This window comes from Canis lupus, chromosome 4 (assembly GCF_003254725.2).
Source record: "Canis lupus dingo isolate Sandy chromosome 4, ASM325472v2, whole genome shotgun sequence".
Lineage (NCBI taxonomy): Eukaryota > Metazoa > Chordata > Mammalia > Carnivora > Canidae > Canis > Canis lupus.
In genome coordinates this window covers 58723748-58795836 of record NC_064246.1, presented here as the reverse complement: position 1 = coordinate 58795836, position 72089 = coordinate 58723748, and the positions used below count along the sequence as shown (strand labels likewise).

General features: G+C 37.8%; 1 protein-coding gene, 1 long non-coding RNA gene and 1 other non-coding gene across 5 annotated transcripts; 2 read left to right on the top strand and 1 right to left on the bottom strand.

The window, feature by feature from the left end:
- The first annotated feature begins 15679 nt into the window (after window positions 1-15679).
- Window positions 15680-58628, top strand: LOC112651862 (uncharacterized). 2 transcript variants are annotated; one of them, XR_004815372.2, is made up of 5 exons: window positions 15680-15878; window positions 21711-21987; window positions 38819-38902; window positions 45551-45699; window positions 58491-58628. It is a non-coding gene; the product is annotated as an uncharacterized LOC112651862 (long non-coding RNA). The 2 variants fall into 2 exon arrangements; XR_003131116.3 differs by lacking the exon at window positions 58491-58628 and adding an exon at window positions 47175-48243 and having other exon boundaries at window positions 15723-15878.
- LOC112652076 (U6 spliceosomal RNA) lies at window positions 21237-21339 on the top strand. Its single transcript, XR_003131228.1, has one exon. It is a non-coding gene; the product is annotated as a U6 spliceosomal RNA (small nuclear RNA).
- LOC118349928 (zinc finger protein 300) lies at window positions 48237-58599 on the bottom strand. 2 transcript variants are annotated; one of them, XM_049109229.1, is made up of 5 exons: window positions 58473-58599; window positions 57549-57787; window positions 52073-52199; window positions 51708-51834; window positions 48237-50557 (listed from the first exon to the last, which is right to left on the bottom strand). In XM_049109229.1, exons 2-5 carry the CDS (start codon window positions 57558-57560, stop codon window positions 49003-49005), a joined length of 1821 nt encoding a protein of 606 aa, XP_048965186.1. In that variant the 5' UTR covers window positions 57561-57787; window positions 58473-58599; the 3' UTR covers window positions 48237-49002. The 2 variants fall into 2 exon arrangements, with proteins under 2 accessions (XP_048965186.1, XP_048965185.1); XM_049109228.1 differs by having other exon boundaries at window positions 57549-57592.
- Window positions 58629-72089: the final 13461 nt, after the last annotated feature.

The window sequence follows — 72089 nt, the reverse complement described above, 5'->3', positions numbered from 1 at the left end:
TGTCTTAGGTTCCCTTTTTACCAACAATATTCACTGTCTGTAATTTATTCTTAATTTCTGTGAACATGTTAACTTTTTTTTCCATCAGCTTTATTGAGATATGATTGACATATAACAATGTGTAAGTTTAGGGGCACAATGTGATGATTTGATGCATGTATATAAGGAGAAATGATTACCACAATAAGGTTTAGTTAACACTTCCCTTACCTTACATACTTACCATTTTTGCTGTTATTGTTATAGCAAGAACATTGAAGATCTACTCTCAGCAACTTTCAAGTATACAACACAGTATTGTGAACTATAATCACCATGCTGTACATTAGATCTCCAGAGCTTATTTCTCTTATGACTGGAAGTTTGTACCCTTTGATCAAAGTCTCCTAGTTTCCCATAGTCCCAAGCCCTTGGCAATCACCAATCTACTTTTTGTTTCTATGAGTTTGGCTTTTTTAGACTCCACATATAAGTGAGAGCATATTTTCCTTTTTCTGTCTGACTTATTTCACTTGGCATAATGCCCTTAGGGTCCATCCATGTTGTTGAATATGGCAGGATTTTCTTTTTGTTTTAATGACTGAATAATATTCCATTGTATCTGTGTGTGTGTGTGTGTGTGTGTGTACACATGTGTGTATATAATCCCATTTTCTTTATCCGTTCATATATTGAAACACTTAGGTTGTTTCCAGGTCTTGGTTGTTGTGAATAATATTGCATGAATACGAAAGTTGCAGATATAAGACAGTGATTTCATTTCCTTCATATAAATGCTCAGAAGTGGAATTACTGGTAGTTCTGTTTTTCATTTTTAAAATAGTTTTTAAATTTCTTGAGGAACCTTTACACTGTTTTCCACAGTGGCTGCACTAATTTGCATTCTCACCAACAGTGAACAAGGATTTCCTTTGTCCCCATGCCAGCACTTGTTATTTTTTTGTCCTTTTGATGACAACCATTCTGACAGGTGTGAGGTAGTATTTCATTGTGGTTTTGATTTGCATTTCCCTGATGATGAATGATGCAGAGCAACTTTTCATGTATCTGTTGGCTGTTTGTATATTTTCTTTGGAAAGATGTCTTTTCAGTTCCTTTGCCATTTTTAAATCAAATTGTCTAACTTTCTGCCTTTGAGTTCTAGGAGTTCCTTAAATATTTTGTGTGGGTTTTTTTTGTAATTTATTTATTGGCGTTCGATTTGCCAACATAGAGTATACCACTCAGTGCTCATTCTTATATATTTTGAAAATTAACTCCTTATCAGATACATGATTTGCAAATATTGCCCCATTCCATAGGTTGCCTTTTCACTTTGTTGAATGTGGTAACTTTTTTCAAACTGTATTGTATACAGTTTCACATTTTTTCTATTCCATTCTTTCCCCCTCACCTGAAATTAATATTCAGATCCTTCCTAAACCTAATTCTCCAATTTCTGTTCAGACTCCTATCTCTGAATGTTCTCAGAGCTGTGGTCCTGGGTTCAGAAAAACTGCTCCAGAGGGGGAGCCCTTCTACTGTTTTGATTGTGTCCCATATCCACTGGGGAGTTCTCCAATGAGACAAGTAAGGTTCTAGAGGAATCTGATCCTTTGGCCACCAATAAAATAGAACTAGAGTGGATGAAGAGCTATCTTTATTGGTTCAGCTTCAGCTTTCTGTGGCATATAGAACATTTCTGGAGAGAGTGACAACCTGGGATATTGGACTTGAGAAATATAATGTAAGATCTGTGAGATGAGTAGGTAGGACTTAAGTCTTGTGTTTTGGCATTATTTATACCAGGACAATCTTAAAATGTGGGGAAGTTGTTGGGACACCTGGGTGGCTCAGTCAGTTGAGCATCCGACTCTATTTCGGCTCAGGTCATGATCTCACGGTTGTGAGATATAGCCCCATAGGGCTGCGTGCTGAGCATGTAGCCTGCCTAAGATTCTCTCTCACCCTCTCCTTCTGCCTCTCCCCCCACTTGTGGTCTCTCACTTTCTCTCTCTCTCCCCCCCCCAAAAATCTTTAAAAATGTGGGAAAGTTGTTTTATTTTACCAAGTCAGTTAAATAAATCTTGTGTTGAAGGGATAACGTTATAAAAGATTAGGAATCTCTCTCGTGACAATTACCCTAAAAATTATTACATATGAAAGGACTGTAAATGAATTGATTGGAAGATCTAAGTGTGGGCTTAGATAGGGAACTGGGGAGAGAATATAAGGTAACAACTCCCTGAAAATGGAAGGCAGTCTCCGATGGCTATGAAGTAGAAAAAGTGCATAACACCAAAAACTGTAGCCTGGGGATACCAAAGACCAATTTCTTTTGGCTCAACTTTTTTGGTGGGATGAACTCTCCTGGTGGCTTTGGGTTATACCCAAAGTATATCTAGTTGAGGGTGGGAGTGGGGTAGAAGAGGTAATCATTCGATGTCAGCTCATTAGGTGAAACAAATGTATCCCACTGGCAGGGAATGTTGAAAATGGGGGAGGCTATGCATATGTGGGAGCAGGGAGGAACCTTCCCCTAGATTTTGCTTTGAATATAGAACTACTCTAAAAAAATAGTCTCACAAAAGACAAACAAACAAAACACCAAACTACCACTCTTTCCCTACTTTATGTGTTCAGAAGTCTGGAGACACTGAGGCCTTAGGCACCCCTGCACAGTGGCTCACCTATGTAATGTATAGTAAGCATGAGGCACCATGGGAGCCAGTTTACTGACATTCTGATTAGATTCCCACAATGACTTACAAGCAGAATATTATTTTACAGAAAACAGAAGTTTAGATCTAGCCTACACAAGTGGAATACCTCTTATGTGCCAGGCGTGGTGCCATTTACTTTTCATACTTATTCAATCCTCATTACCACTTATGAGGTCATAGAGTCTACTATTTCCCCCATTTGCTGTTGAAAAATTTGAAACTCAGAGTGTTTAAGTAACGTGCCCAAGTACATGTAACTATGAAGTGGTGGTATCTGGATTGCAAAGCCCCAGGCTCCAAGTACTAGCTACATAGTAGCTTGGAAAATGTGGGAATGGCAGCAAAATATAGAGAGAACCAAAACAAAGCACAAGAAGAGAAAACTGGGGAATTTTTCCACCTGGAGAAGATTGTAAGATTAAATATGGAAAAGAGTGCTAGTTATCTTTACCTATTTTTGAGTTCTGTGGAGAGAGGAGACATGCTCTATGTGGCACCAGAGAGCAGTGAGCTAGGGTACTGGGAGTAAATTTTTGTTTAAAGAACTTTTTTTTAAATAAAGATTTTGTTTTTAAGTAATTTCTATACCCAATGTGGGGGTCACAAGCTCAAAAGCTCAAGATCAAGAGGCATATGCTCCACTGACCAGGCCAACCAGGCACCCGTACAGAGTTCCCTAACATCTCCAAGGGCAGCTTTGGTAGGAGGTGTTTTAATATGCCCAGGTGCATAATACTCTAGTCAGGCATGGAAAGGATATGAGGAGTCCTTAAGACTCTCAGTTTTGACTCCAGGACTCTGATAATAGAAACCTGAATGAATTTGCTAAGAAAGTTGTGAACTTCTACAGTGCAAACCTGGAGCAAATGCGAAAATATTTGAAAAAAAAAGAACCACATTGCCATCTGGTGATCACAACAATTATTTCCTTTTACTGACTGGGTTTTGAAATAAAACCACTAATACCTATCAGTAATTAAGATATAGCTTCCTTAACCTGTTGACAACATTTTTTCTCCAATGCATTTATATTTATTTATATAAATAACAACTTTTTGTTATCTACATCCCCATAAATTTATCTGGTAATTTCTTTGCAATAATTTCCTAAGAAAGGAGATGTCATGTCAGGACCATTGTTTAATTTTAAAGCTTTTGATATGCATTTCCCAGTTGTCCTTCCCAGAAACGTGGTACCAAAGTGCCATTCTACCAGTATTTAATAATGGCATCTTATTCTCTGTACCCTCACCAGTTCTGCATAAAATCCTTAAGCCATTTCTTTTTTTTTTTTTTAAAGATTTTATTTATTCATGAGAGACAGAGAGAGAGAGAGAGAGAGAAAGGCAGAGACACAGGCAGAGGGAGAAGCAGGCTCCATGCAAGGAGCCCTATATGGGACTCCATCCTGGGACTCCAGGATCACGCCGTGGGCTGAAGGCAGGCGCTAAACCACTGAGCCACCCAGGGATCCCCCAAGCTATTTCTTTTCCTATTTGAGTTTATTTGTATGTGCGTTAGAATATCCTCTTCTGTAATTTTGTAGTTTTTGAATAGTAATGTTGAATATTCAAATATGCATTTTGTAAATTTGATTTTTCTTTTCTGCCTGTCTTTTAGCCTGCTCATCTTTACTTATTGATGTGTATGTGCTCTTTATAAAATAAAAAGTAATACCTTATTTTACAAACATTGAACATCCTTATAGGCCAGGCATAGTGTTAGCATAACATCTTTGTGAAAATAGTTCAGATCCCATAGGGGAGTTTTGTTCTCTTCTACATGCAATCACTAAAAAATATTAGCTACCTATGTGTCAGGTGCTGTACTTAGAACTGGTAATACATTTGTGCCTCGTCAGGAAGTAACTATTACCTTTATCAAACCGTAAAAATTTGTAGTGTTTCCAGGAATCTAAGGGACAAGATTTGTATTGGAAGATCAGGACTTCAACTGAGACTCGCAAACAAAAAAATACCTATTTTGGATCTATTATGTGCCAGTTATTGACCACAGTGAGAGATTTACATAGGTGAATAAAAAGTTGCCCATCTCATTATGGGCTGCTATCCTACTGTGCACATTGGTGGGTCAAGCATAGAAAGCAATGTTGGTAGCTACCACGTATGGTACAACTCTGAATCAAGTACTGTGCTTATTACTTCTGATGCATTATGTCTAACCTCTACTACAACTCTGAGTTGTGATTTTTGTCCCCATTGAAGTAATGTAAGGCTGGAGTAGTTCCCGGTAAACTAGGACGGTTTTTGCTGGTAGTGGAGGGGTTCAACCTGGACATATCAGGGAGGTTTGGTGAATGTAATAGGAGGAAAATTAAGCCAGATATAAGCCTGGATCTAAAAAAGAGTCTGCATGTGACTCTCTCCCATGCAAGATGGAGGGGAGGGGGAAGTATGGAATGAGAGCTTCAGAAAACTTCACTTCAAAAACCATCCCAGGTCATTTTATATCCTTCATGAAAGACAATATCTTTAAGAAAATTCTCAATTTTTTTCTGCCCAGAGTATTTTTTATTTTTTTTTAAAGTTTTTTTTTTTAATTTATTCGAGAGAGAGAGAGAGGCAGAGACACAGGCAGAGGGAGAAGCAGGCTCCATGCCAGGAGTCCGAGGCGGGACTCGATCCCAGGACTCCAGGATCACATCCTGAGCCAAAGGCAGGCGCCAAACCGCTGAGCCACCCAGGGATCCCCAGAGTATTTTTTAAATTGAATTTATGATTAAACAGGGCACAATCAGCTAATATTAATCTCTTTTCATGTTCAAAATACTACTGATATGAAATAAGAAATTTAAAAATGGGAATAAATCTTTAGAAAGGTAAGAAAACAGAAAAAGTATTTCATAGATACTATAAAGTTCATATATAGAAATTAAGAACTACTTTATTTTCTTTAAGATTTTATTTATTTATTCATGAGAGACACAGAGAGAGAGAGAGGCAGAGACACAGGCAGAGGGAGAAGCAGGCTCCATGTAGGGAGCCCGACGTGGGACTCAATCCTGGGTCTCCAGGACCACGCCCTGGGCCAAAGGCAGGAGCTAAACCGCTGAGCCACACAGGGATCCCCAAGAACTACTTTATGACACTATATTTGACAACTTAGATGAAATCTATTAATACATAGAAAACACAACTTGCCAAAAATGATCCATAAAGAACAGAAAAATCTGAGCACATCTATTTATTAATTTAATAAAAATTAAAAGCTATCTCATAAGGAAAGTTACAGGTCCAGAATGACTTTCATGAAGAATTCTTCTACACATTGAAGAAAGAACTAAAAATTCTCACAAATTTTTCCAGAGAATAGAAAAAGATGGTATACTTCCCACCCCATTGTGTAAGGGCTGCATAACTTTGATGCCCAAACCTCATAGGAAATAGGAAATGAAATGTATAGTATACATGTTCTATCTATCTATCTATCTATCTATCTATCTATCTATCCATCCATCTTTCTATCCAATGGTATACCACAACTGGGTTAACTTTATTTTCAGGATGCAACGTTGATTAACATTTGAAAACAAATTATTGAAAACCACCACACTGTAACACAAAGGAGAAAAAGCATATGATAATCTCAGTATGTATAGAAAGGGCACTTGAGAAGAACTTTGGGTGCACTTATTTATTCGGAAAAAGAGTCCAGGAAACACACATGAGAAAAGTGGGCCAGTGAGACGACGGCAGAAGAAGTGCACTAGTGAGTGGGTTGCTGTGCAAAACTGGACAAACTCATTAGGGAGAAAAATGCCTCAGATTGGGAGAAAAATGCTTCAGAATCAAACTAGCAGAGGACAGGGGTGTTAGGCCATTTATCCACTGACTGTCATTCCCTGCACTTATGGGATGCTCCTCTGAGTAGCTGAGCAAGCTCCCTGAGAAAGCTCTCAGGCAGAAGAGAGAGATCCAGGCTCTTGATGTGGAAAACTTCCAGGGAAAATATATATTGTGGTTACTGTTAAACTCACGAGGGCCAAGAGGGAACAGGGAATCAATCACCCATGCTACAGAATCCAAGAAAATAATGTAAGAGACAAGAATTTGGTTAAAAATTTAAGTTTAAAAAAATGTTAAGAGTTAACTAATTTTGTCTTGTCAAAAACACATACAAATGTGAATTTAAATTATCAGAAAAAATTTATTTCAAAGGTGGCAAGGAGTAGCAGATACAGCTCCTACCTTTTTGGTCAGACATGGAAATAAATTTGCTTTAGAAATCATGTTTATTGTTTTTTTGTTAAAGATTTTATTTATTCATGAGACACACACACACACACACACACACACACACACAGATGCAGAGACACAGGCAGGGGGAGAAGCAGGCTCCATGCAGGGGGCCCAATGTGGTACTCAATCCCGGGATTCTGGGATCACACCCTGAGCTAAAGTCAGATGCTCAACCACTGAGCCACCTAGGCATTCCATGTTTATTGTTAATAAAATAGTGGTTAAGATGGATACAAAGCATACTGTATAAAATAGTACTACTGTGTTTTACCTACAATTTTTAAAAACTATTTCTCACAACAGCCCAATTAAATTGTTATGATTGCTATTATCTTCCCATTTTACAGTTAAGGAAATGAAACTTATGAGGTTCAGAAACATGCCTAGGTCACTCCTAGTAAGTGGTGGAACTGGGGAATGCTCCCACACAGCCTGACTCCAGAACCAGTGCTTTTATCCACAATACTATATTATGGTTTGGTGTTAAAAATTAAAACTACACAACAGCTAAGTGAAATAGAAAACAAGTATTAAAAAATAGAGCTAAACCAAAATACACCATTGATTCCACTGAGTGCGAACAGATATTCTAATTAGAAGTCAAGAATATTAGGGGTACCTGGGTGGCTCGGTTGATTAAGTGTCTGACTTTTGATTTTGGCTCAGATCATGATCTTATAGGTCTGATCTTAGGGTCATAAAATTGAGTCCCAAGTTGGGCTCCACGCTGGGTATGGAGCCTGCTTAAGATGTCTGCTCTCTGCCTCTCCCTCTGCCCTGCCCTCTTGTTTAGGCTTTCTCTCTTTCTCTCTCTCTCTTAAAAAAAAAAAAAAAAAGAAGTCGAGAGTGTTAGACTGGATAAAATACTGAACTACATGCATTTTCTTTATATGAGACACAACTTAATTACAAAGCCAACTAAAGGTTGAAATTAAAAGGTTGGGGGTAGATGGAGCACCATATAATACCTAACAAAAGGAAAATTTGGATAGCTATGATGAAATTAGTCGAAGTAGACTTTATAGAATAAAAAATTACTAGACATAGAATCTTTAGAATTATAAGAAGCTTAATTCACCAGGAATATATAATACTATTTCAGTCTGAATATCAGCAACCAATACACAGTGGCATGCTTCTCTGTTGTGTAACAATACCCTTTTTTCATTTCTAAATGAATATTGTAGATAAAATATATCTGGATATATTGGATATATCTGGATATATTGGAGATAAAATATATCCCCTGATCAGGAAGAGATTCTTTATGTCTTGAAGTAAAGGCAAGGCATTCTAATACATGAACTCTGTTCCCCAGCTTAAGTTCTATGGCTCTGTGGTTCTGAGTTTCAGCGGTAGACAGGCTCTAATGTGGCTCCCCATGATCACTACCTCCTGCTATTCACAGATTACATAATCCCATCCTTTTGAGTAACTTGCTTCTAAACATTAGAAGCAATGATGAGAGGCTATCACTTCCATGACTTTTATCTTGCTGGAAAACTCCCTCTCTCTCTGGCTTTGATGAAGAGAGTTGACATGTTGGAGAGGCTCATGTGGCCAGTAAATGAGGGTGGCAACCAGCCAACAGCCAGCAAGGGACAGAGGCCCATAGTCCAACAGCCCTTAGGGAACTGAATCCAACAACCACATGGTCTCTTGTCCCAATTTCCTTAGTACATTTGTAAGGGTCTATAAGCACCAGAGCTGGTAGGCACAGTCAATCCATATATAGAGCCCTTATAGACTAAGGGACCCTCTGGGCAGACACATCTGGCTAGTTGACAGGTATCCATTCTTGCAGGCAGAGGCAAGCCAACACCAGGATGATTGCATGGCTTGGTGAAAGGAATGAAGGCTGGATTGTAGAATCTTACTTACCTCACCTCCCAGCCAGGTGCCCTTGTGCAGTGAACAGCCTGCATAACATTATGGGACAGACTTGGTGACTCCAGACGGTCTCATAGACCTCAGACTTAAATTTCCCCCACCCTTCCCTGCCCCAGGCCTATTGCAGTTCACTTTTTCATCCCTCTGAGCAGCTTTTATCTGTAGACCCTTATAGACCCTTATGAAAGTACTAAGGAAAATGGGACAAGAAATCATGTCTTTCCAGCTATCTTGATAAAAGACAGTCTTAAGCAGCAAATCTATGTTAACACGTGACCGTCTTCAAACATCACAAGCCTATAAAGACCTTAGAGCTGGCTAGGGGAGTCCAGGAGTTTTCATCCCTTCCTCTAAGACACATACAGCAGTAACAAGACAATGGTACAAATAATGCACTCCAACATGACACCTGAGCTGATAGGGGCCTCCTAGGCAGGGCTTCCAAAGACAGCACAGATTCAAAGGAAGGAGAGAGCTGACAGGACTGGAGGTTCCCAAACGCTTGGTGGAGGTGGCCTTTGATTAAGTATGTAAAGGATTAAGGGAGTTAAGACCAGACTGGGGGTGTGAGGGGAGAGGGTGGGTGGGTGGGTGGAGGGCACCGGGGGATGGGGGAAGCCTTGTGTGCCCCAGTGAGGAGGGAGGGATCTGTCCATCCTTTTATGGGGGAGGGTAGCAGGGGGCCATTAAGGGTGTTTGCACCGAGGTGTGATGAGGTCAGTGATGGACTTTATTAATGTGAATTCGTGCTGGGGCTGTCAAGAAAGGAGGTGGATATGAGTTAAGGTAGAATGGGCAGGACTCGGTAACTTTCCTAACAGAAGGAGTGGAATCTGGCTGGGCCAAGGGGCTAACAGCCTGCTCCCTTCCTTTTTGTCTCTGTTAATCTATTAATAGAAGCCCTATCTATATGTGTCTGTTAATTCTCTGAACCTAATAAAGATATCAATCCACCATCATGGAAAAACAACATCTCTATCTGAAGCTGGCCACTAGCTGCTCTTAGCTTCAGCTCTATTACCCTTTACCTAAAGCCAGAGATCTTTTTTGGTAATTGGGAAAATGTCATTCACCCCCTAAGTCCCATCAGGGGAGAGTTCTAGCAGGACTAAGGCCATCTCAGTTGGGACACTAGACATAGCTGTCTTTGGGGCAAAGGACAAGAAGACCCCAGGCCAAGGTGTCTTGGTTCTCGCAAAAGTAGTTGGTGCTTTGAGGCTCACTTGAAAAATGAACTGCATTTGGAAGGGCTCAGTGCCAAACAAACCACCATCTGGAGGCCTTGTCACAAGATTCCTAGTGCTTATCTGAAGTGTTTCGTAAAGGTGAATTTCCAAGATCCCTTAGGTATTACCTCTTATTCTTACATCCAATGTTGCAACACCTTCTAAAGCATACTGACCATCCAATCTATTGTCGAACACTTACAATCCCAATCCGGGCAGTCTGATCTATTGTGGGATATTCTTTTTTTAAAGATTTCATTTACGAGAAAGAGAGAGAGAAAGAGAGAGAGAGAGAGAGAGAATGAGCACAAGCAGGGGGAACAGCAGAAGGAGCGGAGAAGCAGACCTCCTGCTGAGGGACCTTAGCCTTTGACCTGAGTCAAAGGCAGACACTTAACTGACTAAGCCACTCAGACTCTCTATTGTGGGACATTCTTAACTAACAGAGTCAAAAGTCTGCCTGATAGTCATGCACTGATTTTTGTAGACATCAAAGAGTGCAAACAGGCTATGTACACGTGCGCAAGTTGTCAGTAACTATCAAAATCTCAAATGTACATAATCCTTGGTGAGCAGTCTCACTTCTAGGAATCTATTCTGCAGATATATGAATAAAAATGTTTAAAATGAAGGTGTATGTGGATGTTCACTGGTGAATCGGGGTAGTGCTCTCTCAGACACTGGAACTGTTCAAGCAAAACTGGTACTAGCCAGGGGATTCCTGCATTAAACCATGAGACTGGACTTGATGACTTCAGAGGTTCTTCTAATCATAAGCCCTTAATTTATTCATCTACAGGAAGAGGGGGAGCAGGCGTTACTGGAATCATTCATTTTCTTCTCTGTTTGTTCCTCCTCTCCCTCAGCACAGGTCATGAAGATCCATGGGGAAGAGTATCAAGACCAGGTCAGAGTCAGACTTCACATCATTCCTGAGATATTTAAGGTCTCCTCTTCCGGTAATGCTTAGCGTGCCTGGCAAAGGGGCAGCAGCAGAGCAGGGATAGCAGTGACAACAAGAGCCATGGCAGGTGCTGTGGACATGGAATCCACCATGTCCTGATTTAAGACAGATCAATTTTGTGCTGGCAGGAGCAGGCTTCATGGATCCAGGAGGCAGCAGAGCCTACGTGGCCAGAGCAGGTGCTTCCAACACGTCCCCACCTAGGAAGTAAGGTCTTAATATTGTAACAGTGTTCTAAGAGGGCAATTCTAGCTTGTCAACAGGAGCTGCCAGTCTCTCCCCAGAGGACAGCATGAGTGTGGTGATTGTAGAGCACAGGCGACCAGCAAGCCTTTGTCAGAAACAACTAGAGTCCCACTAGTGGGATCCCTCATCTCAAGCTTGCAGAAGGAAGGCTACATGATTAAATAGGATGGAAGCTAAAAGGTCTCCCAAACCAATGCTGAAGCCTAGAGGGAGAGAAAGGAAAATGACAGAACTCCCACTAGAAAGCATTCCCACACCATAGGCTGGAGAGGACAAATCAACCCCAATTATCATCTTTCTGCTGGTCCTTAGCCTGCCATGAAACTTCTAGGGGTGAAGAAGAAAGAAAAAGGCCAGAGCAGCTCAGGGGTAGAGGACACAGCTCCCCCTTCCATGAAAAACAAACAAACAAACAAACCATAAACCTCAGCCTCCCCACAAAGGATTCTGGGTGGATGGTCAGGTTTCTCTCCCCTTTTTACTTTCTATTGACTTTGATACAATCGCAAAAGGTCCTGTGCTCAGGTCTGGGTGGTGAATCAAGAGAAGTAAGAAACACAGACCCTCAAAGAGCTTGGAGTGTGGTTGAGTGGATTGCAAACTTTTCTCTTTTTCTCTTCCCCTGCTCATGGAAATCACATATGCTAAATCATAGATAATGCATATAGATTTGCAAGTGCCATAGGAAAAGAATTGAGTAAAATAGAAATGATCTAAATGTTTTCCTCTCTGGACTATGGTCTCCATAAGGATAAGGACATGACATAGGTCAACTCAATCATGCCATGAATTGAATGGTTTGTTTGGGAAGAAAAACTTAGTCTTCCAGCTTACCTACTCCATGCCAGGCATTATACTTGGCACTTTACCTACATACCTAATTCTTCCAGCGATTTTATAATTAAGGCTTCATCTCAGTTTTACAGATTAAGAAAATAGAGGTTCAGAGGACTTAAATAACTTATACAAGGTCACACAAGGCAGTAAATGGTAAAGCTAGGTTTGCAACCTATGTCATTTTGGTTATATAACCTATATTTTTGCCAACAACTGGCAAAAGCTATTTAATAGGCAAAAATTGGTATACATTTCTTAAAACCTTATTTCAGACCTATAGTAAAGTTGCAAAACTAGTAGAGAGGTTCCATATATTCCTCGCCCAGCCTCCCCTACTGTTAATAACTTATACACCATAGTGCAATGATTAGAACCAGGAAATTCACAATGATAACAACATTACTACCTAAATTAAGTATGTCACTGGAATTTCATCAGCTTTCCCACAAATGTCCTTTTTCTATTCCAGGATTACATCTAGGATCCCACACTCATGATTTTTTTTCACAATAGGTAATGCTAATAAGGACTCAAGTAAGGTACATTCCTTGTATTTTGCTGAAATGTAATTTTATGACACAGGATGTGGTCTATCTGTGTAAATGGTCTGTGTGACCTTGAGAAAAATTTGCATTTTGTTGTTTTGTGTATTTTGTTATTTTTGTGTCCTGTGGCAGTGAGGTGAAGTTGGTTGAGAGTCATCTTTAAGTCTACTGTATCCTCACTGATTTTCCTTCTACATGTTCTACCAATTACTGAGATATTGTTATTGAAATTTCTGAATATATTGTAAATTTGTCAATTTCTTCTTGTAGATCCATCAGTTTTTTGACTTCAAGTATTTTAAAAATTTTATTTATTTATTCATGAGAGACACAGAGGGAGAGAGAAAGAGAAGCAGAGACATAGGTAGAGGGAGAAGCAGGCTTCATGCAGAGAGCCCAATGTGGGACTCAATCCCAGGACTCCAGGATCATAACCTGAGCTCAACCACTGAGTCACGCAGGCGTCCCAGGGTTCAAGTATTTTTAAACTCGGTTATTTGGTGCACAAATAACTAGGATTTCTTTATCTTCCTGATAAATTGACCCTTAATCATTACTAAATGGCCTTTTACTTTGGTAATATTCTATACTCTGATTTCTAATTGGTTGATATTAACATAACCACTTCCACTTACTTTGGATTGCTGTTAGCATAAGTATATTATTTGTCATCTTTTTACTTTTCAGCAATGTTTATGTTTTATTGAATGTCTTATTGGCAGCATATAGTTGTGTCTTTTTTTTTTTTAAATCCAATCTGACAATCTCTGACATTTAATTGGGTGTTTTGGGCCATTTATATTTAATGCTGCTATTGATATGTTTGTGTTTAACACCTTTCTCTTTCTTTTCTATTTGCTTATCTGTTTGTATTCTTTTCCTTCTGATTATACTTTCTTTCATTATGTTTATGATTTTATTTTAGATCCTGATGGGTTCTTGGCTAAACATTTATAATACATATCTTTAACATACCACAGTTATTATTATATTATACTAATGCCAATTTAAGAGCCATACAAAAATATAATACACTTCCATTTACCCCATCCTTGCTTTGGTACCTGTCTTGTCACCCATTTTACCTCTACATAGGTTATAAAACCCACAAATATATTCTTATATTTGCTTTAAGCAATCATCTGAAGATATTTAAATATTAAGGGATAAAAATCTTACATTTGTCCCTATTTTTATCATTTTCCAGATTACCATCTGTTATAGCTTTCTGTGATTACAGGACTTCCTTGAACATTTGTGGTGCAGCTCTATTAGTAATGAATTCCTTCACCTTTGGTAGGTGATAGTAATAGGTGAATAAGGTGAATAAGTATTTTACTTTTGCTTCTAAAATTTACTTCTGATGAGTAAATTGTAGATTGACAGTTTAAAAAATTTAATGCTTTAAAAAAGTTACTCTCAGGGATCCCTGGGTGGCGCAGCGGTTTGGCGCCTGCCTTTGGCCCACGGCGCGATCCTGGAGACCCGGGATTGAATCCCACGTCGGGCTCCCGGTGCATGGAGCCTGCTTCTCCCTCTGCCTATGTCTCTGCCTCTCTCTCTCTCTCTCACTGTGTGCCTATCATAAATAAATAAAAATAAAGAAAAAGTTACTCTCTTCTATTGTGTTTCCTTCTGACAAGTCTGCTGTAATTCTTATTACAGAAGAATATGTCTTTTTTTCTTTTGCTTTTTGTATTTTCCCTTTATCACTGGATTTAAGCAATTTGATTATGGCGATACTTGTATAGTTTTATTCATGATTATTATACTGTGGGTTTCAGCCAGAATTTTTTTCACAAATAAATTTACCACTATCTTGATGCAGTGCATCATAGTTAATCTACAAGAAAGTCAAAGGTATATGGGCAATGGTCATGAGTACATGTGCAATTAATTTGCACACTTAAGTTGTATCACTCAGACTGATGCAGCAATGGGTGATTTATTACTATGAACTATAAATTGTGATTACTAATATCAGGGCTCAGGGGTAAAACAGTGGCAGTAACTAAAGAAGGTAGATAATCTATGCTGAGTTCATTTGATATTAAAATGAGTTCTTTCAGACCTATTTTTGAGGGCTGCTATGCTGGTTTTAGAATTTTCCTCCAACCTTCTGCACCCATTACAGAAAACTGAGAGTTTTTGTATCATGAAAAGGGGTTCCCTGAGACACATAAATTTCATTACTAAAATGGTCTAGTCCCAGACAAACCTGGATGATTTATGACCCTAGGGTCAACATGGTTGGAACTCATTGTACCAAAAGGTCTGTAATTTTCCTTTAGTTAAAATTTTAAAAAGCACATTACACAGATTGATGAAGAATAAGAAGACAAAGTCCTGATCTTCAAACCAAGGTCAACTGTGATGAAAATAGTTTTAGTAAAGACTATGGACTTCAGAAGACAGAGAGAAGGAAGTGATAGAAAAATATTTGGTACAAAAGTATGAATAGTTACTATATGTCTGCCACTAGGATTACCAAAGAAAATGGAGCATACTCTGTGAATTCTAGGAAGTGGTCCCAGCAAATTCCATGGAGAAATTTATTTTGACCATGTCTTAGGTTATGAGATTGTTAATGCAAGTCAAAATGGTGACACTGTTCATGAGGAATAGATGGTTAGGTCATAAATTGTATGTGATGTGTATCCAACTGGATATGAAGTTAGCTTTTTTATACAGACCCAGGCTGTGATACTGGAGATGGCTATAGATCAGAGTAGATGAGAGGAGGAAAGACAGAGGGCGGGAGGGAAGGATGGATGTTGAATTTAAGCTGGCCTTGTGACTTGTTTTAATAGTAAAATACTGCAGAAATAAGTTTGTGCTAATTCCTATCCTAAGCCTTAAAAAAGGCTTGAGAGCTTCCAATTCTGTACTCTGAGAATCCAGCCACCCTAGAAAAGAGAGTGATTATCCTGAAACCACAATACTTTTAAGGAAGCCTAAAGTGAGCCACCTGGAGAGGCCAGATGGAGGAAAATCAAAGTGCTCCAGATGATAGCCCCACATGAGATCCCCACCTTCCACAAAGGTCCAACTGCCACCATCTTGGACATTCCAAGCTAGTTGAACCTCCAGTGAATGAACCATCTTGGACATTCCAAACCAGTTGAACCTCCAGCAAGCCATCTTGGACATTCCAAATCAGCTGAATGACTGCAGCCACAGTTCATACCATTTAGAGAAGAACTACCCAGGTAAGCCTACCTATCCCACAGACTATAAGCAGTGATAATTGTTGCTGATTGAAACCAGTAAGCAAGGCAGGTGACACAGGCCCTGAGCAATTGGCCTCATAGCTGTGTCTGTATGTGCAAATGGATCACTAACATGGGAGAGCAAGAGCAATAGTGGTGATAACAGTGGGTACAGCCCCAAGAGAGAAGAGGGGCTCCACATGGGACAGCACAGGGACCTGGGTGGGAGGCTGCCTTGCTAACCAGTCCTGGATCCCACCCCTCTAGTGACTGTAATTATTAACTCTCTTGCCTAAGTACCAGAACAGGTACTGTAGATGCCCAGGCAGTAATCTTTGTCAGCAAATTCTTATAAAATAACAGCATATCCATGGACATTGCAATAAAGCATATCAAGAAGCTATTAGAATTCTTCAAAGAGTTCAGAGTCTCCAAAAATTTGAAAATTGCTGGGTCAATGTAAATACCCACAGGCTTAGAAATACAAATTACATTTCAAGGTCACCTAATTCAACAGAAAAAAACTCCATTTTTGTACATAAAGCTTTGCATAAACCAATTATTAACAAGACAATTTGAAAATTATTTTTTCCTTTTAATTGAACATATAGACAATGCATAAACAGGTGGTGTGTGTTATTTCATGAAGGCACTTTTGGTTCCTTGCATGACCTCCACAAGTTACAGGAAATGTTATAGGAAACATTAAATTGCCATTGCATAACCTTTATTTATTTATTTTTTTATTTTATTTTATTTTTTTTTTGCATAACCTTTAAAGTTAAATTCAGACAGGAAACTCAGCTGTATGAAAATCTAAATCATTTCAGAAAAAGTGTTGTGAAACTCATCAATTGTAAATGTACTGTAATTTATACTTCAAGATAATTTATCAGAAATATTTCCCAGTGTTGTTACAGTCTATAAAAATACTCTTAACAGTTCCAGGAATGGTTGCATCAGTGGAAATAGTCTTCTCAAAATTGAAAATTATGAAAAATTAGTTGCAATCTTGGTTTTGCCAAGAGCAACTCACTTTACTTTCAATTATATCAATTTGAAAATAAAGTTACTAAAGGCATAAATTTTGAAGACATAATAAATTAGCATAAAGGCAAGCCAAAAATATCTAAATCAAGATACTACAATAATATAGTACTTTGTTCATTATTTTATATAAATTTTGACACCAAAATAATATTTTTTCACAATTTAAAAATTTATATTCTTATATATCACTATTACCTCTATTATATTTTATAAGTAACAAAATATTTTTAGAGGTAAAATCTTAATATTTTAGTATTCTTAGTAGTCCTTTCTTTTGAATTTTTGAACAAGTGTCCCCATATATTCATTTTGCAGTGGGCCCTAACATAATACAATAGGTCACACACACTCCTATTTACTCAATTATTTTTGCTTTATGATTAGGATTTTTCATTTGCAGGCCATATACAATTTGCTTTAATATTCTTTCAGTTAGTTTATATGTTGATACATTTAAAAAATTATAATACCTTTAAGAATATTTTAATATTTAGCATGATGCTCAGAGGGCACTGCAGTTGTATTTCATCTGTATTTGAAAGAACACAAATAGTGGTTTGTATTATTTGAAGGAAAAGTAACAGGAGTACCAACTACACCCTAGTTTTGATTTCACAGCTCCAGGTACTCTGGCCTCATTGCTCTTCCTGGAAATGTCCCTAAAGTTTAGAACAATGCCTGTTACAGAGTAGGTATCCAGTAAATATCTGCCAAATGAATAAAAAATTTCTTGATTCTGTGCATGGGAAAATAGAGGTTTAAGTAACTGCAGCTCTTCAACTTTAAGTGTTATTTAATATATATTTTGTAGGGATAGAGAATGTATGACCTAGGATTGCCGTCAGCTGAAAACACGATTGTTGGAGGAAGGGCAGGCCTGGGAGTTTAGAGATGATAATGTAAGAGTCAGTGAACATCAGTTGAGATTGGGAGAAAGGAGGTAGAGTCTATGATAAGCTAGCAGCAATTGGATAAGGACTAAGTCACCCAGTAGTTATGACCGGTTACTTCGTATGTAGTATGACTTCTTTGTGTTCATGGTACCTACACCCCTTACTGACCAGAAAGGTCCATGAATTAGGCCTACTGTTTCTGGCTTGAGTGTGGTAGCTCTTACGACATTGGCAGCAATATTTTTTTGGCATCTGATTCAAGTGACAGAGTCTGTAGAAAAAAATCCAGATAAGTTCTTAAGTTGACATTGCCATAATTAAGACATTGGGCTGAATGTTTTGAAAAACAAAGAAACGTCGAAGCTCTCAAAATCTTCCCTTAAACCATGTGGCTAAAGGTTAAAGACTGGCAGGAAAAATTTAAATAATAGTATAGGTGACCTACTTGACAACCCTTCTACATTTGAGTTAATTTTTTGGATATTAGTTGCTTCATGTTATTTTTAAACAATTTACATAGGATAGAAATTTAAAATGCATTTATCTAAAATGCTGACAAACTCACTATAATTATGTATACTATATATATAGATATAGATGATTCATTCTAATTGAATTATTCTCTTTATCCCAAATATTTTTCTTTCTAATGCTGAATCCCCTTAGACTCTAAATTCAAAATCGGAACAATATCACAGGATATCTGATACGTAAGTTAGATCCCCATGTAAAATTAAGCCAAGTATCATGGGCTCCATGATAAAATATCTAGTTCATAAAAAAGAACCAAATTAATCATAATATGGAGTAATTTTTGTTTTCTATTTATTGTGAAGTTGAGGTTATTCATCAGACATATAGTTTAGTGTTCAAGGTTTAGTGTTCATTATAATTACTAGGTTTTACTCCAGTTCAGCTGAATGTTTAGAGCTGTGTAAACATGGATTCAAAACCCCAAAATGGGGGCACCTGAATGGCGCAGTCAGTTGAGTCTCCGACTCTTGGTTTTGGCTCAGGTCATGGTCTCGTGGTCCTGAGATGAGGCCAGGCCTGGGGCTCTGCACCCCTCCTTAGCGTGGAGTCTGCTTAGGACTGTCTTTCCCTCTCCCTCTACTCCTCTGCCATGCTCATGTGTGTGCATGTGCTCCCTCTAAAAAATAAATCTTAAAAAATAACGTTTTCTAACTCTAGCTACTGGAAAAGAAGCTTGACATATGGTAATATGGAAATGTTTTCTGGAAATATCAAGTTGATACTCTTTCCAGTTATACTGGATTCAGCAAGTACCAAGAGTTTTGACTCCATCTTTCCCAGGCTCTGTTAGAACACCACACAGACACTGAGAATAGTATGTACATATGCTGTTCAGATTTTGAGTGTTGGGTAAATAGAATTCCCTGAAATAAACAGAAGAGAAAAAGAAGGCTCATAATTACTTTTTGGTTTTTGGCCCAATCTAACTGGAGTGATGGCATTGCCATTCATAGAGTCTGGGTAACTGCTGGTGAAACAGAGGGAAAGTAATAGTTCCATATATGCTTATCTTTTTATCAATATGTAAGAGCTCCTTAATGGTAGGGAAATACAGCTTTCACTTGACCTAAGTTGCCATTTTTATTGTTTTATGGGTTATTTTTTAACATTACTAATTGTAAATTTTTGATACTTACTTATATTTTATTGTGGGTACATTTTTCATCAGACTTTTTTTTTAAATTTATTTATTTACGATAGTCACATAGAGAGAGAGAGAGAAGAGGCAGAGACACAGGCAGAGGGAGAAGCAGGCTCCACGCACTGGGAGCCTGACGCAGAACTCAATCCCGGGTCTCCAGGATCACGTCCTGAGCCAAAGGCAGGCGCTACACCACTGCACCACCCAGGGATCCCCTTCATCAGACTTTTAAGTGCCTTTCTCACACAAAAAATTTTAAATAACCCTTAATCTTCTTAAATACATTTTAATTTAATCTTAACACTTAGAGCTTTGATCCATTTGAAGTTATTCTACAGTAAAGTATGCAATATAAGTGGAAATTTATTTTTCCTCCTAGGGCTGTCCAGTAGCCTCAAGTATTAAGTCTAATTATTGAATATTTCATCTTTTCTAGGCTGATATTAATCACCAACTTTATAATATAAAATTTAGTATGAGCTTATTGTTTTGTTCTTTTGAGAAGATAATATACAAAATCCAAGTTTCAAAATTTGAATCTCAAGAGCCATTGGAACATCTGTGTATCTCTGGTGGATCCTTCCTCTAACTCACGTCTATTGTTCATGCTTTTCTGCCTCTCTGAAGTCTATTGTGCTGCATATATTGAAACATTCTTGAACTTCATCAGAAACAAACTGATCAATGTACCATTTCTATTTCTAATTTACTCTAAATATATTCATTCCATCTATCATGCCTGCTGCATTTAGTCTTGCTCCCTGCTTTGCATTCCATGCCCCATCTATCCTCACTGTAGACAGAGATGGAAAGCTGGAAAGTATATAAAAAGAAGTTCTAGACTATGAAGAATTATGGGCCCAGAGGATGGCTAAGAGAGGTGAGGGTCAGAAATATTCCCATGGAAGCTAATGTCCCTTTCATGCATGCTCAGAAATGTGTCATTGTCTTCCACCAGGTACCTTAAGAGAAGCCATATTTGGGATGCCTGGGTGGCTCAGAGGTTGAGCATCTGCCTTCAGCTCAGGTCGGATCCCAGGATTCTGGGATCAAGTTCCTCATAGAGCTTCCCGCAGGGAGCCTGCTTCTCCCTGTCTCTGCCTCTTTCTCTGTATCTCTCATGAATAAATAAATAAAATCTTAAAAGAGAGAGAGAGAGAGAGAGAGAGAGAAGCCATGTTTCACAATGCACAGTATGGTGTCTGGGGAGCACAGGATGATCTGGCATATGCTAATTCACTCTCAATACTCCCTGCCGCTCTCTATACTGTAATTCATGCAGGTCCCTGCAAAAAAAAAAAAAAAAAAAAAAAAAAGAATTAACAACAGCTCTAACTCTCTCCTCCATGTAAACACTGATGGAATTTACAAGTAGGAAGATAACCAAAGAAGTTCTCATCAGTAGAATTTTTGTATTGCTTATGGATGAGGGAGCATAATTTAGAGAACAGAAGTTAGTCATGTAGGTTCTCTGTGTAACTGATAGAATGTCAAAACTAAGAAGCTCTGAACTTAAGTAGTTTCTTCGGGCAACCTATGCAACACATGTACAACACACACAGTGAACACTCATCTCTTCGCATGAAAACCAAATACATCCCAGTGCAAAAATCTTTTTTTTTGGAGGTACAGAAGATAGTTTGGACCCTTCCAGAGATAGATGTTGCTTTCTTTATGCTTGCATTTTGCTTGTATCCTTCACTAATCATTAGTAAAATTTGCTATTAAGTAAAGTACAATGTTCACTTTGGCAGCACATATACTAAAATTGGAACAATACAGAGAAGATTAGCATGGCCTCTGCACAAGGATGACACACTATTAAGTAAAGTGCATAATTTCTAGGGCCCTGCTTTGACAATTTGAGCTCTGTGGATAGACTGTAAAGGACTTTTAATCAGAGCTATGCCATTTAACCAGATTTTAGTGTTTCTGAAATTGCTATGCTTATGCTCAGCTTCTCATTATTATTTTCTTAAAATTTTCAATTATTTCAAGTTTTTAAATTTTCATGTTCTTGTTTTTTTCAGCTAATTTGATTGCTTGGAGTAATCATTAATTTTGATAAAATTATTCATAAAATCATTGTTTTCTTTCCAAGTTGTAGAGGAGATTACAGTCCTCCTGTTTGGTTCATCATATTCAAAATGCTCAAACTAGAACCAAAACACTTGATTTCTTAGTTGAGCTGCTTGTTCCCTTCTCATTTCACAGGAATAGAAAGTTCCTCACATGTTCTCATCAAGACCAGTAATGCCAAAGCGGTCCATCTGGTATGTAAAGCTGCAAGGTGTTATCTGGAGCCTAAGGCAATCTGGAAACCTCTAAGCACATAATTAAAAGCCACATTCTGAAAATGACAGAACACATGGGAAAAGTCTATTCTCCAATAAATCTTCAGTCCTGGAAACTGAACTCAAAAAGATTGTGCTCTGTTCCATCCTCAACTCCAGGCTCAACCAGAAAAAGGGGACAACTATTTCTGTTTCAGGTTAGTTTGTCTATAATTATGTCTCATTGCCTGAAGAAGTGTTTTAAAACTGAATGCATATTGTTGAATTTCTAACAGAAAGGAAAATGATTCTGAATTCCTGTACTATACATTTTAGGCAACCTAACCAAATATTATCATTCTCTTCTCTGATCTTTATTATTTTCTTCTTTCTGCTAGCTTTGAGTTTACATTGTTCTTTTTCTAATTCTTTAAGGTATATAAGATGTTGAACTGAAATCTTTTTAACATAAGCATTTACAGCTATAAATTGTCTCTTTAATACTGCTTTTATCATATTCTATAAGTTTTAGCATGTGTCTTGTTTTCATTTGTCTCAAAATATTTTCTAATATCTCTTGCAATTTCTTTGACCTGTTAGTTGCTTAAAAGTGTGGTGTTTAATTTCCACATACGTGTGAATATTTTGGTTTTCTTTCTGCTATTAATTTTTTATTTACATTCCATTGCGATTGGAAAGGTACTTTGTGTGATTTTAGTCTCTTAAAATTTATTAATGATTGTTTTGTGGTCTAATAACATATTGTCTATCCTGAAGAATGCTCATGTGCACTTAAGAAAAATATTTTCTGTTGTTGGGAAGAATGGTTTGTATGTGACTGTAAGGTGTATTTGGTACTTTGGTGGTGTTCAAGTCCTCTGTTTCCTTATTGATATCTTGTCTGGTTGTTTCGTACATTATTGAAAATGAGGTATTGAAGTTTCCCACTGTTGTTATAGATCTGTCTATTTCTGTCTCCAATTCTAAAAATATTTACTTCATACAGTTTAGAGCTATGTTTATATATGTATAGTTGTTTTATCTTCTTGGTGAATTGATCCTTTTATCATTATATAATGTCCTTCTTGTCTCTTATAACAGTTTTTAACTTAAAGTCTATTTTATCTGATATTAGTATAGACACCCTGTTCTCTTTTAGCTACTATTTGCATGGATATCTTTTTCCCATCCTTTCATTTACACATTATGGTATCCTTAGATCTAAAGTGAGTCTCTGTAGATAGTATATAGTTGGATCATTTATTTTAATTTTTATTTATCTTTATTTTTTAAAGATTTTATTTATTTGTGATAGAAAGCAAGTGAGAGAGAGAGCATGAGAAGAGGGGAGGGGAGGAGGAGAGGGAGAAGCAGGCTCTCCACCAAGCAGAGAGCCCAATTCAGGGCTAGATCCCTAGACCCTGGGATCATGACCTGAGCTGAAGTCAGCCACCTAACCAATTGAACCACCCAGGTGCCCCTAGTTGGATCATTTTTAATCCATTTTGTCAATTTCTACCTTTTGATTGTGGATTTTAATCCATTGACATTTAAAGTCTTTGCTGATAAGATAGGACTTACTTCTGCCATCTTGTCATTGGTTTTTTTGTCTTATAGTTTTTGTCCCTCACTTCCTTCATGACTACTTTTCTTTGTATTTAGTTAATTTTTTCTACTCACATATTTTTATTCCCTTCTTATTTCCTTTTGGTGTATATTTTATAAATACTTTTTGTGGGATCCCTGGGTGGCTCAGCGGTTTGGCGCCTGCCTTTGGCCCAGGGCGCGATCCTGGAGTCCCGGGATCGTGTCCCGCGTCAGGCTCCTGGCATGGAGCCTGCTTCTCCCTCTGCCTATGTCTCTGCCTCTCTCTCGCTCTATGTCTATCGTGAATAAATAAGTAAAATCTTTTAAAAAATACTTTTTGTGATTACCATGGGGATTACATATAACATCCTAAAGTTATAACAGTCTATTTTTAATTGATACCAATTTACTTTCAGTCATATCCAAAAATTCTACTTCTTTACAACTCTACCTCTCCTTTTTAATTGATGCTATAAATGAAACTTTATATATTATGAACCTATTAATGTAGATTTATTATTTTCTATGCATTTGTCTTTTAAATCCTATAGAAAATAAAAAGTGGAGTTACAGGCCAAAAGCAGTACAAGCATACCTCAGAGATACTGCAGGTTTAGTTCCAGACCACTGCAATAAAACAAATATTGCAATAAAGCAAGTCAAATGAAGTTTTTGGTATCCTAGTACATAAAAAAGTTAGTTTTTAAACAATTAAATCAAGACGAGGGGACTAAGTAAGAGGAACACCAGGAGGAATTGTCCATTAGTAACCATCAATGTAAGACATTACCACAGTCTCCCATCTTTCCCTTTCCAAATGGTAATGTTCATTGTGATTATCCCGTCTCTGTTCGTTCATTGACTCTTAGGTATGGAGACAGATAAATTGTGATTTTTTAGTTCACAAGACTCTGAAGTAAGAGAAGAGTACATCTGAAACCTACATAGAAACTAACATGAGATCCTGGACTTTGAACCCCGGCATGAAATGATAGAAATTTTTGTCTCCTTTTGGGAGGGGGTGAGGATATTTTGCATGCTAAGTATAAGGGGGTGGATATATATGACCAGAAAAGTGGACTACTGTAGCATATTGAATTATCTTTCTATCCTTTCCTATCAAGCCCCTCAAATATGGGCATATTAGTTAACTATTGCTGCATAGCAAATTACCACAAACTAGTAACTTAATATTTGTGTATTATTTTATAGACTTGGTAAATCAGGGTTCCAGGCACAATTTATTTTTTTTAATTTATTTTTTTTATTTTTTTATTGGAGTTCAATTTGCCAACATATAGCATAACACCCAGTGCTCATCCCATCAAGTGCCCCCCTCAGTGCCTGTCACCCAGTTCCAGGAACAATTTAATTGTGTCTTTTGCTTCAGTGTCTCTCACAGCCTATAAAGGAGTTGTCAGTCAGGGCTGGGCTCTCATTTGAATGTTCACCTGGAAAAGGATATGCTTCCAAGCTCATGTAGCTAATTGACAGAATTCCTTGTTCCATGGATTTTTTTTTTTCTTGTTGGTTGTCAGTTTAAGCCACCCTGTCATGTGGCGCTCTCTCCATATCACTGCTCTCAACATGGACAGAACGCTTCATCAAAATTAGCAAGGAAGGACATTCACTAGTAAGACATTTTCATCTTTCATCACATAATAACAGAAGTGGCACTCCCTCACCTTTGCCATAGTGTGTAGGTTAGAGATAAGTCACAGGTCTTGTCCACATACAAAGGAATTATGCCAGGGGTGAATATCCAGATGTGGGTATAATTAGAGTCTATCTTAGAGTCTGCCTGCCACACCAGGCCCCTCACTGAGGGGATGTTTGCACCATATATTTCAGACCTGAACATATGACTTGATTTAAGCCAACGGAATGTGAGTAAAAGTGATATGGGCTTTAAGAATCATTGTGTGGTCTGCCACCTTCACTGCCCTGCCCCCCCAAGACCAACAATATTCCCGATATTCATCAGCCTGAATCCCATTTGCCTCCCAACTTGTCCTTCCATGTGGATTTCCTTCTCTCCAGCTCTTGTAACTCTTTCCCCAAAGCCTTATATTTATTATTTTTCCTTTCACAAATACCAGCCTCCTTCCTAACTTCTGAATCTTCCTCATTACTAGTTAACCCTTTCAAATATTTTCACACTTCAGTCTCCTCATCTGAAGGTCCTGTCTTTTTACACCACCACGTATACCCTGGGGGCTAAGCTGAGGCCTCTGGTCCTCAGAATGAGCAAATGGCAGACAACAACTTATAATATCTGCCAGTCTGCTTTTTCTCCAATCACAAAGTTGGGCCTGCTCATAGATCTGTCCTTTTCCATCCAAATTCTGATTCTATACACTGGCTATATCCAATAATGGCCTATCTATTCAAGATTGGAAACCACTGGGGTCCCTGGATGGCTCAGTTGGTTGAGAATCCAACTCTTGATTTTGGCTCAGGTCATGATCTGAGGATTATGAGATTGAGCCCTGCATCCAGCTCTGTGCTGGGCATGGAGCCCTCTTAAGATTCTCTCTCTTGGGGCACCTGGGTGGCTCAGTGGTTGTGCGTCTGTCTGCCTTTGGCTCAGGTCGTGATCCCAAGGTTCTGGGGTCGAGTCCCACATCAGGCTCCTTGTAGGGAGCCTGCTTCTCCCTCTGGCTCTGGCTCTGCCTCTCTATCTGTGTTTGTCATGAATAAATAAATAAAATCTTATAAAAAAAATCCTCTTTCTCCCTCTCCCTCTGCCCCAAGCCCCCTCTAAAAAAAAAAAAAAAGAGTGGAGACCATTATTATAAATACAATTTCAATGGTTGTTTGCTAGAGGAGGCAGGTGAGTATGGTGGAACACCTGATGATAAACAAGGAACAGAGGAAACAGAGGGCCTGGGAGGTGAGGAAAATGTAGATGAGAGACCAATGATTGATTCTGGGTATGGAGTATCCTGTGCTTCACAAAAATCCCAGGACCAGAACTATAAGGAATAGGAGGAATACAGCTGCACACTGTCTCTCTGTCTCTGTGTCTGCAATGCATATAAACACATAAAATAATACACATGTAAATATACAGAAACATGAGAACATAAATTGAAAAGGGAGTAAATTGTTCTAAGTACCTGCATTTGACTAGTAGGTGTTTTGGAATATATTAGAGCTGAATAAATATAAATTACATATTCTTTTGTCTAGGGTAACCAGGAAAGGATTAGCAGAGGATTGCATAACTAACAAGCTAAGAGAAAGGAAAAAATAAAATATTTAAAAAATTCAACCTATTCAAATATATATAAAAATTACAATGTATAAAAATGCATATAAAAAAACAGGAGAAATGGACAACATATTGTAAAAGATGTTACATGTACGCCCAAATATATATCAAAATGTAATTGTTAATAGACTACATATTATGCAAAAAGGCAAAGATTGATAGAGTGAATTTTTTTAAATGTTTTTTTTTTTTTAATTTTCATTTATTTATGATAGTCACACAGAGAGAGAGAGAGAGGCAGAGACACAGGCAGAGGGAGAAGCAGGCTCCATGCACCGGGAGCGCGACGTGGGATTTGATCCTGCGTCTCCAGGATCGCGCCCTAGGCCAAAGGCAGGCGCCAAACCGCTGCGCCACCCAGGGATCCCGATAGAGTGAATTTTTAAAGAAACTGCATGCTTCTATTAGACATACATTTTAAGATACAGAAATATTGAAAGTATAGGAATGAAGAAATGTATATCATTCAAACACTAATCAAGAGAAAACTGTTATATCACTCTATTTACACTGGACAAAATAGACTTCATTGACAGGGAGGGAAGGTTACTAGTAGTAAAGAGGAAAAATTCACCAGAATATATAACAATTATTTCAATTTAAATATAAGCAACCAAGATATATTAGCATGTTTATCATCTATGTGAAATGGTAAAAATGTACACTACTCTACATTTTTAAACTAAGGGTGCATATATAAGGCAAAATATTCTCCATTATCAGAAAAGGGTATCTTTTTAACTTCAAGATAAGAAATTACATTATGTGAGCTCCCTTGTGTGCTCAGTACCATGATTCTCTGGTTATGATTCTGCGTTTCCATGATTTTATCTTATGGAGAAGACAAAGCCATTTTCATTTTTCTGACTGAAAAATCCTGCAGCAGATATTTGCCTCATACTGGTATGTGGCATGGCAAAGAAAAGAATATGACTTAAAAATAGCAAGCCACACACCTAAAAGGTATGAGAGTGACCAAATTTAGGAAGAATAGAAAGAAAAACCAGCACAGTTGTTTAGTCCAGGCATCAGCATATCCTAATTTAAAAATGAATTAAGACACCCCTTAGGGGGCACCTGCGTGCCTCAATGGTTGAGCATCTGCCTTTGGTTCAGATCATGATCCCAGGGTCCTGGAATCAAGTTCTGCATCGGGCCCCCCACAGAGAGCCTGCTTCTCCCTCTGCCTATGTCTCTGCTTCTCTTTCTCTAGGTCTCTCATGAATAAATAAAATAAAATAAAAAAACTGCTGCTTGATTTTTTTTTTTTAGTATGGTTGACACCCAATGTTACATCGGTCTCAGGTATACAACAGAGCTATTCAACATCTCTATACATTATGCTATCTTCACCACAAGTATAGCGCCCCTCTGTCCCCATACATCACTGTTACTGTACCACTGATTACATTCTCAGTGCTGTACCTTTTATTCCCATGACTGTAGTGATCTTATCTTGAATGAGGATATCATTAATAAAGAATGACTTTAAAGTTGGATCAGAAGCTGAAATTATGAAGACAGGGGAAAAGCCACTGTCTTTTTTGGCAATGATAATATAATTCAAAGAACCTCTAATAATGAAGAGGGGACTATACATTTGGAAACATAAGTCAAAATTGTACACAGGAAAAAATAGAAATATCTGCATAAAGATATTAAAGCAAGATATTATAACCCCATAAGCTATTATCTCCAAATAATTCTGTTGCTTTTAAGTGTAATTGTTAATATGAATAATCATCAATCACATTCTTATATCATTTTCTAAGAGGTAAGCATCTTTGGGGAAACACTTTGAATTGTCTTTTAGAAATTTGAAATAAATAGTTGAGCCTATTATCCTTTGTCACTGGAATAATTTCCATTACTGGTATTACACTTAATTTTTTGCTTTGGTCTATTTATGATTTTTGTTTCTTATTTCTTCCACTGACATATAATTAACACACAGTGAAGCGCAAAAATCTTAAGTGTACTCATTTGAGTCACTTTGGAGAAATACATTTTTATAAAACGTAATAATGACCAGAATATAAAATTGTTCTTCTTCAGTGTAATATCCTCTCTCTAAACAATCATAAACTGAAGAATAATATTCCTCACTAATAGTTTTCTTCATTCATTTCCAGAGGATTATTTCTTCTGGGAACTGGTCTTTTGTGTGAAATTCACAGGTGACAGATATGTGGAAAGCTGCAGGTACTCTTAGCCACCGTTCCCTGCCTGGCCTATGGCCCAGCTATGTATTCTCTGCTGAGTTGAGGCCCTGTCTACCTTCCTACAGGAGTCCATACGCTGCACTCAAACAGGGCTGAGCCACATGTGACATGCAAATTCATCAACAATTGGAACTTCCAATTCCCATCTCAAGGGAGATTTGAATCAGGAATCAGAAAATTCAGAGGGCTCTTCTCCCATAGGCTCCTAGGAGTATTTCTTGATAAATTGGCCCCATGATCATTATGAAATGAGCCTTTTTACCTGTGGTTGTATTCTATGCTCTGAAATCTAATATGCCTGATAGTAACATAGCTTTTCATTCTTTTAGTTTGTTTTTGCAATGTATATTTTTTCATTGTGTTATTTTTAGTCATTTTGTTCTTTTTAATCTTTATAATGACTTTATTATGGGCAACATATCGTTGAGTATTGCTTTTACTTTCAATTTGAAAATCTCTGGCTCTTAATTCAGTCATTTGGACTGTTAATAATGTTTTGTCTGTATTTAAATCTACCAACCCGGCTGTATATTTTTTGGCCTTTTGGGGGGAGGGTGTCTTATTTTGGAATAATTTAGTAGGTTTTATAATTCTGTTTTATTTCTTGATGTATGCTTAGCCAAACATTTATAGCATACATCTTTAACTTGTTTCAAACTATGTTCAGGTAATACCATTTTAGATACAGATTAAGAGTCATGCAATAATATAATTCCATTTACCTCTTCCTTGCCTTTGTACTATTCTTGTTATGCATATTACTTACACATATACTAAAATACCCTCATTATATGTTATTATTTTTGCCTTAGGCAATTATCTTTTGAGATTTTAAATAAAGGGGGAAAAGTGTTATATTTATATGCTTTTCATTCTTCAAATAGATCCAGATTTCAATCTGCTGTATTTTCCTTGTGATTGTAGGACTTTCTTCAACTTTCTTATGGTGCACATCTGTTGGTGAATAAATTTTTTCAGCCTTTGTAGGTCTGAAGACATCTTCATCTCACTTTGTTTCTTAAATATATTTTTTGCTGAACCAAGAATTCTAGATGAACACTATCTTTCTTTCCTTTCTCCCCTTTCTTCCTTCTTTTCTTCCTTTCTCTCCCTTCCTTCCTTTGTTCCTCCCTTTTCTTCCTTCTTTCTTTCCTTCCTTTCTTCCTTCCTTTTCTTTTCAAATTTCTGTGAAGAAGTTACTCCAGTGTCTCTTGGCTGGCATTATTTCCATTGACAAGTTTCCTATCATTCTTTTCCTTGTTCAGCAGTACATTACACATCTTTTTTTTCTCTTCCACAATGTTCTCTTGTGTATCCAATGTTCTTTTCTCTCCACTCAATATATCTACATTTGGCCTTGTTGCCAGTCATATAAGATTAATGAAACCACTCGATACTAAGAAGACATTAATGATGGGGTCCCTAGGTGGCTCAGTGGGTTGAGTGTCCCATTCTTGGTTTGACTCAGGTGATGAACTCTTGGGCTGTGAGATTGAGCCCCACATTGGGCTTCACACTCAGTGGTGGGTGGGGAAGGAGGTCTGCTTGAAGATTCTCTCCCTCTGTGTCTCCCCTCCCCCACTCACACACACTCTTCCTCTAATAAGTAATCTTTAAAAAAAAAAGATCATTAAAGAAAGCCTTATTATCTCCAAACTTACTAAGTTGTATACATTAAATGTATACAGTTTTTGTATGTCAATCATATCTCAATAAAGCGGTCTTTTAAAAAATTATTTTTCACTTCATTTCTCTTTTGCAAGTGAGTAAGATCTCAATGATACTTACCCTAAATCAGTATCAAGGGAAGAGAGTTCAACAAAGACAGGATATATCCAATCATGAAATGGGCAAAAGACATGAACAGAAATCTCACAGAGGAAGACATAGACATGGCCAACATGCATATGAGAAAATGCTCTGCATCACTTGCCATCAGGGAAATACAAATCAAAACCACAATGAGATACCACCTCACACCAGTGAGAATGGGGCAAATTAACAAGGCAGGAAACCACAAATGTTGGAGAGGATACGGAGAAAAGGGAACCCTCTTACACTGTTGGTGGGAATGTGAACTGGTGCAGCCACTCTGGAAAACTGTGTGGAGGTTCCTCAAAGAGTTAAAAATAGACCTGCCCTACGACCCAGCAATTGCACTGTTGGGGATTTACCCCAAAGATACAGATGCAATGAAACGCCAGGACACCTGCACCCCGATGTTTATAGCAGCAATGGCCACAATAGCCAAACTGTGGAAGGAGCCTCGGTGTCCATCGAAAGATGAGTGGATAAAGAAGATGTGGTTTACATAAATACAATGGAATATTACTCAGCTATTAGAAATGACAAATACCCACCATTTGCTTCATTCATAAGTAGTGGCTGGAAGGGAGCACCAGGGAACTGGAGGGTATTATGCTGAGTGAAGTAAGTCAGTCGGTGAAGGACAAACATTATATGTTCTCATTCATTTGGGGAATATAAATAATAGTGAAAGGGAATATAAGGGAAGGGAGAAGAAATGTGTGGGAAATATCAGAAAGGGAGACATAACGTAAAGACTGCTAACTCTGGGAAACGAACTAGGGGTGGTAGAAGGGGAGGAGGGCGGGGGGTGGGAGTGATTGGGTGACGGGCACTGGGGGTTATTCTGTATGTGGGTAAATTGAACACCAAAAAAAAAAATCCTTAAAAAAAAAAAACAAAGACAGGATATAGGGAAGAGAAACAAAATGTATTGATGGCATCTTTTATAATAGATTGCCTTATTTAACCAACTGTCATTTTGGTGAACAGTCATACTACCAACACTATTTTACAAATGAAGAAAGTAGAACCCTGAGTGATGGAATGATCCATTCCAGGGTGTACAACTAGTGACTTGCAGAGCAATGATACCAACCCAGGTGTACTGATGGAAACCCTTGTGTCCGCAGCCTTAAGTAGGTGCTGTTCATTCCTTTCCAAAGGTTTTGTGGCTGTAAAGACAGGTCAAGTGTCCACAAGTCACCCCTACTGGATCCCCAATTCACAGAGATGCTGTGCTCTGCTCATCCTCTGCCTTCTTTATATCCCTCAATTTCCTTTCATCTTTCTACAGCACTGCCTGGACTATGAGAAAAATCCCCTATTGCCTGCATAAATGCTGTCAAGAACCCATATTACCCCAAAGTGTCTGAATATCTAAATATTCAGTACAGATACAAGGACTAACTAGGACTTATACAAGTTTAGCAACAACCACATGCAGAGTCCTGAGCTGGACAAGTTGGAGATGGGGCATTGTCACTCATTTAACCTCTCCTGGCCTCACTTTCCTCCTGTCCTCTGAGAAATGGAGAAGAAAATAATGTATCTTAATCTACTGAGGGCTAAAATCTGTCTGCTTTTTAACAGTTGTGACCCTTGGGCAAGTCCCTTTCTCAGAGTCTCATGCTTCCCACAGTGTTTTGAGCTACAAGTGAAACTATGTCAATTAAAAGAGTATGGCAGCCCAGGTGGCTCAGTGGTTTTTGCTGCCTTCAGCCGAGGGCCTGATCCTGGAGATCTGGGATCAAGTCCCATTTCAGGCTCCCTGCATGGAACATGCTTCTTCCTCTGCCTGTGTCTCTGCTTCTCTCTCTCTCTCTCTGTCTTTCATGAATAAATAAATAAAATCTTTTAAAAAAAGAGTATGTTTGAGGGGCACCTGGGTGGCTCAGTCAATTAAACACTCTACTCACTCTTCATTTCAGGTCAGGTCATGATCTCAGGGTCATGAAGCCCTGCACTGAGGAGTCTGCTGGAGATTTTCTCTCTCTCCCTCTGCCTCTCCCTGCTGCTCCTTTCTCTCTCTCAAATAAATAAATTTTCTTTTTAAAAAAAGAATATGCTTGAGGGATGCCTGGGTGGCTTAGTGGTTGAGCATCTGCCTTTAGCTCAGGGCGTGATCCCGGGGTCCAGGATTGAGTCCTGCATCAGGCTCCTTGCAGGGAGCCTGCTTCTCCCTCTGCCTATGTCTCTGCCTCTCTGTGTCTCTCATGAATAAATAAATAAAAATCTTTAAAAAAGTATGCTTAAAATCATGTGCTAAGTTCTAAATGGAGGTAAGCGGTAATTCTTCAATACACTCAACTGCATTGATTTGGACTGTTTATCCAGCCTGCCACAACAGGTTACACAACAACTTGGTGGTAAAAAGAAATGCGACTTTGTAGCCAGAGTTCCAAGATTGGATCCTGGCTCTGCTATTTACTATCTGTGTAATCTTGGCAAATAACTTAAATCCGATGTTCCCTAATTTCTTCATATATATTATGAGAACAATAGCATTGAAATCATAGGATTATTCTAAGGATTAGATGAGTAAAGATACATGAAAGGCATGAAAGTGTGCCTGGCAAAAGTAAGTGGTTCTGCTAGAATGCATGAGGAGAGTTACCCTCGGTGCACAACAGAAGTGATCATAAGTAGTGGCTGGAAGGGAGCACCAGGGAAGGTTTTCAGTCCTAAAAAAAATCTGCCTTTTAACACAGGTGCTAGTTTCACAATACATTTAGTATGTGAAAATTCATCATACTGCCTGCTGAGGATATTTGCAGTTTCTGTCTGTGCATTTTACTTCTTAAAAATAGAGCCTGGAAATTAGTAAAAAAAAAAAAAAAAAAAAGTCTGTAGAATTGGTAGAGTCTAAGCCTGCATGTCCAAGGAGGAAACAGAAACAGCTAATATCTGAGTTACAGAGGAGAGTAAAGAGAAACTTGCACTAAGGTGTATATATACATATACATGATATGCCAAAATCTCGGTAGAAAATAAAATTATACATTGTAGGTAGAAAATGGAAAGAATCAGGAGGGATCTAGTGGCCATGAAGGGTGATAGGATCTGCTGGATTGGATCTTGGGGCATAGGGATCAGGTTCACCTTCCCCATTTATGGCCCCCTCACATTCCAGAACACTTTGTCACTGTTCCATAGTTCTGTGATCCAGGCCTAAAACTCTAGGCTGGAGTTCTACTGTCTGTTTTCAGCAGCCTGAGGGAGTAGTACGCTTTAAGTGAGGGAGAGCTTTGGTTGCTTCTGCATTTCAGTGAGCCCTTAAGCATTGGTTCCATCTTTCATTTTTTGTACACAGTTGGCAGCACCTTTCTGTCTCATTATTGAATTTAGTGGTATGTATATTTATGTCTGAAGGAAACATTTGAAAAAACAAAACAAAACAGGGACATTAGTCCAGTAAGGAAACTCTAGGCTGAGCCCACAAGTGAGATCACCTTGATTCCTATTTTTTTTTTCTTTTCCTACTCCCACTATTCTGAATCAATTATTGGAATGGAAAGATAACAGGATGGGGAATTGTCAGGAGAGATTAGCCCATCATCTGTCTAGGAGAAGAGACTGGGTGGGCAAGTAGTATAGTGGAGACTAGGGTTTCTTTTCTTTCTATATATTTTTTTAAAGATTTTATTTATTCATGAGACACACACACACACACACACACACACAGAGGCAGAGACACAGGCAGAGGGAGAAGCAGGCTCCATGCAGGGAGCACAACGTGGGACTCGATCCCAGGTCTCCAGAATCAGGCCCTGGGCTGAAGGTGGCGCTAAACCGCTAAGGGAGTCTGCTGGAGATTTTCTCTCTCTCGCTCTGCCTCTCCCTGCTGCTCCTTTCTCTCTCTCAAATAAATACATTTTCTTTTAAAAAAAAGAATATGCTTGAGGGATGCCTCAAGCATCCCGGGCTGCCCTCTTTCTACTTTTAAAGAAAGATTTTATTTATTTATTCATGAGAAACACACAGAGAGGCTGAGACACAGGCAGAGGGAGAAGCAAGCTCCCCACAGGGAGGCTGATGCGAGACTTGATCCCAGGACCCCAGGATCACGACTTAAGCCAAAGGCAGATGCTCAACCGCTGAGCCATCCAGATGCCCGGAGACTAGGGTTTCTATCCAAAGTTATAGACTCTACCTAGATATGATAAAGAGTTTGGGATTCACTGAGTTGTCACTCACTCTGGCCTCCTGTTTCTCACTGGATTGGACCACCCTTTCTCTTCCCTTGTTTTCATCATCAACACTGGGGGCCCTTCATCAGAGCTCCATTTAACATTGAATGCAACATTGTTCATACCACCTTCTTCCACACCACCTCTTCTTTTTCCTTTCTTCCTCTAGAGAACACTCAGATACTAGACCCTATTTCCCAGCTAGACCCTCTTTGTCTTTAAACCTTACTCCTGACCTTGATTCCACACTTATGAATACACCTTTCCCCTCTTCAGCCATTCATATTTCAAAAACTAATTCCTTTGAGGCTACAAAAAGCCCCTTGGAGGAAACCCTCAAGCACATCAAAGAGAAGAAAGATTCAATCCCTGGCCTGAATAGCTCCTTTCCTACATGCTTACCTGTGGATAAAGAGGCCAGATGGCCATGAGGTCATCTCCCTAAAATTTTGTTAATAGGCTGATGGGCTCAGGCTGAGTAAGAGAGGAAACAAGACAAGAATCTTTCACCAACTTAAAAGACCCTGAGAATGCTAGGAGATCTTTGGCTTGAGAAGATCAAATAGGGAAGTAGGATGGGAGACCATCCACTCCAGGGAGTCCTTCCTCTGCTCAGGACAGCCAGTTAGACTCCTAGGAACAACTCATCCTACTACCCACCATAGGATCCACCAAAGAGTACTCAGAAAATAGGAATAAGTGTGTGTTCCAGTGGCTTCATCCACTGGACAGAAGAGACAAAAAGATCCATGGAACAAAACCAAAACACTGCAGCTTCTATGCAGAGTCCATATCTACTAGAAATCAGAGCTGCAGGCAGCCCCGGTGGCTCAGTGGTTTAGCACTGCCTTCAGTCCAGGGCGTGATCCTGGAGACCCGATCAGTCCCACATCGGGCTTCCTGCATGGAGCCTGCTTCTCCCCCTGTCTGTGTCTCTGCCTCTCTCTGTGTGTGTTTCTCATGAATAAATACATAAAATCTTAAAAAAAAAAAAAAAGAAGAAGAAATCAGAGCTGCTTCTCTGGGTAAGAGAGATATTGAGACTCAGAACAAGTCAATCATTGGCCAGATCTTAAGGGGGGAAAAAAAACCCAGAATTATATGCAGAATTAATGCAAGGAAAGGAAGTCCATCTAAGGTGGAACTGAAGGCCCAAGTTTAGTTCAAAAGTATATTTCCAGTGATTACAATGCTCCCTACATCCCTGAGAAAATGAAAGGGCTGAGGACCACTTCTTGACACCAAGTGGATTTTTTTTAGATTTATTTATTTATTAGAGAGAGAGAGAGTGCAAGTGGAGGGAGCAGCAAAGGGAGAGAGTAAGAATCTTCAAGCAGATCCCCTGCTGAGCGTGGATCCTGACATGGGGCTTGATCCCATTATTTGGAACCTTATACCACTGTGGGTTAGAATGGTTGAGCTTACACAGGCATCATAGGGCCAGAATTTCCTACTGAGCCTCCATGATTATAGCAAGAGACAAGAAACTTCACATATCATAAATATGGAATTGGAGTTTGGTAACCTTGGGGTTCTGAGTTTTGAAGAGCAAGAATTCTCTATGACCCTGACTACTTTGATAGACAATCACTTCTACCTATCCCCAAGTCCCTCTTACATTCCTGATGGGGGCTGGGACAATGAGCACTGCTCCCCGCATAGCAGGCCCTTAAAGAAAATATACAGCAGGCCACCACTTCCCTTTCCTCTCCCCATACAAGCTCTAAAGCAATAGAAACACAGAACCACCAACTGTGCTTTAATGAGTGGGAGATAGGAGGAAGCCAGAGCAGGGTTAAAGCCTTAGCAAACCTGAGAGCATCTATTTTTATCAGGCTTGGGAAAGAAACCTCCATATCATCTTTAAGTAGCACCAGTTCACTCTCCAGCCAGTGGATGATAGCTGGATTCAAAGTGAGAGATAAAAACTGATGCATGTTCTGGGTCACCTTCTCCCATCATGTCCCAACCAGCAGAAGACAGCCCCACTCGGAAAGTGTGTGAGAATGACTTTTTTAAGATTTTTTTTTTTTTTGGCAGAGAGAGAGAAGGCACAAGTAGAGTGTCAGGCAGAGGGAGAGGGAGAACCAGGCTCCCCGCTGAGCAGGGAGCCCAACATGCGGCTGGATCCCAGGACCCCGGGATCATGACCTGATCTGAAGGCAGACGCCTAACTGACCACGAGGTGCCCCAAGAATCACTTTTCCAGAAAACAGTGGCATTTTGAATGTTAGAGAAACTGACCCCCTTGTCCAGTGTATACAGAACTGGGTGAGCTTGAACGTGACAGATGTTTGGGGGTTATGCCGAGGTGGACCATAGGATGGATATGACAGCCCCAAGGAACAAAGTAAGTGCTGTTTATGGATCTGCTGAGTCTGGGGGACTCACTGGTCTCAAAACAGGCTTTGAACTCAAAAATGAATTCTCCCTGCTGGGTGGATATCTAGGGAAAGGAGGCCCTACTTTTTCATGCTTGACTTGATATCATTCCAAGGCAAAGGGATCCCACAGCCTTCAGTGATGGGGTGGCTCATAGGTCAGTCATACAGCACCTACAGAAAAATAAGGGCAAGAATGGGGAAAGGCTGGGGAATGAGTAGGAAAGGAAAAAAATCAGCAGAGAGAGGGAAAAATAACCCAGCTGGTAGGAAGGAATAGGAATGTTTTCATCATCACTAATTATCATAACACACCTAACCTCACCAAACAACACACACACACCCTGATCTATTTGTGAGTGTCTCACATACCAGTAAGTGTGCCTGAGAGCATGTCGTTAAGGTGTCACAGGAAGGTCAGGAATGTAGAAATTTCACAAGGAAACAAACATTTTCTCTCTCCAGGTTAAGTGCAGAACATCATATTTCCAATTGCTCCATTTCATTAGGTTCCAAATATACATTTAAACTTGATCCTTAATGTGATCAGCACATTAAAATCATAAATGTGACCAATTATGCAACAGACTTTGACCTGGTAAGAATGTCTAGCAGCATGCACAATGACTGTGTTGTCATATCGACAGTAATAACTTCACAATGCCCACTTCAAAACTGTTAAACAAAAAGGGAAGAGTGAAATGAGCTGTTCTTCCCCTCTCTGACTACCAACTGAACCAGTGGTCAGGCTTGACCACAGTCGAATGACATGGCTGCAGCCCCTTTGTTGGTGGGAAGAGATGGCCTTTGTACACAGACATGGCTGAAGCATGTTATTTTTCAAGATCTTGTTCTTCATTCATTGTCAGTGGAAGCAGAAGGAGAAAAACTTTATGCCATCCACTCCAAGGGCCTGCCTCCACTTTCTGTGGGGGGCTGATGTACATTTTCCTGGGTATTTCTCGTGTACTTTCACACTGGAAAATGACAAGCCATTCTCTGGGATCAGTAATGTATTTGGTGCTCCCATAAAGCTGGGGGCCAAGAGAAAGGCTCATGAGTTTGAGGTTCTCCCTAAGTTGAGTTGCAGGGCTGCACAAAGGCCCATGGTCTACATACTGGTGGCAGTGTTCTTTTTTGACTGGCCTTGCCCCTCTGCTGCTGCTATTGGGTCTGTTCTGGCCCCACTGCCCCTCTTGCCCCCAGGGAGCCCCTTGCTGCCTCCTGAGTGATGCCGGGAATAGGCAAACCTGCCCACCTTTATCAAGTGGCATCATCTCTGGCCTCCAGACTACTGCATCTGGAGCCCTGCCCCTGAATTCTCCAGTTATAACATTTGTGAATTGCACCCAGAGAAGCCACATTCATTTTCAACCTGCTCAGCTTGCAAGGTAGATACTCCTCTGTGTCAAACCCATCATTAGATTCCCCTTCCTCGAAGGCCTGGTTGAAGATAGAAGCACTCTTCCTAGATGTCAGTTGGTGGTCACAGATGGTTGGTCACAGATGGTTTCCAGCATAAAATTACTTGTGTTGAGAATAATAAGAGTTTCTTGTCCTCCTCATCATTTTCCTCTTCTTCCACCCAGAACAGACACTTAGACCCACTGGTCATGGGTTTCAATCTTGTGGGTTTCACTGTGGAGAGTGCTGGTCCAGTCTAGCCAACTCAGGTAGGTCTGAAATTCTGGAGAGAACACAACCATAGCCTTTTTTGTTTGTTTGTTTTGTAATCTTATATAATCCAAGAAACCTCTGATAGAAACCAATGGAAAGGAGATTGTAAGTTTACCTATGTAAGTGGAAATGCTAAAAAGGAGGAATATGGGAATATCCAACAAAAACAGATATTAAAGCAGGTTTTTAAATACTGTCATTGATTCGTAACTGTAATTAATAATATGAAGATCCTTTTGCAAGAGACCAGAACCTCAGTACACTATTAACTACTACTAAAAAATACAAAGTAGGTTGCACCTTCATATTCTGTTCTCTTACTGACTGAAATACTTTTCATTTCTAATGCTACATTTAAAATAAAATTACAATGTGATATTTTGTTGTCTTGTTTGTTTCATTGTGGTATAAGCAACATAGTGAAGTGCAAAAAATTAAGTGTGTTGTTTGATGAGTTTTAAGAAATGCATATACACATTAGCATATAGAACATTTTCATCAGATGAAAAATTTCCTCCATGTTTCTTTCCCAGTTAATCCACTCACTGAGGCAACCACTATTGTGTCTTTTTTTTTTTTTAATTCTGGTATAGTTAACATACAGTACTATGTAAGTTTCAGGTGTACAATTCTGATTTCTTATACTATAGATAAATTTAGGCTATTTCAGGACTCGTATAAATGGGGTCATATATATCTTACTAACTTTAAACTAGTACCATGGTTAACTTTACAGGAAGTATTGAAATTGTGTAGTAAGCTCTCCAAATTTATATTTCCTTTTAAATATTTTTTTGGCTATTTTGGTTTTCTCATATTTCCATGAATTTTGGAATCAGCCTGTCAAATTCAATAAAAACAAACAAAAAATGCCTACTAAGAAGTTGACAGAGATTATGTCAAATGTATAGACCAATTTGGGGAGAACCGGTATCTTGAATTTTCTGCCCAACCAACCAGATGCATTTTTCCATGTATTTTGGTTCTTTTTCTTTCTCTCAGCAATGTTCTACAGTGTTTGGTGTATAGGTTTTCCATGTATTTTATTAGACATTATCTATATTTCATATTTTAATATTAGTGCTGTTCTTTTAATTTCAGTTTCTGATTGTTGTTAGCATGTAGATGTGCAGTTGATTTTTGTATTTTGATCTTTCATGGCAATTGTCCATTTCATAGAAGTTATCAAGTTTCCTGGCATTGAGATGTTCATAATATTTAATTATTATTTAGATGTCTGCAAAATCTGTAGTTATGTCATTTCTCTCATTTCTGATTCTGACTTGTCTTCTTTCTTTTATCCTGATGAGACTGTGACTCACATCAATCTTCTGAAAAAGCCAGCTTTTGCTTTCCTTTACGGGTGATCTTTTTTCTTTTAAAGATTTTATTTATTTGACACAGAGAGAGTACGCACAAACAGGGGGAGTGGGAGAGGGAAAGGAAAAAGCAGGCTCCTCACTGAGCAGTGAGCCTGATGCAGGACTTGATCCCAGGACCCTTAGATCATGACCTGTAACAAAGGTAGACTTAACTGACTGAGCCACGCAGGTGCCCCCATGGGTGATTCTTTAACAATATGGATTTGAACTGCATGGGTCTCCTTATACACGCTTTTTTTTTTTTTTCAATAAATGCAGATGGCACTATAATGATATTTTCTGTTCCTTATGATTTTCTTAATATTTTTCCCATAATCTACTTATTAGAAAAATACAGTATATAATACATATACAAAATATGTGTTAAAATATGTATTAATTGACTATTTGTGTTATCGGTAAGTCAACAGTAGGCTATCAGTAGTTAAGTTTTTAGGGAGTCAAGTTATATGCAGATTCTCAATTGTATGGGGGGTTGGCACCCCTAACCCCCATGATGTTCAAGGGTCAATGGTATTTTCTCTATTTTTTTTCATTTGATTTCTTCTCTGAACAATTATTTCCTTTCTTCTGTTTACCATTGGTTTCATTTTTTCCTTTTTCTAGTTTCTGAAGATGGAAAGTAAGTCATTGATTTATGACCTTTCATCTTTACTAATAAACATATTTAGTGCTTTATATTTCCCTCTAAGTACTGCGTTAGGGGCATCCCACAAATTAAGATACATTTTCATTTTCATTAAGTTCATAATACTTTATTTACCTTTTTATTTTTTTTCAACCAGTGGATTATTTAGAAGAATGTATTTATTGGGGGATTGTCCAGATACTTTTTTATTGATATCTAAATTAATGTTGTTGTGGTCAGAAACATACTTCAACTTTTAAATTAAGAGTTGTTTTATGACAACTCCTTGGTAAATGTTTTGCATACCTTCCAGTGTATACAGAATATGACCTTCCTTGGTAAATGTTTTGCATACACTTAAAAAGAATGTATTCTGTTGTCTATTGGGTGGAATGTTCTACAATGCTAAACAGGTCAAGTTGATTGGTAGTGATGATGTTCAAGTCTATCTACTGTATCCTTTTGATTGCTTATGTGCTGTACTCAGTACAGTACAGTCCTTGTTCAATTAATTATTGAAAGAGGGCAGAAATTTCCAACTACAATTGTGAATTTGTCTAGTTTTCCTTGAAATTCTATCAGTTTTTGCTTCATGCATTTTGAAGTTCAGCTATTGGGTGTATAAACTTTTAGGATTACATCCTCTTAATAAACTGACCCTTTACTATTATAAAATGTTTTTCTTTATTCCTTGTAATTATTCTTAGTTCTGAAGTATATTTTATCTAATATTAACATAGTTCCTTCAGTTTAATTTTTAATTTGTGTTAGCCTGGTATACCTTTTTTGGTTCTTTTTACCTATTTGTATCTTTATATTTAAAGTGTTTTTCCTGTAGACAGCATAAAGTTGGGCTGTGCCTTTTTGTCCAATAAGACAACCTATTCTTTTAATTAGTATTTAGATCATTTATATTTAATGTGATCATTTATATTGTTAGATTAAGCCTATCACCTTAATTTTGTTTTCTATTTGCCCTTCCTATTCTTTTGTTTTATCTTTTTCTTTTTTTGCTTCTGTTGCATTAACTGTATATTTGTTATGATTTCTTTTTATCCTTTTTTTGAATTATTAGCTATAATTTTTTAGTGATTTATTTAACACTTCTATGATATACTTTTAGTTTGTTCTAATCTACCTGCAAGTAATATACCACTTCGTGTATAGTATGAGAGCTTTACAATATATTCATTATCATATTTTGCCATCATATGGCCATATGGTCCCTCCAATGACTGGGTTGGCTTACCTTTCCCAGGTATAATTATGGATGGTGTGACCTTCTTCAGAGAGCCATATCCAGGAGCTCACCAAGGATATCCTTAGATAACGAACCCCAAAGCAATATGAGACATTAGATCAGGCTTCCTTTTGGTCATCTCAACAAAATCCATAGCCAGAGTCTGCTGGTAATTTTTTGGCACTACCTGCAACAAAAAGAGTATCATTAATAAAGACATACCTCCCAAGGAACTATACCTCTAGATGGTCTAGTCTTAGAAGCCCAAGCTTAGGGGGTTCACTGAATATGTAGCATCAATGGCCTCCTTAATGTTCTTTATGCACTGATTCTCTTAGCTTATTTAAAAATCCAGCCTGGGGATCCCTGGGTGGCTCAGCAGTTTGGCACTTGCCTTTGGCCCAGGGCCTAATCCTGGAGTCCCAGAATCGAGTCCTACATCAGGCTCCCTGCATGGATCCTGCTTCCCCTCTGCCTGTGTCTCTGCCTCTCTCTCTGTGTCTCTCATGAATAAATAAATAAAATCTTTAAAAAAAATCCAGCCTGATTTCCATGTTTATGTGTTTCCAACCAGCTCTCATTGCCAGGATGTAGGATAGGTCCTTTTGAACATCCAAACTTAAGGATTAAGATAAAATTTGAATTGTTTAAAATAGTGATTTAAAAACATTTTTTTTAGTGCAGTTTTTTTTTTTTTTTTTTCAAAAATGAAGTTTGGTTAAATAGAAGACTAAATGTTGCCTTTGTGCAATCATCACAAATCATGAACTAGCTCAAAGAATAGTTTAGAAGGGAGAGCAAAGCAGGAGGAGGCAGCACAATACAGTGGTTGTAAGTGTAGACTCTGAAATCAGAATACCTGGGTTTGAGTTATAATTTCTGATGAATGAAAGCCAAGTAGCTCTTTTGTTTAGTTATTTGATTTTTGGATATTTTGTTGGATATTTTGATTTTCTTTTAGGTATATAGGAGAGCAGTTTAAAACAGTTCTTTTGTTTTGATGATAGAAAAATGTGTGCTTCAAAACAGCTTTCCAGCTTTAAAATATTGGCATCAGTCTTTGTATAAAGATACTGTCTTATTTAGTCTGGTGAAAAGATTCCAAAAGCGTGTGGTGACATGGCACGCATCAATGCAGTGAAGAGGTAAGTCATGACAGGCGTGCAGTCTATTACCAACAAAATTATGAAATTGCTGGTGGTGTGAGAGAAGTACAGGAAATTGGAGAAGATTCCAGGTAATCATCTTGAAGATTACCTGAGATCTCTCACAAATCCAGATTTGCACGAGTAAGTGCTGGACAGTAACTGAATAAATTCCTGGAGAATTCTGTGATCTTTCAGTCTCAACTCAGAAATACATTATTTCCCTGTGGCAGGAATGTATCAAAACCTCCCTAAACCATTTAAAGCATGAGCCATTAGAATGTAGAATCCCCAATCACAATATAAATGGACCTCAATCATCTTAATGAACTTCATTAAGGTTCATTAAGATGATTGTATGGGTTCTTCTGGGGCTACTGCAGATAAGGACTTAAACATCAAGTCTTTCACTGGCACAAATGGAAGATGAAATTCTTAGTTATAACTACACAAATAGAAATTATGTTGATGTTGGCTGTGCCTTGTGGGTCAATATGATATAGAGCTGGTAATGAGAAAACAAAGATGACCTCTCAAATATGAACTTATGAATCAATGTGGGTAAGTATGCCAATGATTCATCTGCAAAGACATAAAAAGAGAATTTTATGAGTAATGAGAAGAGAATTTGAGTTTTCATAGACTATACATGACTATACTTCCTTATTGGATAACTATCCTGTTTGCATTTCCATATAAATTTTTGAATCAGCTTGTCAGTTTCTACAAAAAGCCTGCTGGAAATTTTTTGTGGGTGATTAGATAATATACATAACAATTTGAGGGGAATTAATATCTTAACACCTAATCTTTCCATCCATAAACACAGTGTACCTCTTCATTTATTTATATCTCTTGCAAGAGCCACTTTTTAAAAAGTTTTTATTAATTCCAGTTAGTTAACATACAATGTAATATTAGTTTTGGGTTTACAATATAGTGATTAAACACTTCCATACATTACTCAGTGCTCTCACAAGTGCCCTCCTTAATCTCCACCACCTATTTAACCCATTCTTCCTCCTCCCCTTTGGTAATCATCAGTTTGTTCCCTAACAGTTAAGAGTCTGTTTCTTTGTTTGCCTTTTTTTTCCTCCTTTGCTTGTTTCTTAAATTCCCAGGAAAGGCCATTTATTAAGTCTATTAGGTTTTTTATAGTTTTTGAGATCTTCTATGTAGAAGACCATGTTGTCTGCAAATAGAGACAATTTTATTTCTTCTTTTCCCAAATGTATGCACTTCCCATCCCTGCCTCCCCCCACTCCACACACAACCTTCCCTTTTTGTATTCCCTACTGCAGTGGCTAAGGTCACCAGCACAATGGTCATTAGGAAGAACAAAGCAAAAAGAAAAAAAAAAAAAAAAAAAAAAGGAAGAACAAAGCATACATCTTAGACTTTTAGCCAAAAAAAAATGCTTGGGGTCAAGCATTTAGTCTTTCATCATTAAATATGATGACTAGATTTTTTTTTTACAGATGCCTTGTAACAATATGAGGAAGCTGGCCTTTATTTCTAGCTTGCTGAGTTTTTATTCTAAATAGATGTGGAATTTCTGTCAAATGATTTTCCTGCATCTATTGAAATGATCATATGGTTATTATTTTTTTTCAGGCTATGGATATGATGAAGTACACCAATTGATTTCATATATTGGACCAACCTTGCATTCTTAAACTCTACGTGGCCAGGATGGACTTTCCTTTTAAAATATTGCTAAATTTGATTTGCAAATATTCTGTTAAGGATGGCTATGGTCTATGTTCAGGAGAAATATTGATCACCAATTATTTTTTTCTTATGTCTCTGTCTCACTTTAGCATCATAGTCATGTTAGCCTCATAAAATATATCAGAGATCCTTGATCTTCTCTTTACTGGAATAGATATTGTGGAATTGGCATTATTTTTTACTTATTTAGTTGTACTGAAATATTTTTAAGATTCTTAAATTATCTGTAGATTCTGAAATGATGCTGTTTCCTTTCACTGCTTATTATAGATATTTATGCCTTCTTTTTCTTTGTATTGCCATGGGATTAATGATCTTTTTCATAAAAAATGTTCTGTTGTTCCTATTTTGTTGTTTCTCCTCTATTTTCATCTTCTTTTTTATCACTTCTGTTTTTACTTTCTTGGTTTTTAGTTCACAATGTTTTTATTCTAATCTATTGAGTTGGATGCTTAGGTATTTCCAGGCTTTCTTCTTGCCTGATCTGTATTTATGCAACACATTTTCTTCTATTACAGATTTAGGTGGAACTGTGAACAGTATGCAGTAATTGAAGTTTTCATTTTTTGTTTTACCTGTGGACAACTGAGCCAGAGACATTTATTGAAGTATCACTTTTCTCCTACAACCTACATTGCCACCTTTGTCCTAACTCGAGAATCTACAGGTAATTGTTTCTGGATTCTCTTACCATTGGTCTATTTGACTACCAAATGCAATGCCACATTGTCTTTACTAGTTTATGGGAAGTCTTAGTCTGGTAAATGATCCAAATTTGCTCTTCAAAAGTATCTTGGCTATTTTTGCCTTTTAGCATCTCCATATGTAATTTTATAACTAAATTTTAAAATTTCCAAAAAAAGAACGCTTATGGGATTTTGACATGAAATGCATTGAATAATGTGGGAAATTGATCTTTATTGAGGAATGCTAAAGGATATGAATCATCGTATGTGCTATATCCAGTGCCATGGCAACCACAGGAAGAGGTACTGTGAAAATTATGAAGAATAGACTATCATAATAAGCCTGATACAGAATTAAGTGTAACAGAACATCAGAGCAAGCTCAGTTAACTACTGATAAAAATAGAGTTTCTGCCATTTACTAACAGTAGGATGATTCATAACAACTGTAGCTCTAATTCCAATTCCATATAATAGAACTAAAAATCCTCACAGAAATTTATAGCCAGTTGCTGGTTACCTGCATGCTATGTGGTATTTTGTTGTTCCTTTTCTTTTTTAAATGTTTTATTTATTTATTCATGAGAGACAGAGAGAGAGGCAGAGACATAGGCAGAGGGAGAAGTAGGCTCCATGCAAGGAGCCTGATGCGGGACTTGATCCCGGGACTCCAGGATCATGACCCGGGCGGAAGGCAGGAGCCAAACAGACGAGCCAGCCAGGGATCCCCTTGTTGTTTCTTAATAATAAAATAAACTAATTCTATATTTATGCGTGGGCTTATTCCTCTGGATTTCAATTTCTTTCCTCATCTCCCCAACTATATATAAATCACTTTAATGGAAAATAGGTATCCTTTTTTAAATTAAGATTTTATATAAAACATAGAGAGGCAGAGACATAGGCAGAGGGAGAAGCAGGTTCCCTGTGGGGAGCCGAATGTGGGACTTGATCCCAGGACATGGGATCATGCCCTGAGCTAAAGGCAGATGCTCAATCACTGAGCCATGCAGGCATCCCCAAAATAGGCATCTTTAATATTGTCTTTCAGCCAAAAAATTTAATGAATCCATCTTTAAGCCTAATTCAGTAATGTTTTATAATCTTCTATATAGTGGTCCTACACTACATGATTTCAGGTGTTTCATACTTTTGATGCCAATTAAATGGTATTTTTAAAATTTTCACTCTGCTGGTGGTATGTAGAATCAGCTTATTTTTCAATATTAAAACTATAAAACAACTAAACTTCTTTACTTCTAATACTTAATCAGTACATTTTTGCTTTTTTATACACAATTGCAACACCCACAATGTCCATGTTTTCCTTTCTAATCCTTATGCCTATTTCCTATTCTTGCTTCATTGCACTGATTAACTCCTCTAATAAAATGTTTAAAAAAAGGGGTGAAGCATTAAATCAGTAGGTAGTAAGTATAAATTGTGATTCTTATAGATGTTCATCAGATCAACAAGGTTGCCTGGAGGTTTGTGACAGAGGAAAACCAAATGGGAAGCCTGTAAAGTAGGAATTATGAATCTTTGTTATATCTACATTACTTCCATAGCTGTCACTATATAGAACTCACTTTTCACTAAATTTGTGTTCACCAATAAAAGTAAAAATTTAAAAAAAAATTTTTTTTTTGGGGGGGTCCTTCTCATAAGGATCAGTTAGGACATCTTCCATGACCAAACCTTACAGTAGCTCAACCCAAAATATGTACTGCTAGACCTTCTTTCTCAGGTCTGAATGGTCAATTAATATCTGATGGTAGTGTTCTCAGTTCACTGTTCATAATGAAACCAAAAATTTGTCCACACAGACTAGAAATTGGCTACATTACTGTTAGGCATGCCCTCTCCTCTGCAGAGGTTCTCACCCTAAAGGTCCCCATCTTTTCAAAATAGTTCAGCCATTCAGGAAGAGAATCAGGTGGGCAAGAAATGTGAAGGATCCAGTGGGAACTACATGAAGAACTATGTGAACATAAATATATGTACAGACACCCTCATTCTTGCCAAGTATGCTCTTCTGTAGGCAACTCCAGCAAGGGTCCTCATCTAAAGCTGTTCATGGAGGAACAGGCAGAACCACAGGAAAGAGACCAGGAGATATTTTAGAGATATCAAGTTCTCAAATCTGTGGCAGGCATAATTTCTCATCCCAAGAGTTTTGCTCTACAAGTGTCATTTGTTCCCAGGGAAAACAGTTGGGGTTGCACAATGGAAGTCCTGAAGAGACATTAGTCAGGGTCTTTACGTGTAATCACTATGGTTTATATAAATGTACGTAAAAAATAATAAAACCATAATGTCACTTTAACACACCAAGAATCAAGGCCACCAGAGTCAAAGACAGTAAAGAGAACTGTCATGGGAATGGGATATCAAAAGCAGAGCGTCTGGAATGCAAAGCAAATTTAGATGTAGCTTTTTGCATATTAGTCTTAGCATCCAGTTGGAGGAGGATAGAGAGGAAAGATAAAAAGAACGAATAATAACTGAAAACATGCTCTACATTGTATTTTTTTAATGATAAAATATTCAAATGGATGAAGTAGGCTTGCTTGAAGTCACACAATCTGTGAGTAGCTGAGCCAGGATTAAAACACAAGACCATCTGCCTCAGTACCAAAGCATTTCCACAATACCAAACTCTTAGTGAGGAAGAATAAACGGGAGACCTGGTCAAGGTGCACCAATTTAAAGGTCCAGGATCCTTCCAGAGAGACAGATCAACTTAAATGCAATGTATATGCTTGAGATGGGAAAATGCATAAACATCACCTGTATTGAATCTGATCCACCTATCTTTCCATCTTTGTACAAGAATTTTACATGTATCTTTAGGGGTTATGCTAAGCCCCTTCCTTATAATGTAGTTTCTTAATTTTTTTTTTTTTTTTTTTTTTTTTTTTACTCACGCTTTTTTCATGTCCTTTATTGGGAATTCCTGTATGGCCAAAATTATGCCAAGCTATTATTAGCAATTTCACAATATCTGGTTATTGTTATATGGTATAATAAAGAATATATAACTTGACAATATTCTATATACATAATTTGTTCCACTGACCATAAAAAGCTTTACACACCATGTTGAAAATGTTCTTCATTTACGATTACTTTCCATCATCTTTGCTGAGCTAGGTATCACCACACTATAGACATGAATTCTCTTGCATAATTTTATCTATTAAAGATGTCCCATAAATATCAAATCAGTCAGGTTCCTAGTATTCATTAAGGCTTGAACTCATACTGAGAAGGCTTTATTGTGTTCAGTTCATTATGATTTTACCACTGTTATGAATCCTCTGGTGTACAGTGAGCTGTGACTTCTGAATGAATGCTTTCCCACATACAGCACACCGATAGGGTCTTTCCCCAGTATGAATTCTCTGATGTAAAACAAGATCTGACTTCTGGGAAAAAGCCTTTCCACATTCAGCACATACATATGGTTTCTCTCCTGTATGAATGCGCTGATGCCCTGGGAGGTGGGACTTCTGAGAGAAGGCTTTTCCACATTCACTGCATATATAAGGTTTTTCTCCTGTGTGAATTCTCTGATGTCCAATGAGGTGTGATTTCTGACAGAAGGCCTTTCCACATTCACTGCATTTATAGGGTTTCTCTCCAGTATGCGTTCTCTGATGTATGATGAGCTGTGACTTCCGGGAGAAGGTCTTCCCACATTCAGTACATTCATAAGGTTTCTCCCCCGTATGAATTAACTGATGTGTAATGAGTTCTGTCTTCCTGCTGAAGGCTTCCTCACACTGAGCACATTTGTAAGGTTTCTCCCCAGTGTGAATTCTTTTATGTATAATGAGGTGGGACTTCTCACAGAAGGCTTTCCCACATTCAGTACATTCATATGGCTTCTCTCCAGTATGAGCTCTATGATGTATAATCAGCTGTGACTTCTGGGAAAAGGCCTTCCCACACTCTCTACATTCATAAGGTTTCTCTCCAGTGTGAATTCTCTGATGTATAATGAGGGGTGATTTCTGGGAGAAGGCTTTCCCACAGTCACTACATTCATATGGTTTTTCTCCAGTGTGAACTCTCTGATGTATAATGAGGGATGATTTCTGAGAGAAAGCTTTTCCACATTCAGAACATTCATAAGGTTTCTCCCCAGTATGAGTTCTCTGATGTACAATGAGATGAAACTTCTCACTGAAGGCTTTCCCACATGCACCACAATCATATGGTTTCTTTCCAGTATGAATTCGTTGATGTACAATGAGCTGTGATTTCTTAGCAAAGGCTTTTCCACATGTAATACATACACAGGTTTTCTCCTTAGTTTCAATATTCTGATATTGAATAAGGGATTGTTTACTACTAAAAATGTTTCCACACTGATTATTATTATTGGGCATTACTCCATTGTGAATTTTCTCAAGATGAGAATAGGAAACACCATGGCTAGATGATTTTCCACATCCAAAACTTTCATCAAGGTTTTTTCTTGAACTGCTCTTATTACAAATACGTAGGTCAATATTATATTTCAAGTTCTTTTTAAATATATCATAGTTATGGGATTTTTGCTTTAAAGTATCTTGATCTATGCATTCATGAAATATTTTTCCCAATGCATTATATTTATGGCCTGACTCCATAGTCACTGTTTTGTTGCTGATGACTGTTACTTGCCTGAGAAGCTTGTCTTGATTCTCCTGACATCTCTGCAGCTGACCATCATCTTGACAGACTTTTAAGATGGAGTACAACGAACTATCTTTTGTGACTCCTTTCAGGATATTATTACGGAAGGAAACAGACCCCAAAATACATGATTTGGGGTTGTCAAGGTTACTTTTCCTGTCTAAAAGAAAGAAAGATAAAATAAAACGATTGTAAAGAACAATTAACAGAATGCAAAAGAACAGAACAAATAATCCAATGTAGTTGATAAGCTCAGACCATAGGGATGGGGCTGGCCATCTCATAAGACAGTACAGCATACAGTATGATCAGATGAATGATGGGAAAGGATGTTAAAGAGAAAAGTTCATGGAAAAATTAGACCTGAAGAAGATAGAAAAGTATTTGATTATCACTCTAATTTTGGATTATTATTCTAGAATCTTTTCACTTCCTCTGCTTTCTGAAACCTTTATCAGCTTTTGAATTTATTTATCTTATAAACCATTTGCTATATATATATATATATTTTTTTTTCACTATTATTATCCTGCCACCACTATCCACAGAAACAAGGTTCCTCTGTAGTCAAAATACTTTTAACTCTCCTCAGTCTACTTTCCTAATTAAAAACTAACACAAACAACAGAAAAATCCAAGATCCTGCTATGGATTCAGTATCAGATTCACACAAAGAACCCAAGCTTATATTCCACTACTTGCCATAAATACCTTCTATATGTACCAAGTAAAACTAGCAAAATTCTCCCAGAAAAGCCTTAATTCTCTAACTTTAAAGTTTTGTTCATATACTCTAAATTCTCCCAGAAAAGCCTTAATCCTCTAACTTCAAAGTTTTGTTCATATAGTCTCTTTCCACCTGTTGGCCTTTACCCTCCTCCTTCAGCATCATCAACACTTTATATATCTCTCAAAGCAGCTACAGCTATATGCTCTGGAAAATGCCTTCTCAAATTGTTACATCTTTAGACTCTCATTTTTTCTGAACTTTTAAAAACAGTAGCTGTATTTGACATATAATTTATATAGCCATGTACCTGGAGGTCTTACCATCTAAAGTGCAACCTATGTTCTTGGGAGGACTTTGCCTTTCTATTGCCTTTCATAAAAGGTGTTAGAGATATACATATATGCAGAGAGAGAAAGAGGATAAATAAGAAATAGCTCTCCTTTATAAAGGCTCACAATTATTTGCTGAATGCCTACTAAATTCTCAGTACAGGAACAAAGAATAAGAGATTTCAATAAGGACAGAACATAAACTTCAGGCATCAATCAATCAAGAAAACAAAAACTGATATTTCACTTCCCTTGTCTTCCATCTGCCTGATTTTCATCTGGATACATCCAATTTGGTATGTCTCTTTTTATGATCCATGGATCTTCTCCTTGTTCCAACTTAGAGATGACATCTGGTTTGGAAACTGGATATCCTATTAAATGGAAATAGAAGAACTGGGATTGACTACACTGAAGGAAAAGTGAAGGTGTAGTTTCAAGAGAGCTACAATGAAGCAGTCCAGGTGGCCCTTAAAAAAAAATGACCTCCATTTGGGAGGGTCTAAAGATCATAAAAGTCATTATATATGTCAGTAACTACAAACCACAGCACCTTATGAGAAAAGGCTCTTGGATGGACAAGTCTGAGTTATGTAGGAAAGCCATCCTTACCCATTGAGACTAGGTGGCTGAAGTTCTCCAGCATCACATCCTTGTACAGGGTCTTCTGAGCAGGGTCCAGTTGCTGCCACTCCTCTTGGGTAAAATCCACAGCCACATCCTTGAATGATACTAAGCCCTGTAACAGTATATTCCTGTTCAATCTGAAGTGATCATTTTCATTTTCATCATCTCTACTGCAGTATACAAAACTATGCCTATGCCTAGTTTTGTATCACAGTATTTGGGAAAAACAATACAAAATCTTGTCTTTACAAGAAGAGCCAGTCACAGATCAGGAGAACAGAAGAGAAGAGAAAAAAAAAAAAAAAGGAGAACAGAAGAGATAGATCAAAATGCCAATTTGATACAAATGGTAATTTAATAAATGATAAGGGCAGCATTCAATAACTGAAAGGAAGACAGATTATCAAAGAATAATACTGAAACAACTTGATAATCAACAGAAGAATAATGTTGAATCCCTATGTTAAAGGTAGAATTGTATCCCCTTAAAATCTGTATGTTAAAGTTCTAACTACCAGTTTCTCAGAATGTGACCTTATTTAGAAACAGAGTCATTTCAGATATAATTAATTCTCTGACATCATTAGGGTGGACCCTAATCCAATATGACCGATGTCTGTATCTAAAGGAGAAATTTGCAGAGAGACAGACATATCTAGAAGAAACATGATATGAAGTGATAGGGGAAAAGATGGTCATGTACATGCCAAGGAGAGAGGCCTGGAATAGACTGTTCCCTTATAGCCTTCAGAAAGAATATCAAAGCTGCTGACACCTTGAGTTTTGACTTCTAGCCTCCAGAACTATGAGACAATAAATTTCTGCTGTTTGATCTACTCAGTTTGTGGTACTTTGCTACAGTAAAGTAGCAAATGAATAGACTGTAACCTATGTCTTAGATAATAGAAAACATACCTTCTGGATGGAGCAAAAATTTAAACTCTAAAAAGATAGCCAAGAGCATTAAAGTAACAAAACAAAACATGGGAAAACTTTTAGTAATAATTATAGAGCAGAAAAAGCCTTTTAAAAAGAAAACATTAAAAAGAGAAAACACACATATGGAGAAACACAGAATGTCAGAGTTCTTAAAGATCATAATTTAATCCCCTCAATTTATAAGAAAATAATCATAGCTTCTCCTCAATGAACAGTCTCATATATATATGCTAGACCTAATAATATAACGAAGTACACCAATTACAATAGCAATACTGAAAACAGATGTAACGAGAAATATCAGGAAACACCCAAGAAAAAAAAAAGATTATTGATGTGACATTAAAATAAGACTTGGGTAAGTGTAGAGGCATAAGGTATTTCTGGAGGGAAAAGTGACTATTTTAATTATGTTCACAATAGTTATCACCCAATAGAGGAATCTCAGTTATCTATTTTATTTTATTTTATTTATTTTATTTTATTTTTTAAGATTTTATTTACTTATTCATGAGAGACACAGAGAAAGAGGCAGAGACACAGGCAGAGGGAGAAGCACACTCCATGGTACTCGATCCCAGGATTCCAGGATCACACCCTGGGCTGAAGGCAGGCGCTAAACTGCTGAGCCACCCAGGGATCCCTATCTGTATTATTTTAAAATGTTTTTCAGGTTTTCCCCCTAATCTTTCATTATTATCAAATATTTCTTTGAGATTAAAAAAAATAAACACTGTTTCAAATGACATTTTCCTGCTTAAAAGCATCCTTTGGTTCCATCCTTGCATACACAATCAGCCTCATCTCAGTCATCTCGATTTCAAGATGCCTCTCACCCCATGCCAAGTCCCATATTCACACCATCAAACTGCCAGACATTTAGTTTGTCCTTTAGACAGCCTTATTAATTTTCTCATTTTACATATGAGAAAAATGAGGATTACAGTGGTTAAGTAACTACTTGCCAGAGGTTATACACTGAATATATGATTAACTCGCAGATTTAAAAGCAGGAATTCTGAATCAATAGCTTGAGTTCTTGACCACTGCACTCCACACTACTTCCTGGATACTGTGAACAAGATCTTTTGTATCTTACTGTTTTATTTTTTTAAAGATTTTATTTATTTACTCATGAGAGACACAGAGAGACAGAGACAGAGACATAGGCAGAGGGAGAAGAAGGGTTCCCATAGGGAGCCTGATGCAGGACTTGATCCCAAAACCCCGAGATTATCACATGAGCCAAAGGCAGACGCTCAACCATTGAGCCATCCAGGTGCCCCTGTATCTTATTCTTTGAATAACATCTTTAGTCAAACTCCCCATGAAACACCCTAAATCTTAGTTTCCCTCAAATTCTCAGCCTTCCTAAAACTACTCTGCCCTTTCTACTTTTGTAACTGTTGCTTCCCATCCTTATCCTACTTCCCTCATGATTCAAAGTTCAATAATCTTTTGAGCCTATTTTTTACTTTCTTAAAAAGCTGGTTGTTCTCCTGTTTCTGCTTTAACAGTTCCTTGTTCCCATGTCTATTACAGAGCTTTTATCTGTCAATGCTGGTTTACAAATCCATTTACCTAATTTTTCTCTGCATTCCTCCCAGAAATAAAACCATACCTAAATCTTCTTGAGATACTCCACAGCCAGCCAGTGCATATGATACACATTAGGTACTCAACAAACATTTGGTAAAAACAAATGAATGACGATTATAAAGTTCACGTTTAGTTAAAAACAGTTTTGTGTATTACTCAGTTGTATTCTTCTGAATAACAGCGACATGAGAAAGAAAATAAATGTAGAATGTAGAGAAAATCCATTCTGACAGGAAGTTTAATAGGTGTAATTCTAACATTCTGATTTTGCTTTTTTAATTATACTCAAATGCTTCAATATACTATATACGTATAAATTTTGTTAACTTTGAGAAAAGTATAGTACATAAGCATTGGGAAATTTTACTTTTATCATCTACAAACACTCTTATGACTTGGGTGACTGGGAGAATGGAAGAGGTGGAGGAGAACAGATATGTGTACAAATGACTTCACTCCTGGACAATATGCAAAAGATATAAATCCCTCTTCCTAAAGGAAGAGGCATATAATCAGTTAATTAGTCCTGGTAGTTAGATTTATTAAGCTAATAAAAAGTCCATAATAAAAGCTAATAAAAGTTCTCTAGAGCTGCTCTAACAGAAATTTAAGACTGACCTGATAAGTAATTTTAAACTTTCCAGTAGCCACATTCAAAAAATTATTTCAAATATATATATGTATCCCAATACATCCAAATATTGTTTCAAAGTGTAACCAATCCTTAAAAATTATTAGTGAGCTTTTTGGAACTATATCTTCTAAACTCAGTATGTATTTTACATATATGGCACATTTCAATTCACACTAGCCAATTTCAAATGTTTAGTTAACCACATGTGGCTGGTGGCCACAACTCTACAGCTACTGATATCCAGAAGAAAACAACTCCATCTTTTCTCTATAGAACTCACTTAATAAGCTGTACTGTAAAATATACACGAGAATTCTAGATTGGACAGTAACAGTGATGATGATATAATAGTAATACTAACAATAACAATTAACAATACAGAACAAACTATCCCCAGATACAGTTCCAGGCATGGTTTTTATTCACTTAATTCTCACAACAACCCTGTGAGGATTCTAACCTCCATTTTAAATTTAAGAAAACAGTCCCAATTTAAATAAAATATTAAAAAAAAAGAAAGGAAAAGAAAACAATCCCAGTGCATCTGCTAAGATAATAAAGAAATCTAAGTACTGGCATGGGAAAGACATTCAAAAATCTTAACATGGGACAGTAAAATTTTAAAAGTTGCAGCACAGAATGTTTACTATAACATTATTTTTCCAAAGAAAAACACAATAAAGAGACACTGTTGGGATCCCTGGGTGGCGCAGCGGTTTGGCGCCTGCCTTTGGCCCAGGGCACGATCCTGGAGACCTGGGATCGAATCCCACGTCGGGCTCCCAGTGCATGGAGCCTGCTTCTCCCTCTGCCTATGTCTCTGCCTCTCTCTCTCTCTCTCTCTCTGTGTGTGTGTGACTATCATAAATAAATAAAAATTAAAAAAAAAAAAAAAAAAGAGAGAGACACTGTTGGGCAGCCCAGGTGGCTCAGCAGTTTAGCGCCGCCTTCAGCCCAGGGCCTGATCCTGGAGACCTGGGATTGAGTCCCACGTCGGGCTCCCTGCATGGAGCCTGCTTCTCCCTCTGCTTGTGTCTCTGCCTCTGTCTCTGTCTCTCTCATGAATAAATAAAATTTTTAAAAAAGAGAGGCACTCTTATACATTTGTATTTTCACACATACACACTTAATCACAGTTATATTCATATTGAAAAGGTTTGGAGTATTACAAACAAATGGTAAACACTGATAATCTCAGGAGGAGGAGAGCTGAAGTTAAAAGGTCTCTCAGTAAAAAAAAAAGGTCTCTCAGTTTTAAATTTTTTATTATTTATACAGTTTAAAGTTATATACTGTGTATATAGCCAATGTTGGCAGGGAGAAAAAGTATCACAGACTGCTAAAAATGGAAGTGCAGAGAAGGAACTGGCCTTGAGTTGTACAGTGATCCTACATAATCAGAAACCACAGCAAAGGGTAAGGAGCATCAGGGGCCCGTGCTCTACCAAGCTTTGCCAGATAATTATAATTTAAGAATTGCCCTTTTGGAGGAAAACATATTTTGGAAGAACATTTAAAATGTACCAATCCTGTGTTATCTGGATTTTACCAGTAGATAGAACTGGACAATAGGAAGCCTCTGTAATCAATTAGGTTCTCTAAACCAGAAATCTAACAAACATTTTCCATAAAGTTTGTATATTAAACATTGCAGGCCATTTGGTCTCTGTTGTACTTACCCAACCCTGCCATTGTTGCAGGAAAACAGCCATAGATGATACATGAACAAACAGTATGGCTGTGCTGCCAGTAAAACTATTCATAAAAACAGAGAACTGGATTTGACCAACAGGTAGTAGTCTGGTGAGCCCAGCTCTGAAGGATCAAGTTCAAGGCATTTGGCTATGACATTATGATACCTTCCCTCTAAAAGAGATCATTCTATGACATAGCTATATGCAATCTATTATTGCTTTTTCCACAGGGCTGCTGATGAAAACACTATATACTCCATTACATTTTGGTCTTTTGAAAGACCCAAAATGGAAATTTTAGTCTCACATGGCAAAAAATAATTTCTTCCCATGAGAAATTTATGTTTTCTCTTTAGAGGATTGCAAATCATGTAACTCATGAAGTCTACAAGAAGATCAAAGAAATTACTATGTCCATTTTTAAAAAGTTTTCAGGCCAGGTTATCCACATGTTACCTAGAAACTCTTTCTAGGTCTTGATTTTTAGTTTGGCTACATTTTTCCTAATCCAAATTTTAGCTATCTGTTCTTTCCCATTTGATTGAACAGAAAATAAAGGAGGAAATTTTAAAAATTAAAAATACAAGCAACTCACCTGGGACTTCATGATTTTCTGCTCTCTTCTAAAAGGGCAGATGTCTGAAAAAGCAAAACTGGTGATCAGAAGGACATTTTCATAGACCAGACTCTGTCTGCAGCTTCCATATTCATCACTTTAGAAACGTTCACCACTAGAAGTCAGGTGGATAATACGACGACCAATGGGATAAGGCTGTTTGGTCCTTGCAGAAGGGTCAGGAAGCATTAGGTGAAGGAAGTCCTCTTGTGACTACACTATAATGATACAGAACTTGGTCAAGGTCATTTAATTGTAAAGATGAGAAGATATGTTTCATATTGACTTACTAACAGCTTATAGTTCCCCTATGAACCAGTAATTCTATTCATAGAAAATTTTCACAAGGCAATAAACATTAATAGATCTATATAATCATTAACGGCAGATGGACTTCCCTGGCAATAAGAATGCCCATGACCAAAACTGAGAAATGTATTCCCCAGAAAGAACCTGCAGTTGATTCCAATAATCTCCCAAGAGGTCTTTTATATTTCCCTTCACTCAGCAAATTCCCCTGCCAACCAATATTCATGGACCAAAATCTTAAAATTTAAGATATTTTCTGTTTAAACTATTATTTCTGGGTGGCTCAGCAGTTGAGTGCCTGCCTTCGGATTGGGGCATGATCCTGGAGTCCGGGGATCAAGTCTCACAACAGGCTCCCTGCATGGAGCCTGCTTCTCCCTCTGCCTGTGTCTCTGCCTCTCTCTCTCTGTCTCTCTCTCTGCGTCTCCCATGAATAAATAAATAAAATCTTAAAAAAAAAACAACTATTATGGCAGATTTTCAAAAGTGTAGTCATCTGCATATAAAAATGGTGATAGCAAAAAAAAAAAAAAATGGTGATAGCTTGGAACCACTCATACAAGAGAATATGATACAATGCAGAAAGGTATATACCTGGTCAATTTTTCTCAGTCCCAGGAGGAATCATACAGACAAGACTGAAGTGATTCAGAGGAACTGAAAGCTCCCATGACAGGGAAACTGTTTTATGTGGAGTATTCCAGGCGTTGTCAAAACTGATCTGAAAGGAAACAATCAAAATAGTGATGCTTATGTCTGAGTACCCAGCAGGTGTTCAGTGTTTCCTGAATAAAATATAAAATGATTGCAATAAACTTAGAAAAAGGCCGAAAATCATACTTTTAGTAATAATCCATCCTTTTTTATTTGTTTGGTCCATCATTGTTGCGGGGGGAGGGAGGGCAGGCTAAGGGTGCAATGGTGGACTGAAAAGGGGTCTGACCTTTAAGAATTCGATAGTCGCATAAACCTGTGGAAATTTTAATGTATGTAAAAGTCTTTCCCAGTAAACTGAGGCTGATCATCATGACTCCCTCATCCCATTATTGCTCTCTCCAAATTTCTGAATCCTCAGGCCTTCCAATGACACATTCAACAGAACTGCCCCATGACCGTCACATCACTGAGCATCACATGGATGACCCGGTCATCTAGTCCCCAATCACTGATTCTCCAGAGTCCCCTAAATCACTGGCCCCGGCTAGTTCCCCTACACGCCATTTCTGATCCCACAGACAACCCCATCACTGACACATCATTCCCCAATTACTAATCCCATACCTCACTCCAACCCTGACTCCCAAATAAACCCAACCCTAACCCCACATACCTCCCGCCCCGTGACTTCACACGCCTCCAAGCACTGACGCCCACAGACACCCCCCCCCCCCCCCCCGTTACCAATCCCACGGACTGGAGGCACGTCCCCGCCTTCTGACCTGCGGCTCCGTTATCAGGTCTCCGAAACGCCCATCAGCGCTTTCCCCGGGACGGCTGTCACAGCCATACTGGCGAACTCTCCCGCTTCCGGTGTGGAAGAGAACAGCGCGGGGCTCCCGAGCCTGCGCCGTGCGGTACGGGGCGGCTTTGCCCACTCCGCGTCGTCGGCGGCTTTGTTCAGGAGGCAAGATGGCGGCCCCCAGGCCCCGAGTTTCGCCGTGTGAGGCGCCATCTTGAGAGTCTGGTCAGTTCCGTACACGCGGAGGAATTCGGGTTGTTTCTGGCAGGGCCACCGCGGGGGCCCGAGATGATGGAAAGGGGGAATACACGAACCAATGAGGTGCGACCTTTTGCCGGAAGCTATTTTATAGGAGGATTGGGGAAGAAGTGTGAGTGACAACGACCTCTATTAAGAGACTGCATTTGGCGAAAGGGAAAGAGTTTGGAATGTTAAGATACTGTCCTTGACGACACTACTTAAACATGTTCGTAAATGGCACAGCCCTGCACCTGGAGGTCCTACTTGCTGAGAGGGGTGAAAAGTGGAATAGTACCGTCCCCTTCGCGGAGATGCCGCTGTGGGAAAGAGGGGCCAAAGAGGTGGAAGGGGTCACGGGGGCGGGGCGTGCCGAGGCAGGGGATGCCCTGTAGAAGTGAGCTTCAAACTAAAAACTAGCATGAGGAATTCTCCAGGGGAAACTGCTTGCAGGAGTTAAGTTGCAGGGGCCGACTGAAGAAGAAAGGAAAACTGAGAGACAGGAGGGAGACTGAGGCACAGAGCGGTGCCGTGGAGAACCCGGAGGAAGCAGGGGCCGCGATAATGCGGCAAAGGAGAGGCCAGTGTGGACAGCGATGGGAGCCTGAAGGGCAGACGAGCGGGCGCTTAGGCACAGCGGAGGAGCTCAGAGGGAGACTGAGAAACAGGAAACCAAAAACAATAGAGAGGAAGCCAGCGACGCGGTTAGATTTCAGGAAAACATGAGTTGAAAAAATAATAAACCAGCGAAGTACTTACCGTAACCTTTAGGTCTTATGTCAGGCATATATATATATATTTATATACATATAAAATACAGTATATATACAGTATATATCTATAATTATCTATAAGTATCTATATGCATTATATATAAATTCACGTTAACATGTTTCATGTGCTTAAATACATCCTATTTTGAATCATGGTTTTCAAAGAAGTCATGGTTTTTGGCTCATGTAATTAAGTAGCGGTTTTACATCGAGCGTTTCCATTTCTCTTGTCAAGTAAAAACAAACCTGGACTTAGATGAAGAGAGGTTTTATTCAGAAAGATGATTACAATAGGGAGAACACTTCATTCTCAGAAATCTGAAGGCATCTCAAAAATCAAAGCGGCCCTGCTCCCCACTCCGGCCTTAAAAAAAAACAACACACACACACACATAGGGTTGAGAAGGGTTAGTAGGAACTTTGTTGAGATGGGAGTGTGCATGTGGCCAAAGCAGGGCATTTAAAAATGTTTCTGGGGTCCTCAGATTCTGAGAAAAAGCTGTTAGGGGAGGATGTTCTGCATATACATATTGCTTTAGTCTGTGTTTAAACTTAGGGACAAGCCAAAACTTAGGGGCCTGTGGGAAGAGAGAAGCCTAATTTTTGGTCAAGACAAGGAAGAGGGTAAGAAGGGTGCAATTGGATCATTCACTTCAATTTATTTTTTTTTTCAATTTTTAAGACTTTATTTATTCATGAGAGACACACACAAAGAGAGAGAGAGAGGCAGAGACACAGGCAGAGGGAGAAGCAGGCTCCATGCAGGGAGCGCAACGTGGAACTCGATCCAGGTCTCCAGGATCAGGCCCTGGGCTGAAGGCGGCGCTAAACCACTGAGCTACTCGGGGTGCCCACATTCACTTCAATTTAAACTCCCAGTTTCATTAATATTTATTGCATGCCTTGGGCTTAAGACAATGTAGCCACTGTGTTAGGCACTAAAGGAACAGTAATGATTAATTCAGAATCCTCCAGGAGTAATGCCAGTAGAAGTTATAGATATGGGAAAAGGGGAAACCATGGAGAGCCTTGTAAGAATTGTAAAAACCACAGCTCTTGATCCAAAGAGTAAGGAGAAACTGTCCCTAATGTAGTGTCTCATTAAACAGGAAGCTGGAGGAGACCTCCTTCATAATGAAATAAAAATTAAAGCTGCTGTAAGATACTATTTTTATCAGCTTGTTAAAAAAATATTCTAATTTTGGAAACATATGGTATTGGTAAGGCCATGGGAATTAGGAATTTTTGTGTATTACTGGTAGCACAGAAAAATGATACAGCCCCTAAATGGGTGGTTTAACAATAGCTAGCAAAAATGCATGTATTAATTATCTATTGCTATGTAATTATCTGAAACTTAGCAGTTTGAAACTATAAATGTTTGTTGTCACATTTCTGTGAGTCAGTTTGGGAATGGCTTAGCTGGATGGTTCAGGCTTAGTCTCATGGGGTTGTAGTCAAGCTGGTGGTCAGGGCTGCAGTTATTTCAAAGCTCAAATGGAGGAGGACATGCTTTCAAATTCAGTCAAATGGCTGATAAGTCTCAGAATATCAATTTCCAAGTTCAGTTTCTTACCATGTGGGCCTTTCTATAGGCTACTTGATTATCCTGACATGGTAGTGGACTTCCCTCTCCTCATGTCTGCCTCAATGTGACAGCTGGCTCTACCAAGACCAAGTGAGTCAAGGGAGAGAGAGAGAAAGCCAGCAAAGGCACACAAAACAGAAGCTACAGTCTTTTTATAACTTAAATTGGAAGTGATAGCTCATTACTTCTGTATTCTGTTTGCTAAAAGTGATTGACTAAGGCCTGCCCACCAACAATGGTATGGGAATTGAGCTCCACCTCTTAAGGAGAGGATGTCAAAGAGCATATGGATATATCTCTAAAACCACAACACTGGGGATACCTGGGTGGCTCAGCGGTTTGGTGCCACCTTCGGCCTGGGCCGTGATCCTAGAGACCCGGGATCAAGTCCCACATCAGGCTCCCTGCATGGAGCCTGCTTCTCCCTCTGCCTGTGTCTCTGCCTCTCTCTCTCTCTCGCTCTCTGTCTCTCATAAATAAATAGATAAAATCTTAAAAAATAAAACAAAACCACAACACTACATAACTTTTACCCTTTGATTCAGAAAGTCCACTTCCAAGAACATATTTCAAAGATGCCTTGGCAAAAAACAAAAACAAACACCTACTAACAAAGGCCTGGTTTTATAAATTATGGCATACACATAGTACAGTACTGTTTATCAGTAAGAGATCCAGAAAAATCTCTATGTACTTTTATGGAGTGAAATTCAGGATATAATGTTATAAGGAAAAATGAAAATGGTTTATTACCACTTAGTTTTATAAAATGTGAAAATGAATGAATACATATAGAGTTGAATCTCATTCTTCATGATAGTTATGTTCTATATAAGGTTGCCAGACAGAATTAGTGAATACTGAACCACTGCTCCTAGAGGAAATATACAAATATATATACTTATAAACACACATATACATAAGACATACACAATACAGATGTATTACAGGGATTATAATCTTAAATTGCAACTTTGTGAATTTTACAACTTGTATAATTAAGATTATAATCTTAAAATCAACTCATCCTGGCGATTTACCTTAGGTCACTCCACTAAGAGGTGCCAGAGTTGGATTCAGATTCCACCAGAGTGGCCCCAGAGCTGGAGTTTCTTACACTACATTACACTACCCCTTCTGTCTCCATCCTCTTGAAAGCTGGAACAACAGGAAGAACATCCCTTCAGTTCAACCTCACATGGAGATGTGTGCATAACTCAAATTTTTCACTATTCTGTGCATGTCTGCTAATGACTACAAAAGCACCACAGATGTGGAATCTGTGAATAATGAAGATCAATTGTATATAATTTGCCTAAAAATAAAAAGTAAATAATGGAAGAATAAATCATCAAAATATGATCTATAAAGAGTGCTGTTAGCTACCCACTGAAATGTAGCAACTTAACCCAAAACTTAGTGGCTTAAAACAACACACTTTATTGTCTCTGTGTGTCAGGAATCTGGACATGGATTATCTGGGTCCTCTGCTTCAGGGTCTCCCACAAACCTATAATCAAGGTATTGGCCTAGACTGGGGTCTTATCTGAAGGTTCAAATGAAAAAAGATCTACGTCCAAGCTCAATTACACGATTATTGGCAGAATTCACTGTTGGAAGGATTGTTGAATGAAGGGCATTCACATCCTTGCTGGTTGTTGGATGGGAGCTACCTTGCCATGCAGGACTCTCCAGCTTGTGAATTCTATATATTTAATGAGGCAAGAGAAAGTATGAGCAAGATGAAGTCACAGTTTTTATAACCTAATCACAGAAGTAATACTCAATGTTGCCATATTCCATTGGTTCAAAGCTATTTACTTATACTGAGGGTATTTGTACAAAGACCATGAATACCAGGAGGTGGGAATCACTGCCCATTATAGACACTTCCTACCACAGGGAAGAAGGAAATAAGAGGAGACAGAGATGGTACCTAATTTTCTTTAAATGCACGTGTTCCATTGCTTTGACTGTAGAACCTCAAAAAAATTACATTATGAAACAAAATTCAATTTTATAAAACAATCCCAAATGTATACTTCTGATCAAAATGAAGTTACAAGGATTGGATTACACGTTCACCTGAAATAATGGGAAAAAACAGAGAAATGTATGAAACAGTAGTTTTCAAGACATTGGACATCAGGCATTTAAGGACAGTGATCCTTAAAGATGGGAAACAAATGAGGTAACTCCTTTGATTGCTCAGCTTACTGCCTTGAGAAAATTTCCAGGACACAACACAGGGAAGGGAAGCACAGGCAAAGTCCAACAGACACCCAGAGTTGAGGAGACAGAACCGAGAGTACAGGCAGACCAAGGAAGCTAGAATCACAGAGAAGAGGACTAAAGAGGAGAAAGCTGCACCAAAAAGAGAACTCCAGAGATTCCAGAAGTTTCATACTGGAAATGAGATAGCAATGAAAATGAACAAAAGCAACAATCATAGAAAAGAGGGATCCAATAAGAAAAAAAACAAGATTCCATTGCTAGATAAGAAACCCATCCTTCATCAGCTAGGTGATCAGTATGATGCCTTACTAGGGTGCTTTGGATCATACAGTTTCTTAAAAGAAAGAAAACCTTAGAGTAGCAGGCTAAAAAAGGATGATTTCAAACTTTAAGAACCCTTATAATAAAATTCTAGCTGAAAATAAAAAGCTTAAAACATAGCTACATGAAACAAATATGGAACTGACAGATCTTAAATTGTAGGGGGAAAAGGCCACCCAGAGACAAAAAGGTTTCCTGTGAGGTCACTATTGGAAATAGAAAAAAAGAAAAGAAAAGGAAAGAGGGAAGGAAGGAAGGAAGGAAGGAAGGAAGGAAGGAAGGAAGGAAGGAAAGAAAGAAAGAAAGAAAGAAAGAAAGAAAGAAAGAAAGAAAGAAAGAAAGAAAGAAAGAAAGAAAGAAAGAAAAGCAAGCTTTAGAAAGAATGAATACCTGAAGTAGAAGTAGAGCTCAAATGCTACCAGTACTAAAAGAAGACAAATAAAAGCTAAAGGATGAAAATAGGGCACTGGTCAGTGATAAGCAAACTTTCCAAATTAAAAAGAGAAGCAGCAAGTAATGGAATTGCACATATTAGCAACCCAGTGGCTCATAATCAACAGTTACTTGAAACCTGGGAACAGTCTTTGGAGACTATCATTTTCAGGTATCCTGCCAAATGCCCACTTATCTAGGTTTTCAGTTTCATTTTTTCTTTTCTTATATTGAGACCATTGTTTCATATTAATTTAGCTGCTGAGAAGTTTGCTTTAAACAAGTTTTCTCAGTGATTAAAGCAAACTTCGTTACAAGTCTAGGATATAAAGAAAATGCTCAAAAAAAAAAAAAAAAAAAGAAAGTGCTCAAGGACAGATATTCCTCAAATATTTAACCAGAAGCCTTAATTGTAAACATTTTCATGTCAATAAAAACTTTGAGGGCAGCCCAGGTGGCTCAGCGGTTTAACGCCATCTTCAGCCTGAGGCGTGATCCTGGAGACCAAGAATTGAGTCCCATGTCAGGCTCCATGCATGGACCCTGCTTCTCCCTCTGCCTGTGTCTCTGCCTCTCTCTGTGTGTCTCTCATGAATAAATACATACATACATACATACATACATAAATAAATAAATAAATAAATAAATAAATAAATAAATAAATAAAAATTTAAAACAAAACTTTGAGCTCTCGCAGAAGACAAATATTCAACATTTTTGATGAGCCAGTTTTGGGTTGTTCAATATTTACTTTTTTTTTTTTTTGCTTTATATCTATATGTCTGTTTTTCCTTTCTAACTCTCCATTTGCCAGACTCTTCCATGTTTTCACAGATTTTTCAATTATAGAAACACTTGTACTTCTGAGATCATTGTTATGTATTAGACTAATGCTGTGTTGTCTCTCACTTAAATTTCTTTTAAAAAAAATATTCATGAGAGACACACAGAGAGGCAGAGACATAAGCAGAGGGAGAAGCAGGCTCTCTGCAAGGAGCCTGATGTGGGACTCAATCCCAAGACTCCGGGATCATGACCTTAGCCAAAGGCAGGTGCTCAACCACTGAGCCACCTGGGTGCCCCTCTCACCAAATTTCTTGGTGGAATATTTGCTTTCACTGTTTGTGCAATATGTGTTTATTTCTTGTGCAAATGTTTTTTTTTTAAAGATTTTATTTATTTATTCATGAGAGACACAGAGAGAGAGAGAGGCAGAGACCCACACAGAGAAAGAGGCAGAGACACAGGCAGAGGGAGAAGCAGGCTCCATGCAGGGAGCCTGATGTGGGACTTGATCCCAGGACTCCAGGACTACGCCCTGGGCCGAAGGCAGGCACTAAACCGCTGAGCCATCCAGGGATCCCCTCTTGTGCAAATGTTTTAAAGTCTACTGAGATTAGACTGTTTCAACCCCTATTTTTTCCTTCATTGGTCAGTTTGTTTTTATTATTGTACTATAAGATGTTGGATGCTGTAATCTTCACATTTTAGTAGATCCTGAATGATGCTATGTATGTATATATAGCATATATGCATATATATACATATATATATATACACACACATATATATATATAAAACCAAGTGTGTTTTGACTTTAAGACCACCAAATGTCATGCTTGACTATTTTCTTATTTCACATATTTGTTAATGCAAAGTAGGCTATTCCATAATTGTGTTAAAAACAAAATTTGCTAACAATGTGAATAAAGGCTTTAAAAGACCTATAAGTGGAGCTCTGTCTCTACATTTTTCTACTTTAAAGTGCGTTTACTTTTATTTTCAGTTTTCACTTCATAGTGTTCAACCTCCGTTAAAGTCACATAAGGTAACTCTTCACACTTCACTTACCTAAATCTGACTACTGTCTAAAATCCTGTGTGTAGCCAGGATTTTACACAGCCAAAGTAATGCTATGACATCATTTGCAGACTTAACCTGTGACTTAATGCCATGTAAAGGGACATTAATTTTGATATTGCCATCATGTTTGAACTACTTTATACATTTTAGTGGCATTTTCTTTAAAAAAAAAGAGCAAAACTAGGGGTGCCTGCAATGTTCATTTGGTTAAGTGTCCAACTCTTGATTTTGGCTCAGGTCATGATCTCAGCATTGTGGGATGGAGCTCTGCATTGTGCTCCACACTCAGTGTGAGGATTCTGCTTGATATTCTGTCTCTCCCTCTGCCCCTCCCTCATAAATAATTTTTTAAAATCATTTTTTTAAAAAGAGGAAAACCAAGTATATAATGGAGATAGCTTTTATTTGGACAAGCAGCTTTTCTATTTCCATTAAACCATGGAAAAAATATACCTTTCAAACAAATAACTGTCTCCTTACCCACTAAACAGTTTAGCCATTTGAATAAACTATATATATATATAGTTTATATAAAGCTTATAGCATCTACTTGTATTACTGATTTACATATTAAATGTGAGTATGCTCCTTCATTTTATTTTAAGGATTTTATTTATTCATTTAGAGAGATAGTATGTGTGTGTGTGGTGGGTGGTGAGAGGGAGAAAGAGAATCCCAAGCAGACTATATGCTGAGCATGAAGCTCAATGCAGGGCTTGATCCCACAACCCTGAGATCACAACCTAAGCCAAAATCAAGTTGGATGCTTAATTGATTGAGCCACCCAGGTAACCCCATTTTATTTTTTAAATAATTTTTTGGTTGAAATACAGTAGACATACAATGTTATATTAGTATCAGTTATACAACGTAGTGATTTGACAGTTCTACATATTACACTGTGCTCACCACAATAAGTGTAGTTACCATATCTCACTATGTTATTATATTATTGACTATATTCCTTATGCTGTACTTTTCATCCCTGTGACTAACTTTATAACTGGAAGTTTGTATCTCTTAATCTTCATCTATTTCACCCATCCTTCCAACCCACTCATATCTGGCAACCACCAGTTTGTTCTACTTATGATTCTGCTTCTATTTTGTCTATTCTGTCTTTTAGATTCCACATATAGGTAAAACCATATGGTATTTGTCTTTCTCTGACTTATTTCATTTAGCATAATATCCTCTAGGTCCATCCATACTGTCACAAATGGCAAGACCTCATTTTTTATGGTGGAATAATATTCCATTCCATATATGTAATATCTTTATCCATTTGCTTATCAATAGATCTTTCCATATCTTATTATAAATAATGCTGCAATAGAGATAAGGTGTATATATATTTTCTTAATTAGTGCTTCTGTTTTTGAGTAAATACCCAGTAACAGAATTACTAGACCACATGGTGTTGCTAATTTTATGAGGAACCTCCATACTGTTTTCCACAGTGGTTGAACCAGTTTACAATCCCACCAATAGTGCATGAGGCTTCCTTTTTCTCAACATCCTCACCATTGCTTGTGATTTTGTCTTTTTTTTTTTTTTTTTTTTTGTCTTTAACACTACCCATTCTGTCTGGTGTGAGGTGATCCCTCATTGTAGTTTTGATTTGCATTTTCCTCAAGATTAGTGATGGTGAACATCTTTCCATGTGTCTGTTGGCCATCTGGATGTCTTCTTTGGAAAAATGTCTATTCAAGTCCTCTTCCCATTTTAATCAGATTATGTTGTTATTATTTTTGGTGTTAAGTTGTGGAAATTCTTTATATGTTTTGGATAGTAACCCTTCTAGATATATTGTTTGAAATGTCTTCTATTCAGCGTGTTTCCTTTTTGCTTTGCTGATGGTTTCCTTTCCTGTGCAAATGCTTATTCTGCTATAGTCCTAACAGTTTATTTTTGTTTGTTTCCCTTGCCTGAGAATATATCTAGGAAAATACTGCTGAGGCTGATGATTAACAGACTATTGCCTATGTTTTCTTTTAGAAGTTATATGGCTTCAGATCTCATACTTAAGTCTTTAGTTCACTTAGAGTGTATTTCTGTGTATAGTTTAAGAGAGGGGTCCTGTTTCATTCTTCTACATGTTGCTGCCTAGGTTTCCCAAAACCATTCATAGAAGACTTTTCCCCCATTGTATATTCTTGACTCCTTTGTCAAATGTTAACTAACCACATAAGCCTGATTCGTTTCTGTGTGCCCCTTTGTTTTAACAGGTCATTGTGTTCTACTGCCCATTTTATTTTTTAGTTTTCTATTAAATTTTATTTGGTAACACTTACCAGGAATTCTACCCTCATAACTGATCTCAATGTGCACAATGCAGGGCTGGTAACAGCAGATCTCTGGAATGCATTTATCTTGCATAACTATAATTTCATGCTCCTTGGAAGCTCCCCAAGTCCCCCTCCGCCAGCCCCATTCCACTTTGTAGTGGGTTTGCCTTTTCTAGATGCCTCATATAAGTGGGACCATGCAGCAATTTGTCCTTCTGTGACTGGCTTATTTCTCTACATGACGTCCCCCAAGTTCATTTGCACCATTTACCTACTGCAGAATCCCCTTCTCTGCTGCCCATTTTTTATTACTTTGAAACTGGGAATGTTACAGTCAGCAATTTAAGCCCTTCTTTCTCAACTGGCTTTAACATGACATAGAGTATTCTATTAAACCAGCTCAAAGTCTTGATTTTAGAAGATACAAAGATAGTTGTGGGAACTTTACTTTTTATTAAACTATATAAATAGTGCATCTAAATATAGAGAATTTCCAGGATCTTATGTGGATATAAAATATACAGATATTTTAATAATTTAAGTGACTGAACAACAGGCATGCTAAGAATTATATTTGTAATATTTGGATGCCCTGTGGTGAATAATTAAATACATGTTTCTAATAACTTACCATTTTTTAATTTAAACTATGTATTCTTTGTATACCTAAAACTGAATAGCTACAGTGCTATATTGATTTTACTGGTAGTACAGAGCTGTTTCTGCATGAAAATAATTGAAATAACTGAAAAAAACTATTTTAGAATAAGATGTATTTTAACACATATTAAAACTAAACAAATAAAATAAAACTAAAACAAATAAAATAACTTCTGACAAATAAAAGTCCAGGATCTGGTGGCTTCACTGATGAATTCTATCAAACATTTAAAGAAAAATAAATGCCATTTTCCAGAAAGTCTTCTAAAAAACTGAAGAGAAAGATACACTTCCAAACAAATTTTTGGAGCATTATGCTGTTACCAAAGCCAGAGTAAGATACCACAAAGAAAAAACTATAGACCAACATCCCTGAGAAGTATGAATGTAAAATTTTTCAATAAAATAGTAGCAAACAGAAGTCAACACATATTAAAAGGATTTTTCACCACAAACAAGTGGAATTTATTTCTGGAATGCAAGAATTGTTCAACATATGAAAATCAATGTAATATGCCATATTAACAGAATGAATGAAAAAAACCACATGATCATCTCAACTGGTTCAGGAAAAGCACTTGACAAAATTCATCACACTTCAAAGAGTACAAATCGAAAGAAAATAAGGGCAATATGTAAAAAGCCCACAGTCAACATCATAGTCAATAGTAAAATTATGAAACTTTCTCTCTAAAATCAGAAAGACAAAAATACCTGTTTTTGCCACTTATATTCAATATAGCATTGAAAGTCATAGCCAAAGCTATTAGACAAGAAAAAGATACAAAAGTTATCTAAAATAAAAAAAGGAGAAAAATTATCTCTGTTCTCAGATGACATGATATATGCAGAAACTCTAAAGATTTCACAAAACAACAGATCTGATAAATGAATTCAGTAAAGTTGCAGGATACAAAATCAACACACTAAAATCTGCTGCATTCCGGTACACTAACATGGAAGAATCCAGTAATTAAATTATTAATTCTAATTAAAATAGCATCAAAAAATAAAATACACAGGAATAAACTTAACCAGGGAGACAAGACTTATACACTGAAAATTACAAACATGCCTGAAAGAAATAAAACACACAAATGTAAACAAACTGCATAATCATGGATTGGAAAACAGTATTTTTAAGATGTAAATATCACCCAATATGATCTACAGACACAAAATTTTTATCAAAATCCCAATGACAATTTTTTTTTGAGAAATAGAAAAATCCATCCTAAAATTCTTATGTAATCTCAAGGGACACTGAATAATCAAAACAATCTTGAAAAAAACAATGTTGAAACCCTGATTTCAAACTTACTACCAAGGTATTGTAGTCAAAATAGTGGGATCAGGTGTAAGAATAGAAATATAAACCAATGAAATAGAATAGACAGCACAGAAATAAACCCTTGCAAATAATTTGAACAATGATGCCAACACTATTCAGTGGAGAAAGGACAGTCTTTTCAACAAATTGTACTGGAAAAACTGTTTATATCTACGTGCAAAAAAATGAATCTAGATCCTTATCTAACACATAAGGAAAACTAGCTCAAAATGGATAAGGTACTAAACCAAAGAGCCATTGGGGAAAGCTGTCCTTCAGAAATGGGAAGATAAAGATTTTCCCAAACAAACAAAAAAAGAGGGAGTACATTGCCACAGTATTAACCTTATGAGAACTATGGAATGGAGTTCTTCAAGCTGAAATGAAAGGATACTTATAACATGAAAACACATGAAAATATGCAACACCCTGGTAAAGGTAAAAATATAGTCAAATTCAGAATACTCTAATACTGTGATATACAGCTGTATTAACCACTAAACTCCAGTAAAAAAAAATTAAAGATGAAAATATTAAAAATAACTATAGCCAAAATAATTTGTTAATGGATACACAATATAAAACACATAAACTGACATTAAAAATACAAAATGCGGTGAGGGAGTAAAAGGATAAAGTTTTTGTATGCAATCAGGGTTAAGTTATTGTCAGCTTAAAATAGAATGTTATAACTTAAAAAAAAAAAAGATTTATTTAGGGATGCCTGGCTGGCTCAGTGGTTGAGCATCTGCCTTTGGCTCAGGGTGTGATCCCAGGTCTGGAGATTGAGTCCCATGTCGGGCTCCCTGTTAGGAGCCTGTTTCTCCCTCTGCCTATGTCTTTGCCTCTCTTTGTGTCTCTCACAAATTTTTAAAAAATATTTATTTATTTATTTATTTATTTATTTATTTATTTATTTATTATTTATTTAGAGTGCCTGTACAAGTGGGGGGAGGGGCAGAGGGGAAGGAGAGAGAGAGAATCCCAAGCGGACTACATACCAAGTGCCAAGACTGATGGGAGGC

Excerpts from the sequence above, each read along its gene's own strand:
- LOC118349928 (XM_049109229.1), bottom strand. Across the intron at positions 51,835-52,072 it reads CAGCCACCTAGTCTCAATGG|GATATCCAGTTTCCAAACCA; the intron begins GTAAGGATGGCT and ends TCCATTTAATAG. Across the intron at positions 50,558-51,707 it reads GCAGATGGAAGACAAGGGAA|GAAAAGTAACCTTGACAACC; the intron begins GTGAAATATCAG and ends TCTTTTAGACAG.